The 71773-nt window shown below is 32.8% G+C and overlaps 5 protein-coding genes, 3 long non-coding RNA genes, 1 other non-coding gene and 1 pseudogene across 17 annotated transcripts; 6 read left to right on the forward strand and 4 right to left on the reverse strand.

Annotated features, from left to right (window-relative positions):
* Positions 1 to 2928: 2928 nt before the first annotated feature.
* LOC108462836 (uncharacterized) lies at positions 2929 to 4641 on the forward strand (annotated as a pseudogene).
* Positions 3837 to 7573, reverse strand: LOC108462826 (DUF21 domain-containing protein At2g14520-like). Its single transcript, XM_017762728.2, has 11 exons — positions 7212 to 7573; positions 6802 to 6878; positions 6638 to 6721; positions 6394 to 6507; positions 6198 to 6284; positions 5890 to 6029; positions 5707 to 5794; positions 5450 to 5523; positions 5213 to 5337; positions 4846 to 5108; positions 3837 to 4753 (listed from the first exon to the last, which is right to left on the reverse strand). Exons 1-11 carry the CDS (start codon positions 7387 to 7389, stop codon positions 4712 to 4714), a joined length of 1272 nt encoding a protein of 423 aa, XP_017618217.1. The 5' UTR covers positions 7390 to 7573; the 3' UTR covers positions 3837 to 4711.
* Positions 7574 to 13471: 5898 nt separating this feature from the next.
* Positions 13472 to 17306, forward strand: LOC108466954 (probable pectin methylesterase CGR3). Of its 4 annotated transcripts, none has more exons than XM_053025114.1 (7): positions 13472 to 13822; positions 14709 to 14904; positions 15132 to 15171; positions 15376 to 15417; positions 15903 to 16277; positions 16599 to 16654; positions 16882 to 17306. In XM_053025114.1, exons 2-7 carry the CDS (start codon positions 14788 to 14790, stop codon positions 17032 to 17034), a joined length of 783 nt encoding a protein of 260 aa, XP_052881074.1. In that variant the 5' UTR covers positions 13472 to 13822; positions 14709 to 14787; the 3' UTR covers positions 17035 to 17306. The 4 variants fall into 4 exon arrangements, with proteins under 4 accessions (XP_052881074.1, XP_017622844.1, XP_017622845.1 ...); XM_017767355.2 differs by having other exon boundaries at positions 13475 to 13822; positions 14709 to 14910; XM_017767356.2 differs by having other exon boundaries at positions 13475 to 13822; positions 14748 to 14910.
* A 124-nt stretch (positions 17307 to 17430) lies between these two features.
* LOC108466953 (protein trichome birefringence-like 13) lies at positions 17431 to 20150 on the forward strand. Its single transcript, XM_017767347.2, has 6 exons — positions 17431 to 17875; positions 18074 to 18247; positions 18400 to 18540; positions 18881 to 18939; positions 19059 to 19261; positions 19450 to 20150. The coding sequence occupies exons 1-6, from the start codon at positions 17440 to 17442 to the stop codon at positions 19469 to 19471; spliced, it is 1035 nt and encodes a 344-aa protein (XP_017622836.1). The 5' UTR covers positions 17431 to 17439; the 3' UTR covers positions 19472 to 20150.
* On the reverse strand, positions 19964 to 23192 carry LOC108466951 (putative branched-chain-amino-acid aminotransferase 7). 6 transcript variants are annotated; one of them, XM_017767343.2, is made up of 10 exons: positions 22996 to 23192; positions 22855 to 22877; positions 21655 to 21832; positions 21400 to 21576; positions 21173 to 21304; positions 21011 to 21100; positions 20805 to 20921; positions 20598 to 20693; positions 20407 to 20519; positions 19964 to 20231 (listed from the first exon to the last, which is right to left on the reverse strand). In XM_017767343.2, the coding sequence occupies exons 1-10, from the start codon at positions 23074 to 23076 to the stop codon at positions 20117 to 20119; spliced, it is 1122 nt and encodes a 373-aa protein (XP_017622832.1). In that variant the 5' UTR covers positions 23077 to 23192; the 3' UTR covers positions 19964 to 20116. The 6 variants fall into 6 exon arrangements, with proteins under 6 accessions (XP_017622832.1, XP_017622831.1, XP_017622830.1 ...); XM_017767342.2 differs by having other exon boundaries at positions 21655 to 21835; positions 22996 to 23191; XM_017767341.2 differs by having other exon boundaries at positions 22855 to 22916; positions 22996 to 23187.
* Positions 23193 to 24267: 1075 nt separating this feature from the next.
* LOC128289373 (uncharacterized) lies at positions 24268 to 25186 on the reverse strand. The gene is made up of 2 exons (XR_008279006.1): positions 24749 to 25186; positions 24268 to 24679 (listed from the first exon to the last, which is right to left on the reverse strand). It is a non-coding gene; the product is annotated as an uncharacterized LOC128289373 (long non-coding RNA).
* On the forward strand, positions 24398 to 33586 carry LOC128289372 (uncharacterized). Its single transcript, XR_008279005.1, has 3 exons — positions 24398 to 24648; positions 29561 to 29657; positions 33128 to 33586. It is a non-coding gene; the product is annotated as an uncharacterized LOC128289372 (long non-coding RNA).
* Positions 33587 to 44440: 10854 nt separating this feature from the next.
* Positions 44441 to 45168, forward strand: LOC108466750 (basic form of pathogenesis-related protein 1-like). Its single transcript, XM_017767121.2, has one exon. The coding sequence runs from the start codon at positions 44535 to 44537 to the stop codon at positions 45018 to 45020; it is 486 nt and encodes a 161-aa protein (XP_017622610.1). The 5' UTR covers positions 44441 to 44534; the 3' UTR covers positions 45021 to 45168.
* A 5425-nt stretch (positions 45169 to 50593) lies between these two features.
* LOC128289556 (small nucleolar RNA R71) lies at positions 50594 to 50700 on the reverse strand. Its single transcript, XR_008279201.1, has one exon. It is a non-coding gene; the product is annotated as a small nucleolar RNA R71 (small nucleolar RNA).
* A 17720-nt stretch (positions 50701 to 68420) lies between these two features.
* LOC128283957 (uncharacterized) lies at positions 68421 to 69648 on the forward strand. The gene is made up of 2 exons (XR_008274275.1): positions 68421 to 68778; positions 69221 to 69648. It is a non-coding gene; the product is annotated as an uncharacterized LOC128283957 (long non-coding RNA).
* Positions 69649 to 71773: the final 2125 nt, after the last annotated feature.

The raw sequence follows: 71773 nt of genomic DNA on the forward strand, positions 1-71773 counted from the left end.
ATTGGGTTCAAAACTCCCAGGAAAAGACATTGTAGTAGGTTTTGACTTCTACACAAAGGCCTAATATTTGAGAATCCTTCCTGATGGATTACGTTTCAAAAATCTATTTCAACCCTTTGTCTCTACACCCAAGCTTTTTTCTATCCAGTTAGAAAAATTCTTCAAATCATTCAGGAGTTAAAAGAAAATTCCTTTGCAAATTCTCATTCAGAATTCCTACTCAAATGTCAAACCTTTTATGGAAAAATTTTGAATTTTTATTACCCTTCCGTTTAAGAAAAATGAAGACATTAACCTTATAAAAGCTAGCCATATGGGAATGAATCCAGATCATTTATTGTTAGCAGAACAAGAATGCAAAGAACTTTAACAACAAGATCTGATTGAACCATCAAATTCCCAATAGGCATGTGAAGCTTTTTATGTGAATAAGAGATCAGAACAAATCAAAGGAAAATTAAGACTGGTTATCAATTACTAGCCTCTTAATGATTTCCTTCAAGACGACAAGTTTCTATTGCCAAATAGAAATTCTCTTTTTTCTAGCCTGGCTAAAGCAATAATATTTTCCAAGTTTGATCTCAATGCAAGATTTTGGTAATTAGGAATTCACCCTGATGATAGAACCAAAACAGGGTTTTGTATTCCTAACAAACATTTTCAGTGGAAAGTTATGCCATTTGGGTTAAAGACTGCTCCTTCACTGTTTCAAAAAGTAATGATAAATATTTTCCAACCTCTTATGGAAAATGCTTTAATCTACATTGATGACGTTCTACTCTATAGCCTAAAAGAAGAATCTCATGCTCGACTCTTAGAAGAATTCAAATCCCTTATTTTCAAATATAGGATAATTTTTTTAGAAAAAAATGCAAATAAATAAACCAGAAATTGAATTTATGGGAATGAAGTTGAAAGATAGACAGTACTCTCCAGGGCCTTATATTTCATAAGAGCTTCTTAAGTTTCCAAATGAAAACCTGTCTAAAAAAAATGTACAACAATTTTTAGGGATTGTTAATTATCTTAGAGACTTTATTCCTAAAGTTTCTAAGTATATTAATCCCCTAAGAAAAATGCTTAAGAAAGAGCCTCCTACATGGTCATCTTCTCAGACAAGAGCAGTACAAAAGCTTAAAGAAATGCTATAAGATTTACCTCTACTCCAAATTCTTTCCAATGGGAAAAGGGTTTTACAGACAGACGTCAATGATAAATAGTAGAGTGCAATATTACTTGAAGAAAAAGAAGGCAAAATACATCTTTGTGGATTCAAAAGTGGAAGATTTTCAGAAGGAGAAATCCATTATCATTCCACCTTCAAGAAAATTCTGGCAGTTAAAAAAGGTTATCTCAAAGTTTGAATTTCATCTTGCAGGATATCATTTCCTTGTTGAAATGGATATGTCATCCTTCCCTCAAATGCTCAAGTTCAAACAAAAGACAGTCCCACGTCGTTAGCTCATTAGATGGGCTGAATGGTTTTCAAAATTCTCTTTTGATACTAAGCATATCAAAGTAAAGGAAAACATCCTTGTTGATTTCCTTTCCAGGCCCAAGAAAAAAATCTTTGCTTACAAAAGAACTTTTTGGCCCAAACCTATAATAATGTACAGACCAGCCTCTTCATCCTCAACCTTTCATACCTCTTATCCTTTGCTCCTAACCTCAACCTAGAATTCTTGCCAGAAGTTATGAACCTTGTTCATCAAAAAACTTTCACCAAAAGACTAAAGAAATGATGTTTGAATATCATATTCAGGTTTTTAAAAATTTTGGAGGACTTATTCTCAAGCCATAGGGTGTACATCTAGATTATCCTTTTATACACCCAATCAAGTTTGAATTTGTTGAACAACCAGAAGAATTAAAATGGTTTTTATGGTACCTTACACTTCTTTACCATATTGTCATACAATTCTTGTTCCTGATCTCCTTTACTATCTAATTTCCTGAACATTAGAATATCTTCACCTTTCTAAGCTGGTTTCATCCTTTACCACAATGGCTAAACATGATAAATCAGTCTTATCATGAAAAATTGGGACTTTATATGATAATTATCTTTTACAAGCCCCAATATTTCATGCAATGTAGAAAATCAACTCGGTTAGGATCTTTTCTTACTGCTTGGATTTACAAGATTTTTCCTGATGATATCAGAAATTCTGATTTTCATTATAGAGAAATCTGAAAGTTTCTTTGCCAGCTTAACAAAGTTATCCCATTTGAAGAATGGTCTCCTCTAGATGTTACTACTTCATGGGATACTTGGCCAGTTCAACATAAACCTTATCATAAAGAAATTTTGAGAATTAAAAAAAAATAGAAGTATTTAATTTCTATAACTCAAGACGTAAAAAATATATATATATAAGAGGAATTAAATGCTTTCTTTTTTTGGTTCAAATTCTCATTAAAATTTACATTACTTTCCATTTTGTTATTCTTTTCTTTCTTTCTTTTTTCTTTTTGTGTTGTCTTTTTTGTTTTGTTTTTATTTTCAATTGAAAATCCTAGACATCGTACATAATAATTACCGATATTGTTATTTAAGGTGACTTTTCATGTCGATTTCGACATTAAAGAAGAAATTTCTTTTTTCTCGTTGATTTATATGGTTTAAATCTTCCAACGGTTCAAAATCTTTAGAAACAATGATCAAAGCTTCAAATTATTATTTCTACAACAGTTTATTTTTCTAAATATCACTGGTGCTTTCGTCGTAAAAAAATTATTTTTTTAAAATTTCCCGATGCCGCTAGTTTGACCCATTAAAAAATATATATTTTTTGTCTTTATTTGTCTACCGTAAATACTCTTATTTTTATTAGTTTACGAAAAATATATATTGGTATTGCTTGATACAGTGATGATATCCAAATTTTTTTTTTTTAAAGTCGATCATTAACTCGTAATTGAGGGTGATACAGCCAGCGTGTCAAACGACATTGGATTAAAAAAAAAAAAAGCAGTTTCTTATTAAGAATTCTGTTCGATAAATCGGGGGATATGGAAAAAAGAGAACGCATTCTAGTTGGTTATCTTAAACGGAGCGTTTAAGGTGATGAGTGTTTTTAGTGACACGGGGCGTTTTATGGGACTGTTGTAACTGCTCCGCTTGTAGCAAACTTCTTTGTCGCCGCCATTCCTTATGCCAATATACAGGAAAGGCATGGGAAATGATGAATTATGGAGGAAAATTTTTGAGGATTCCGTGTCTTCTTCTCTCTTCCTCTTCTTTCTCTTGTCTTCTGTTAATCAATTTCTACTGCATCAGTTAGATCAAATGAACGTTGTTTATATTAATGTTTGAGCTGTTAGTATTGCATTCCAACGTATCAGAGTTTCTTCTTTTTGAGCAATTAAAGGATAAGATTTGCACATGTGATCATAGTTTTTGATTGGATCTGATCAATTTTTGACATGGGTAAATTGCCGCTTGGTAAAAAAAAATTGCATCTGTTAATGAAATCTGTTTATGAACAATGCTATTTCTGCATCACAGAAAACAGAATAGCTGCAATTCTTTTGAAAGAAGCAGCCGAACGTAGACGACAAGCAGAGAGGGATGGCATCGATGTTTTTCTTCAGCACCCTAAAGTGAGGGGTCGCCCAAATTCACGGTTCCTCGCCGCAACTGTGCTTGGTTTACAGTAAGATCAGTTATAATGTTGAATGTATCGGACAAAATGTTGGAAACATGTGCTTCAAGAATAATGACGAATCCCCTATAAATGAATTTTTTAACTTTTACATTTTGATGCTAATGTGTGTAAATTATCTGGATATGTTTCTTCTCCCCTCTTTTTCAGCAAATAGAGGTGTTGAAGTGAATGAGATGTGGCGAGTTCGACAAAAGGAGATGGAACTAAATGATAGGCTAAAGTCAAGATCAAATGACCATAGTGGGAATAGCAGAACTGATGTGGATATTAGCATCCCTTATAGAAGCAGAAATAGGAGGCATGAGAGCAATGTTAGTTCTTCATGCTCATCAAGCAAAGCAGTAGCAGAGGGTAGTTATTCAAGGGAACATGAAGGTCTAAGAGACAATGAGATCGATGAATTTCTTTAGTCAAGGTTTGTACCACATTTATACAAAAAGTTGTTATGTTGGGGGAGAATTAGTGGATTCACATGATGAGTCTCTTTGCATGTGAAGTCACCCCTCACGTAGGCTATATATGTTGATTTAGATTTTTATCAGTAAAAAGTTCAATGGTTAAACCGATTTTAGGATGACAGGGCGAAGTGCAGTCGAGGTTCTATAGGTTCTAGGATGGATGAAACTAGACCTTATCTACCTACAAATTCCGCGTCCCTAGCGAAGCCGTCAACAAGCTGAACTGGAATGGATGATCGTGTCAAGTTGGGTCCTGAAAAGCCTTCTTCCCTGAAGTCTGATGAATCTTCTTCTGATTCAGATCCCCATGAACATGGAAAGAACGAAAAGGACCACCCTGAGAGATCAAATAAAAGGCACAGTAGGAAGCACAAATCTGAAGAAAAAGCTAGAAATAGGAAAAATAAGAGGACAGATCAGAAAAGAAGTAAACATGACAAGTGAAGTGAGTACTTGACAATTAATGTACACTACTAGTTTCTTATTTCTTGTCCCATGGTGCTGATTCATCATAAGCCTATATTGAGCTTTTCCTTCTTTCATCTCATTTTATACCACCACTGATCCAGACGTCTGACATGGTCATCAGTCGTCGTAATGATGATCTGTCTCGTCAAAGATCTCTTCCTGGCCAAGGTCATATTTTTAAAGCAAATGTGTGAGGTACTGTCGACAAAAATGGAATCAAGTTTGGTAAATATGGTAAGAGGTAATGGTACCTGTAAAAGCTCTTCAATGACATCTTCCATTGTTATTATGCCAACAGCCTCTTCTTCAGAGTGTGTTGGGAGTGGATTGCCATTTAGATGTAGGATGTCTGAATTCAAACCTTTTGTCCACTTCCTGCTCCGAGAACCACTTTTAAAAGAATTACTAGTGACGGGAAGGCTCTTCCATTTCTTAAATGAATGCTTTCGTCTTAAAGCACTCTCTCGAGGATGTTTTTCGCCATCAATGTCGACTTTCACTTCCGGCAAGGGACCTGTTTTGAAGTGGCAAAAATTGCTTTATAAATGTCCCTAAGGACTGCTAAGTCATCGTACGAGTGAAAATTTGGGGAAAAAAATGCCAGTGGCTAATACTTACCCTTGGCAGAGTTAGTAGATGGCGACTGCTCTGTCTTGTCACATCGTCTTACAATAACGGCCATGTGGCTATGACCCTTTTGAAATTCATTTAATATATCATATAATGGCAACGCCTCTTGAATCCTATAACATGCAAACATATATATTATTATCAACCAATGAGTAAAAGGGATAGATTGTGAATGTTTTTGCAGAATATGTCTATTTTTTCTGGAGTTCATTAAGTAAAAGATACCTTGGAATCCTTCGTATAGTAACCCTTTTCACAGGCACTTCATCTTCAGGGTGGATTGTCAATAAATTCTTGACCTTGAAGATTAAAAAGATAAATGACTTAATAAAACACAATCAGCCCTCAAAAATTAGAAAAATAATAACCTAAGGGATATGAAAAAGCTTATTAAGTACCAAAAAGGGGCTTACGACATATTCATGTTAAAGGGAACACTTAGAAAGAGCTGAAAATAATTTGTATCCAAAGAAAATGATTACCAAAATGACTCCAATAATGTTTGTAGGCTGCTCATAATAAACTGGTACTCTGCTATGCCCTTTCTCCAAAACTAAACTCATTAATTCCCTGTCCATAGATGTAATTATACTTGCAATCAAAGTCGAAAAAGAGATGCAATTGCTATATATCTATCTTTGTTGGTGATTTGCAGAAAATCATACCTGTCTAACTTGGCATTAATATCAATTGCAAATGTTTCAGATATGGGCGTCATGGCATCTTTAGCAGTTTTCTCAGTAAGCTCAAGTGCTCCAGCAATAATTGTTGTCTCATCATGCGTCAGTTCTCCACCTTTTCCGGCCTAATAAAGGATCATAAATCTCAAAGTTATGATGAAAGAAAGCAGATTCTCTTAAAGCAAGTATTGATGGGATAAATGACAACCAAGTTAATAACAACTGAATTCCAAAACAAGGTAATGTACCTATAGTATATCAAATAAGATACTAAGAAAGCAGTTAAAGCACACCTCATTGCCATGCAAATTTACTAGTGTTTTCAACTCAGCTCTCCGGAAAAGTGCAACATGTCTATGGCCTAGAAGAAAGTCCAACAGCTGAAAATCACTTAAGATCAGTCAAGAGAGCTATTTGCAGGAATTACAAGCTTGATTGTCATTCTCATAGTTAAAATGGCATACGAGGAATTATCGCAACACTCATCACCTTGCTTATTGGGTAGGCAACAGGAAAACAGATCCAAACAAGAACTTGAACAATAGGAGCCACTGTTGCACCAATTGCCAAACCGTATCGAGAACAAACAGCTTGCGGTATTATCTGCGCTTCCAAGAACAAATTTATGCCGGAGACCACGAAACAATTGTTAAACCAAGTATGGGGACCTTATGGAAAATCTCATGTTCCAGGTTCAACAAAAGTGAGTAATCTAATCAAAGTGGATTCTCACCTCACCAAACACAAGAATCAAGGTAACCGAAATTAGGATAGCACCCCATGCTGTGACCAGACCATCAAGGAAAATGGGAAGTGCCTGAATAAAAGTAACAAAAAAAAGGGTTCCAAAATCAAGAAGCTGGATCACCTGTTGAAGATGTATTTATAATAATATACCTCCATTGCAGCGGCATTGCATAGAAGTAGCGTACAAAGCAACAAATGCTGGTTTTTGACAACCGGCAATATCTTTGCTGTTGGAACGAGTGAATAAGTGATAAAGTTAGCATTGGCAGAGCATTGACTCTGACTATTGAACATCCATCATACAAAGCAAAATATGTCAAAAATTTCATTAATCATCACTTAGCTTTGTCATGTGATTTCCAAGTCTATCCTTCAAACTTTGAAGTATTTTTAGGAAAAAAAAAAAAAAACTGTGGACTACAAATTTCAATGAACAATCTAAATAATCAAGAAATAAACATTCTATGATTCCATTAATGATTCGTTCTCATAAATTAAAATAAATCATTGTTATTGAATACAAATAGAAACGCATTTTAAAATAGGAAATGAAGAAATACCGGCATGTTTACGATGAGTGGGAGTACCAGACTTGGCAAGAACCTCAAGATCAACAAGACTCAAGGACATAAGGCCTAAAGTAAGGCCGGACATCATCCCAGCGAACAACACCAACAATAGTATTATGAGTATGTGAATAATGAAATCGGTTCCGCAACATCTTACCTCCACCGCCATTGTTGAATTTTATCTGCTTGTCTCCAAACAGAAATAAAATTCAAAATGAAGTCGTAGAGCGGTAGTTAGGAAAAGGATGAATATTCCATTGCTAAAAGCATGTTATATGTGAAGAGGTGTGTGTCTTATTAGAAAATGGGAGGAAGGAGAGAAGATTGACAAAAGTAATAAGAAGAAGAAAGGAGTAAGCGGCCGATTTGGCTTAAAAAGGGTGGATTTGAGTGACATTGTGACATGTGGGCTGTGCTGTAGCTTGTGCTTCGTGACTTCAATTGGAATTTGGTATTTCCCAATTTCCAAATAATTATAATATTACCGGATTCTATCACATCGGGTGAAAAAAAAATACCCCAACCTATACTATTATATAATGTTAGAAAATTACTTATATTTTACTTTTTAATAAAATAATAATTATTTTATCTTACTTTAATACTTAAAATTATCTTCTATTACGGTTCAGTACATATTTTATAACGGAGTTTAAAAAAATCGATTACCATGTAGCAACTATTAAAATATATCATGTGAAATCCACTAATTAAAATGGGTCACGCTCCAAAAGATTTATTAAAATTGATAAGAAATAAATTTAAGTTCAAAAATAGAAAAATATTAAAATTAAATATTTTAAAAATATTTTGACTTTAACTGATTGTTGATCAAGGTTGACCAATATTGATCAGCATTGACCGTTTTTTTTTAACTTTTAAATATTTTTAAATTTTCATAATTTTAAAAAATTTAAGGTTTTGCAATTTTTTAAAAAATAAAAAATCTACACTTATATATTTTGAATTTTTTAAGTTTTAAAATTTTGAATTAATTTTTTTCAATTTCTAGACAATAAGTTAAACTCTTTCTACTTTTTGAAATTTTTTTATTCATTTTTAGAATATAGAACTTTTTAAAAAATTAAAATTTATTACAACTAGTGTAGAATATATATTTTTGAAAATTTCTAAAATTTAAATACTTTTTTCAATTTTATATATTATTATGATGTTCTAAAATTTGCATTTATATATATATTTTTAATTTTAGAAAATTTTATTTAAAAAATTATTTTAATTTTGATTTTTAAAAAATTTTAAATTATTTATGTATTATATATAAAATTTTAACTTTTTAATTAATATAATATAGATAATATTAAAAATAAAAAAGAAGACTGACGTGATGTATTCTAATAACATTATATGTTAGTCTTTATTTTTTAACGTTGTGGGCTAATTTGAATAATAAAATATAGTTTTAAGTATCAAAGTGAGAAGAAAAAAACACCAAAGTAAGAAAATATATATAATTCGAAAGCCAAAGTAAGCATTAAACCTAAATATTATTATAATATACAAAAATCTCTAAAGAGTTGTTTAATTCATCGAATATAAAATTATGACTTGTAATGCTATTTTTGAAATTACTTTACAATATTTAGATTTTAATATTTAGATAATATAAAATTTGCGACAGAATTTGAATTTTTAAAAGATATCTTATAATAAGACAAATTAAAATATATGAGTTATATGACGTGGGCAAAGCATGGACAATTAAAAAAGGACAGTAGAAAAGGATTTGGAAACAGATTTGATGTCTTCTTCTCTTTTTGGCCAAAAGCGGATTTGATGTCTTATCTGTCAAAGAATCAAAGAAAATCCATTTGGCAAAGGCATCATCAGTCGGCCACTGCATGGCTTAGCCCTCTCTTTTTCAGTATCTTCAATTACCTCTGCCCTGCTGCTTATTTATCATTCTTGATAACCAAGAAAATTGTAATCAGTCATTTGTAACCAAAGCTAAGCCATGCCCACCATTCTCTCTTTGATTTAGAGATTTATCATATTTAGTTTACAGAATGGTTAATATAGTATTTGGTACTTAAGTTTGATTTCAATATTCGATTTGATACATAATTTTTTTTTGTTTTAATTATGTATTTGAGTTTGGTTTCAATATTTAATTTGGTACTTGAACTAGTTCTTATCCCAGCTAAGTAGTTATATTTTTTTACTAGAGTAAGCCTGTCAAATATTTATCAAGGCAATTGGTGACATTTAATCTAAATACCAAATTATACATTAAAACTGAATTCAAGTACCAAATGACATATTAATCCTTTAGAGAAATTACAATGAGATTTTTCCACTATGTCTTTTGTTTTATATATTTCAAAATATTGTTTTGTTATATTTCATTATGTATTTTTTTTAATAAATCTAGACTTCTAACATTCGCGGATGTCAAAATTAGACCTAAAATATTGATTTGAGTAGTTATTGTTCATAGATCAAATCACCCAATTTAATTCAATGCGACCTCAACATCCATTGGTGGAGCCTTGGCCCCTTGATTAAATGATATAATTGCTCTTTAGGTCCCTTTTGAAACTAATACTTTAATTTAATTATTTTTAATCTTTTAATTAAATTTTGATCCTCTAAAAATTAATAATTTGATTTAAACCATTTTAACATAAAATATTTAACTTTGGCCTCTCCAAAAATTTTAATTTAATCTTGGCTCCCAACTCAAAATTCCTAGCTTTGCCCATACCATGGTTATCAAGGGGCACCCTATATATATATCCCACTCCCTTATTTTGCACCTAAATTTCTCAACCTAAACTTTTTAGTTAACCTTAAATCTTCAGGTCTGCCATCAATAGAAATTTGATGCTCTATACGAGCAAATAGAAGACAAATTACAAAGGAATACTAGAAATGTGCGACTTTTAGAATTGTGCAAGGGTTATTTGCCACTTTAGTTGAAAGATGGAAACTCTTTCATTTTTCATGTGATAAAGTGACAATAACGCTTAAAGTTATAACTTTAATAATAGACCCTTCAATCAACTAACAATTAATAATGATAATGAGTTCATTCTACTTATTCTCATCATATTATAAATTATTGGGCACAGTTTCCTTATAGAATAATCACTTATAAAGTTCACATAGTTGAAACCATTCACTAAACCACTATCATATGCCCATGCCACTCCTAATGAGATTAATTGATATGCCAGAGCTTGCATGTTATATATAGTTGAAAAAATGTTGCTAGCAGATAAGTCATTGCAACACTACTTACTAGTGTGCAATTTTGTTTTATTAACTCGTATATCTCAAAGTGCAATTGAATCACTTAATCAAAGTTTTGTAGTTTGAGTTGAGATTGTTTTATAAAAAGTGTGTAGATCTTTGAGGAGCATTTTGACTTAAATTGATAAAGGTCTTCTTCAACTTACGAAGTCATATGAATATATATTCAAGTACTAGAGTATTGATGATTTATTATTGTAACTATCTAAAATGATTCTGGATTATGATTTTTGAAATTCTAAGTATACTTTGACTCTTTTTTTCAACATATAATTACTTTTGAATCTAGAATTACATAAAGATCCGAAAGGTTAACCATAATTAACAAGACTCTAGGGTGGTGAGGCGACCAACTCAATGTGGAATATGTAGAGACAAAGGCCACAATTGACATTCAAAGGCTAGGAACAATGGGTGGTGCAATTGATAATTAAACTATGACTTTTTTGTTAATGAATTAATATTTTATTTATTGCTAAATTTAATTATTATTTACGGTGAGTTTTAAGTTTTGAAGGGTTTAATTAAAGTTTCAAAACTTTTAAAGGGCTTAATGAGAATTTTTAAAATTTTTAGGGTCTAATTAATTTTTTTACAAATTTTAAGCTGCTTAACAAGACTTCACAACATTTTGAATGAATCATTAAAATTTTCAAAAAATTTAGGAGGTATAATAAGGGGCTTCATGAGAATTTCCCAAAATCTCACCATGGCTTCAATAACGATCTGCCTTTGCCTTAAGAAGTTTTTTAAAAAACAAAAAAAAATTATTATTTAAATTTAATGACAACTCCTAGTGAGATCGGTTTCATTTTTTCGGTTTTTTTTATTCAAATTTTTTATTTTCTGAATTAAAACCGAATCAATAGACATAAGAAATCGATTATTACTGAACCATATTAAATCAATTTGATTCGGGTTTCCTAATTATTTTTGGACTTTGAGTTTTTGGACTTTATTTAGATAAAATTATTTTGGATTTGAACTTTTCAACTTTAATTAGATAAAATTATTTTTAGATTTATTAGACATTATTTGATAACTTTAATTTTTTTCAATTATACATAAAATATCAAGTACTATATTCATATAAAAATAATCTCAAAATCAATAATTATAAATGTTTATTAAAAATATAATTAAACACTAATTTAATCACTCTCAATCTTCACCAAACATAACCAAATGTTAGATTATTTGTATTTTATAACTCTTGTGCTATGTTTGGTAGGAACATTATTTTTACACATGCTTTAGCATATGGGTTAGCAATAAACTAATTTAGTCGGTTACATTTAGCTACTCTTATGACTTGTTTTTAGCTAAGAGAATGAAAATTTTCGCTTATTTTAAAGATGTTTTTTTTACAAGAGTTTTTACTCATTTATCTAATTTCAAGTTTAAATTTGTATTAATTATTTTTATTTTACTTCTAACAATTGTAACACATGCGTAATAAATAAGCTTTTTCTCATTTTATTTTCTTCATATTATTACACTAGTAATCAAAGTAGGCATTAATATGTAATGACTAAAAAAGAAAAACTCAACTTGGAAATATTAATAATGATAACCAAAATTTTAACAACAATAATAATAGAAAAAAACACACAGTACATAACAAGTAAAAAGAGATGAACACTTGAATTCTTGAAAGTTTTAACAATAATAATAAATAAACAATGAATTCGTGAGACTGAAATTGAAATTAGATTTAATGTTTATTCTTTTATTTTATTATAGAATATGTAAGAGTATAATAAAACTATATTTAAAATTTTGAAGCAATGAGTTTTGTTTTGTGCTTTAAATGGATTTTTATATCGGATTTATATGTTTAAAATATTGATTTTTTTGAAAATTAAACAATTTTTAAAAACTTTTCAATATCCAATAATAAAATAAAATGGAATTAAATTGAATTGATGTGATGTGATTTAATGATATTATCTAATCGAAATTAAATTAAAATATAAAAATTTGAATTGAATTAAATTGCCAATTGGATTCGAATCCTCTCAAATTTTGTCATTGGTATGCCCTACATATATTTGTCCTTTAAAAGAAGTCCTATTGATACATAGAAGGGGTAAACGATGAACTGATTTGTCCAAAAAAAAAAAAAAATACTACTGTTTTAATAATATGTCTAAGTTTATTAGTAATGAAAATAAATCTGAATTTCGGACATGATATCTAAAGGTAAAGCGAACTTGAGCCCAAGGTAAAGCCAACGTATGGTCCATAGATAGGGATGGTAAAAAATTCTGATTTTGACCATTTTGATTTGATTGGATTCGTTAATATTAGAATTTTTTTTTTAAAAAAATTGAGTTCAAAGAAGGTAAAGTGACATTAAAAAAAATAATCAGGTTGGATTAGATCGGGATAGGGGTAAATCTATCCCGCTCCATCTCAAGATATTTGTAAAAATACTCCTAATATATATATATGTATATATATATATATTAAATTTTACTTTCAATAAATAAACATATTAAGTTTTAAATCTAAACTCAAAAAATTAATCTTATTTACTTCAAAATAAAAATAAAACAACTAAATTAAATATAGATCATGTTAAGATAAAATCAAATGTTCTATTAAATTTCGAGTTTGGATACATGATAAAATTTTTTAAGAGTCAAGATCAAGTCGAAATCGAAACGAATTGATTATATTTTGATTTGTTCACCATTCCATAGTGACATCCCTATCAATAGATACAATCATAATTAAGATAAAAAAAAAGTGGAAATGATTTCTTTTGGCTAGACAGAACCCTTTTTTTGACTTTTTATTTATTTATTCTAATAATATAAAAAATAATAAATTATTCGAAATAAAATAAATTAATTATTTAATTACAAAAATAGATATAATGTAGAGTAACCAGGCAAAAAATACTAGTCAGGCGGCACCGGCTGATTACTGTGTATATGATCTATTTTCATAATTAAGTAATTAATTTATTTTTTTATATTATTAGGGTAAAACACCTAATTATATTTTTCTTCAAAAAAAAAAAGTAGGCCGACAAACTAATAAAACCTGCTGGCTATTCGGATTTTCCGACAGGGAATCTTCTGTTTCCCTTTAAATGCCAAATGGATTGAACAAGTGTTTATATACTTTGGATCTAAGATTCTGTAATTAAAAAAGAAGAAGAAGAAAACGATCTGTTTTATTAATTAAACAAATTGAAATAAAGGTGAATAAAATATACTGGAGTGAAGACCAGATACAGATCTGGATCGTGCCCTAAGTAAAGCCCATAAAAGAGTAGCACTTCAATTCTTCAAATCTTTTTTTTTTTTTTTTTGCTTCAGGTAAATCTGCTTTGTGATTGCTTCGTTGCTTGTATTTGATTACAACACTATTATTAAAGTCTTTGTTTTAATTCTTCGAATTATCCTTGTCCTTTATCCTTTTCTTTTTCATGTTAAATTTATCAAATGATTGTTGCAATAATTGTGCTTGTTTCTTCATTGAGAAAGTATAATTGGGTGTTGAAGATTATGGAAAGATATTGGATTTCATTGGGGTTAATCGTTATTTGATTGTTAATTTGAACTGGATTTTGTGATCATGATGAAGCATCTTTAGGAACTGTTGCTGTAGCCAAAGCAGTTTTGTAGGGTTGAGGATTTTATTATTTGGTTGGTTGATGAATTATACTTGCTTATAGAAGAAGGAAGTTGGTAGATGGAATGTTAATTCTACTGTCTGCCCTTTTTTTTTTTTTAACTTCTTTTTACGATCCAGAGAATCCATGAAAGTTCCATTGGTAATATCTTTGTAGATTGTGATACATGAAAAACGGCCAGTTTTCCGAAAGCTAATCAAGTATAAATGTTATCACCTTTGTTTTGCTTAACTTTAAGATGAAATAAACTATTAGTCGTGATTCTTTTTACTAATATTTAGTTTTTATATTATTATTTATTACAACACAAGTACTGCCGTTGCTGATATTTGATATTAGAAAAAGGGTGAAGGGTTTTGATATATAAGCTATTACACAATGTCTTATAAGAATCTTGATAAGGTGCTTCTTGAACAATTTTTGCAATTATGAAGTGAGTTTGTGAATGTCACTGATATCAAGCATTGAAGAACTGAAATAAATGAAAATAATTGAATTTTTTATTCACAGATCATGATATCAAATTGAAAGTTAAAGAGTTTTGAAATGTTTCTTTTCCTTTTATGAAGATATTTGAAGATTTATAGTTACTTCTTTGTCACCAACAGAAGCCATAATACATTGCAGTCTTATCACTGTTATATAACCATGTCAAGGAGGCCTGTAAATCCTGCTCGGCGCTTTGCTGATGGCGGAAGCATCCCTTTTGTTGGCTCAGTACAGTCTAAGACACGTTCATCACCATTCTTATCTATTGGGCTTTTGGTTGTGGTAGCTTCAACTTTCATCTTGCTTTTTGTCGTCTTTGTTTTCTTCATTTATGTCACTTTGTGTTAGAATTGAACTGTCAATAATGGTATTTTTGGTTCGCTGCCATGTTCATTTTCTTGTTCTTCATCTCTGTCAGCTTTCTTAATAGAATGTTTTTAGTTATACTGTAAAGTGCACCTAAAATGCAAGAATAATGATCAACTCGCGTATTGAAATTTCAGGGTGCAATTCTTCTGATTGGCTATTTGCATTATGGTTCAGGTTTCTTTTTTCTGCCCTCTTTTTGAACTTTTTTTTCTTAGATGCAATACCTGAGTTATTATGGTTCATGAAATAATCTCTATATCAGGCTAATTGAGCTACTGAGATTGAAAAATACTAGCTCTTGTCTTCCTACATGACTTGTAGTTATGTGCTTCCTTTTATTTCTGTTTTCAGTTAATTATTTCTTTTGTTGGTTTCCAGGGCAATCCACCAGTGTAAAAGAAGCACCAAGTAAAGTTGAAGGTAAATGCTTATATTATCTTCTTATTATAGTTCCCAAGTTTCTGAATTATTGGGGTACGAGTATGAAGTGGTGTTGATCTATGATGCTGCAGTGCAGTCTATGAGTAGGTTATGCAAGAATGACTTTTAGAATGAATCAGTAAAGTTTCCAAATATTTCCTGTTTGGTGTTCTGCTAGTTGTATATTACTAAATGATCTGTAAATGGGAGTCTCAATATTGAAATGCCCACCTAAATGGATTTCCTAAATTTTGGAACTTTATCAATCATCTGCAGTTCGATAACACTTTAGGGTAAATTTACTTTTACATGCATATTTCTTTCATTGGCACTTGTAAATGGTAGAATGAAATGGTAATTTTTCTCTTGAGGATTCAAGGTTTCAACTATTCAATTTATTCTCTGCCTTTCCAAATTGTTGGAGTGTCCATTTCCCAAAAGGAAAGATGAGGAAGTTCGTACTGCACATTTTGATGAATTTGCAGGTGGTTCTTCATGCACATTAGAAGTTCAGAGAGCACTACCTGTTCTGAAGAAGGCTTATGGTGACAGCATGCATAAGGTACTGCATGTAGGCCCAGATACTTGTTCAGTGGTCTCTAAGTTATTAAAAGAAGATGATACTCAAGCCTGGGGTGTGGAGCCATATGACTTAGATGATGCTGATGCTGGTTGCAAAAGTCTTGTGCATAAAGGCATCGTGCGTGTGGCAGATATCAAGTTTCCTCTTCCATACCGTGCAAAATCCTTTTCCCTAGTCATTGTGTCAGATGCCTTGGATTACTTGTCTCCTAGGTACCTTAATAGAACTCTTCCAGAACTGGCGAGGGTATCATCTGATGGTGTTATTATATTTTCTGGTAATGTCCTCATTGTGTTTTGTATGTTTGAAATAAAATAATATTTTATTTTCAATATTTGTCTGCATGTACTAAAAAGAAAACCAAAACTCAAACCTGATTTGACTAGGGCATGGAGCTTTCGTTAGCTACTTTATGTGATGAAATACTAACTGGGCTGAGATTGCTAATTTCTATACTAATCAATATCATAAAGTTAATGGCACCTGACTTTTTTTAAGTTCTTTAATATTGCAATCTTGCATGCTACTTTTATGTTTCATAGTTACTTAATTCAGGTTCTGTACTTTCCTGCTGATGCATGTATGATTCCTTGGGCAGGTTATCTAGGTCAGCAGAGAGCTAAGGTTACAGAGCTATCCAAATTTGGTCGTCCTGTAAGTGTGATTGATCACATTTTGTATTTTGACTAGAGTCTAAGGTCAACTTGAGCTAAGATAAGTTAGCAGTAGCATTTGCTTGAAGTGAAGCAATGAGGCCAAATATGCTGTGGGGTGCTCTGAATTTTCTTGCAATGCAAATGAATAAAACCTGTGGGATTTAAACTTGAAGAAGCTTTCTGATACTGTGAAATCTATGTTTATTTTTTTTCATTTTTGTGAAGGCCAAATATCGAAGTTCAACTTGGTGGATAAGATATTTTGTTGAGACTAAACTAGAGGAGAATGAAGCCGCTGCAAACAAGTTTGAACAAGCATCAACGAAGAGGTCATACAAGCCAGCTTGTCAAGTTTTCCACTTAAGGTCGTTACATTAATGGTATCAAGTTGAGACATTCCACCAATCAAGTCGGGCTCATCGATCTGAAAAGCATCCTCCTTTTACCCAAAGGGCAAACAGTGTTGTGATTAACAAGGCCTTTGGAGTAACTCACATTTTTGCTTGAAGTTTTAATGGTGGAAGTGGGTTCACTTTGAAGTGTACTACATCATGTATTATTATTTCTAGTCTCCAGACAATTTTTTTTTTTTTTGTTTTCCAAGTGAGTTTTTATGTCATCCCAATTTTCTGTTTTTTTTTTCCTTAAAATATTTGTGTTCTACACATTTTGCCCAAGTTCATCGTTTTGGGCCTCGGCCCTAAAAATCACAGAAAAGAAAAAAGAAAAGGTAGTTAATGCTTAGCAAATTTATTTAGTGTTCAAAGGTTAACGATTGCCGCCATGGCAACAGCAAATATGCTCTCATCTCTTTTCCCTTTATTCTCACTCGTATGCTTCATCTCAATCTTTTGCCTTCTCTCTCTTTCTAGAAAAGCCTCCATTTCTTCTTCTTCCCCAACACATCCATACTTCCATCAAGTAAAACCCACCATGGTCACCGGTAACATCGAGCCCAATGCCACCTCCGGATCTTTCCCTTATACGTCGAGCAGCTCTTCATGCGATTACTCTGACGGGTCGTGGATCCACGACCCGGATGTGAGATTGGATCGATATGACAGTAGCTGCAAGGAAATATTCAAAGGATGGAATTGCATTCTGAACAAAAAATCAAACGGTCGAGATATCGTTAAGTGGCGATGGAAACCTCGTAACTGCCATCTCCCGCCCTTCGATCCTCTCAAGTTTCTTCACAGTTACAGGGATACTAATATCGGTATTCTCACCTCTCACGAGATTTTGAAATTAGAGAAAGTACGAGCAAAATTGAGTTGTTTGTTAGTATGTTTTTGTGAAGCTAATTGAAGCAATTAGGGTTCTATTGTCTATTCTTTTTCTTTTTAGTTATGATGGACTCTGTTTTGATTATGTTGCGCTTTTATTAGTTGCCCTTAACCAATATTCAGCAGTGTAGGGTTTGTTGGTGATTCCCTAAACAGAAACATGTTTGTTTCTTTGTTTTGCGCTCTGAGACGTGTGGCCGGTGATGTGAAGAAATGGCGTCCGGCTGGAGCTGATCGTGGCTTTACTTTTCTTCACTATAATCTTACCATTGCATATCATCGAACTAATCTTTTGGCACGCTATGGTAGGTAAGCTTGTTTTAAGCCTTTATTTTTAACCATAGCTAGTAGGGTGTTTTGCTTTGTGTTTTTGTTCCACGGTCTGGACTGGAGTTTGGAGTGACTGTACTATTCTTGGTAGCGATTAATGTGGTTCACTCTGCCTTGTTTAATGCAGTTGGTCAGCTAATAGTAATGGTGGCAAGTTGGAAGACCTTGGATATAAAGAGGGTTATAGAGTTGATGTTGATATTCCGGAAGGCACTTGGGAAAAGGCTCCAGGCTTCCATGATATACTCATCTTTAACGCAGGACACTGGTAGTTTTTATTTTCCATTTTAATATGTTATAGACTGTTGATGATATGTTAACATATGTTTAAGTTCTTGTTTGTTGGTCCTGAGTTTTCCTTTTTGATTCTATGGTCATGTTAAACAACATGCCAACATTGGATCCTAATACATGCTAAAATGTTGTTGAGCTTGGATGTCTATATAGCAAGATATATACAATACTCAAAGCGTTTTGGCACTGGTTGTGTAATTTGTGAATATGTTGGTTCCTGGTCACAACAATTTCTTGTTATTCCAATCCATATGTTTCCATGTAGTATCAGAGATTCCAGACTTAGATTACCATTTTGATTTTTTCTTCCGTAGGTGGTGGGCTCCTTCAAAATTTGACCCAATCAAGTCACCCATGCTTTTCTTTGAAAGGGGTCTGCCCTTGATCCCTCCTATTCCTCCCGATGTTGGATTTGATAAGGTTTTGAAACACACGGTATGTTATCGCACACGGTGTTTAATGTAATTTAATTTTTTAATAAGATTCACACAGGGTGCTTTCAAAAGAAAGCTTATTTGCTTGCTGCTGCCTGGACAAACTCGGATCGAGCCTGAACTGACTGAATGTTTGTGGAGAAAACAATGCAACCAAGTGCTATTAAACTTTTTCGTACACAATCACCCAGACATTTTGAAGGAGGTGATTGGGACCAGGGTGGTTCATGTCAGCGGTTACAGCCTTTATCACCAAAAGAAGTGAGTCTCTTTCAATGATCACTATTATTTTCTAGTCACACTGAACATTATAATTGGTTAATTAAAGTGTGACCTGCATTTTATTATAAGTTCAACTACTTTCATCTATTTTTGAGGAAGAAACTACTCGTGCGTTGGTTTGTTTATGCTCGGAATCAACGTTTGAAAAGGTTTGGATCCATTTTTAGGTGGAAGAACTCTTCTCATTGACGAAAAATGGTACAAATGTGGAAGCACGCCTTGTGAATCTACACCTGTACAAGTCTCTCAAGGGATCAAATTTCCACATCTTAGATATTACCCGCATGAGCGAGTTCAGAGCAGATGCCCATCCTTCCACAACTGGAGGAAAGAAACATGATGATTGCATGCATTGGTGCTTACCGGGAATTACAGATACATGGAATGACTTGTTTGTAACTCATCTTAACAGTCTTAAAATTAGAAACTGATCTATTATTATTATTAAACTAACATTTTACTCTATATATTTACCGATATTGATTCCTTATGCTTTTAAGAAGAAATTTGTTAATTTTTAAAGTCATTTCTGGTGATGGTTCAAATTGTTATACTCTGTTTCAACCATGTCTTCATTCTCTATCTCTGTGTATTTGTGCTTGAGAGTTGAGGCTTAAAATATTTTCCTCAAATGGGGTCTATATAAAAGGGCCTCTGTCAAATTAAAGCTTTAAGATTGGATTGTATCAATGGAAATTTTTAAGCTATTATTATTCTTTGGCTTTCACAGAGCGCCTGAAAGTAAACATTTCCTTTGATTGAAACTAAAGAAAACCGCAACGAAAATGGCAACTTCCAACGCGAAATGTAGATATTGCATCATAAAAGAGGAGGTCAATCGATGAGCATGGTCCATCCCAGCTTGTCCTCGATCAGACCAGTTTGAATCCCTGTTAGTGTTGCATGCAATTTCTGAGCCAGAGTTTCTGCTCCCAGTTTGTATTCGATCCTACATTAATATGATCGATAAGACAAACTGATATGGAAGTAGCAACTAAAACGATAACTGTAATCTCCAACCGCGCAGTCAGCATGAAATTGTATTTAATTGAAACATTTGCAGCCAATCATCCTTTTGACAGATTTGAGCAAATAAAGGAATTCTAAGATATTATTATCCTTACCTTTTGCCCTGGTAGGTTATACTTGCAACAGACTTCACAACCATAGCTGTTCCTGTGCAAAAGACTTCTTCAGCATCAAACACCTCCTTGATCGGAATAGCTCGTTCCTCAACCTGACAACCAGAGATCGGGACTCCAGGGTTACTAGGCACGCGAATACACATATATATAGATAGTTATTGATGAGTTACCTGGTATCCAAAATCAGATGCAATTTCCATGATGCTTTTTCTTGTGATTCCTGGGAGAATTGTCCCATGAGTTGTTGGAGTTGAGATAACATTTCCCTGTATTTGAATACACATATGACTGTTAATATGCTTCTCTTTTTTAGCAATTTTTCTCATGTCCTTCACCATCCACCCTACAAACTACTCCAACACCCCCATCAGTTTTACCTTGAGAATGAAGATATTGCAAGCAGAACCTTCCTCAATGTTGCTTCCAGTCGATGCATCCAGAAATAAGAGATCTGAGAACCCTTTAGCTTTTGCTTCAGTTAATGGCTTGTAAACCTGCATGCACAATCAAAAAATAGTCAACAAAACCAACATTAACACAATCATGCACCAAAAAGAAATGAAACAGCAAAACCAGTTCTTACGGGCGAGTAATTCGTGACAGCTTTAATGCCTCCGGTACCACCAGGAATAGCTCTACGGACATTGTCTTCAACCATCAGGTTCAGATCACCCTTCAAGAATGAAGTATTATTTAACTCCCATACATGCTTGACTTTTAATGAAGCTTCAAGACAGCAGCATACCTTATGATAATTGCCCACTGGGGAAGCATACACTAAGAATGTGTAATCTGATGATGGTTTCACTCCCAAATTTCGACCAGTTCCCATAAGCAAAGGCCTAACGTATAAAGATCCTCTCCCATAAGGTGGTACCTGTATCATATAAACATTATTTACTCACTAAACAAAATCTTTGGCAAGAGGAAGAAATTATTTTCCGGTAGAGTGTAAAGTCTTAAGTTGAATACCCATCTCTTGTTAGCCAGCACAGTCTTTTTGACAGCATCTATGAATTGGTCAACGGTTGGTGATGGCATGCACATTCGATCCGCACCGATCTTCATCCTCAGAGCATTCTCTTGGGGTCGGAAGAGCAGAATCCCCTCGTCTTCCTTCCTATACGCCTTTAGTCCCTCGAATAACCCCTGTTGCCACCATTTGTTTTAGCGTTAGGTGTCCATATCTGAACCGGATGACATAGAATAGCGGTAATGAGTTCTCACCTGGCCATAGTTTAATATTCCAGATGAAGGGCACATCTCAATGTTGCCAAAGCGAGTTAAGGTTCCATTGAAGAACTTTTGTTCCTCTTCAGTGAAATTCATGACGTACATATAATCAGTCTTAGTTAGAGCAAATCCAAGTTCATCCCAATTCACATTCGCATATTCAGCCTTCTCCCTGCTGTAACAACACAAAACCATTAGGAAAAAAAAAAAAGCAGAAAGAAAAACAAATCGATGTATATAGGCAATGTTAATCTTACCATTCCACCTGCTCTTGTTTAGATAAAGAACCCATTAGAAATGTTAATTTTGTTGAGGAAAAGGCAAGGAAGCGAAAATGGGAAGGAAAAACCAAATTGGGTTTTGTTTACTTACTGTGAAACTAGTGAGTGTTGAAGGGTTTATATAGGAAAAATAAATGCATTTTATTTATAAAATGGAAATATGAAATAGGGTACGTGGGATTAAGTTTCCATTGAATTCTTTAACCAAAAAAAGGAAATATATATATATATATATATATATATATATAAAATGACTGTCATGGTTTCACACCTACCTGAGGAGATTCCCTTTTTGACTGTCCATGCATTGATTTCTATTTGTTTGTATATTATGCATTAGATAAGTTCAATGTTAAAAAGAAAAAAAACTACTGCATTCATTTGTTTTTGTTTTGATGTATCAAAATTTCTATTTGTTTTGATTTTTAAAAATGAGCTTTTAAGGATTATTTTATTAAAAAATTTAATTTTTTATTTTTAGTTTGAAAAATATCAATCAACCTAAAGGATTGGAAAAATTATTTTAAAGTTTTTAGTAAGTTAATCCAACACAATCTATATTATAATATTTTAATCAATCCTCTTTTGTTAGGTACAAGTTAATTACTCCTTTATGGTTGATTCCTTTGGACCTGGAAGAATGAACTACAAAATGTGAACTTAGTGTGAAACATAAATTAATATTTCTATTCAATTGAGACCAAGACTTTGGCAAAAAGAATCAAGGAATAAAACCAAGACTTAATTGAAGTTCAATCGGTAAATTTTATGATTTCTTAAATAATGATAAATTTCTTCATTCAACAACCATATATATATATATATATTAAAAATAGCCAGCTTTATAGGTGTAGTTATGATCTTAATTTGACCAAATATTCTCAAGTTTTATTGATTGGATTGCCATTGTTACCTGTAAATTCTGGATTCACAAGTCTGTAATGGACCAATGAGAGGTGTAGCATAAGGCCTTAGCTGCAAAATATTAAGAAAAAAAGAAGAAGAGAAGAGTTGAGAAAACAGAGGTTTAAAGTAAATAAGAAGAATGAAATACCTTTAGGTTAGAGAAGAGGGTTTCAAATGTTGAAAGTTGATTCAACTTTGCACAACAAATGCTTCGACTGAACATGAACATGGCTTTTTGGGTTCAAATCTCTGAAACTTGTGGAGAAGATAAAAGAAGTGTTGGTAATGGTAGCAATTAATGGGGAGGTTAGGAGCAGAGATTACTTCCACTTATACTCTTTCATTAATGTTTGGTTGTAACCGCATTAATCCCATCTCTATTTCTGTTTTCTACTTAAAATCATAAAATGGATCTAATATTATCATTAATTATTAAACTACACTATTCATCACTCATCTTTCAACCCATTTCTATTTTGATCATCTAAGTTTTAGACCATACTTATACATTTAATCAATTTGATCCTCAAACATATATAATTAAATGATTATTACATATTACGAAAAAGTACAAAATACAATCTTATTTATATGTAATTATATTTATCCAGCTCAAATATTCATTTAGACCACTGAACTTGACACATTTTCTCAAGTTGGTACTTATGTTTTTTTTCCAAGTTAGCACTTTAATTTTTATTCCGTCAAGAGTTTTGATATTTTTCTACGTAATGATGTTAAATATAAGACATATAACACTCTTAGATTGTGACACGTGACACGATGATGCCATAATATGTTTTTTATAAAATAGTTAAAAGTAAAAATATATATAATTTATATAATTTTTAAATATAAAATAAATTATAAATATATATATATATATATATCTAAAAATAAAAATATTACAAAAATAAATAAAATGTAAAATTTAAATTAGAAAAGTAAAAATATAAAGAAATTAGATATATTTTTCTAAATAAATTGCAAACAAATTAGATGGAAATAAATTTGATGCATGAGTATAGATTATGACACGAGTTGATAATATTGAAGCGGTATCATGTAGTATTTGTGTTTTGGTTTGTTTGAGGGGCTATGAAACAATAAACGGGGGAAACCCGTTGAGACGGACACATCCATGGGTGACGTAAAAAATGACAAATAAAATCAGACATGGTAGTGTGTGTGTCCCAACACAGACAATGGACACAGCGGAACCAACTTTTTGCAACCAAAAAACAGAGGCTATCCCAACATATATTGAATAAAACATTCAATTAATTACGCATTAAATATTTCTTATTTTCATCTTATTTTATAATATAAAATTCAAAATAATTAAAATGTTAAAGTAAAAGTAAAAATAAAAATTTCTTATTATTTTTATGATATAAAAGTTAGGTGAAATTCAAAATGATTTGAAATATTTTACTATAATTATTTAGATTTTTTTAAAATTATCATACTCGTATTTTATTCATAAAAACTAGCAATGAAAAATACAACGGAGCCCAAAAAAGTTAGTTTGACCATACGGGTTAAACAAAGCCAACCAACAAAATAACCTAGATACAAAAATAAAACAGAAAAATAGATAAAAAAAAATCGTAGTTTGATCATTATTCATTTCGACGGTTCAAGTCCCTAGGAAACAATTTCCAAAAACCATTAAACCATCATATGTTTCCTCTTTCTTTTCCCAACTCGAGATGCATCCAACAGTCAAGCTTCAATTTGGTTCTCTTCCCTTTCGCGATCCAACCTTCGATGCGTCGTGCTCAAGCAGTCCTCCAATAAGGTAAGTCTGTAACCCATCTCTCATAGCTTCCCTGGCAAGTTCGTGTGCCATTAAATTCACAGATCTTGGAATGTGATTAAATAATATATGATGAAAGAACCTTTTATGATGTTGTATGTTTCTTATCAAAGCCTCTCTCATCGACATATCCACTAGATCTGAATTGCTTTTCTTTAAGATTGATGCCAAATCCCCTTCTATTATTATTGATGCATATCCCATCTGTTTCCCCAATAATACTGCTTGGAGACACAGTGGGCCTCTACTACGAACGGAGAAGCAACCTCCTCGTGAGCCACTGTTTTAGATACAAGAATCTCTTTAGAAGCATTTTTTGCCACCACCTCTGAAATCGATTTGGCCTGTGACATATCAAATGCCGTGTCGAAGTTCATTTTAATATTTGGCCCATTCGGGGGGCACCATTCCATATTCACACTTTCCCTGGTTAGTTTTTTAATCTCACACTCATCCGTTTCCTTTACATAACTTATGGCCCATGCCTCAATACCATAACCCATGCTCCTCTTCCCTTCATGTAACCATTTATTTCTATCGGTCCAAATCGCCTATAAGGAGTAGCAAAATATTTGGCATTGCAAACCAGTACTACTATTGAACACCCAAGTAAGCCACTCCCTACTATCCAAGTCTGTTTCTTTCAATGCCCAATCAAGACTTAAACTTACCCAAACTTCTAATTGTTACATAACACTCTCGGAAAATGAGATCAACGTTCTTAACAACCCCTCCACATTTGGGGCACGCTACCTCCGCTACCAATCTTTTTAAGCACAAATTAGCTAGATTAGGGATGAAGTTCCAGGAAATTTTCCAGATTAAAATTTTAATTTTTGCTAGGATATAAATGTTCCATAGTTTTTTTGTAAAAAATTTTCAGCTCGGTCTATATGTAACTAGGACTAGAATTACCTTCATGTAATAGTTCGTTGGCGCCTCGCATGGAAAACTCCCTTAAGGGCTCCTCTCTCCAAACCATCATATCATCATGGGCTTCCACTGCTAAGGGGATTTTTAATATTCTAACTGCATCATCTCTTGAAAAGGTAGAATTAATAAGCTTAATTTTCCATTCTCTTGATTGCGCATCAATTAAGTCCGAAACCATATTGACCTTGTCATTGTTAATGTTTGACAACACTTTATAACATGCAGCCTTTGGAAGCCATGCATCAGCCATAATTGAAAAATTCTCCTTGGTTCCTATCCTCCAACACATTCCGTCATGTAGCAAACCCTTACCTGCCCACACAATCTTCCAGGTATAAGAAGTTAGATTCCCTAACTTAGCATTTAAAAAATAGTATTCGGGAAATACTTAGCTTTTAGAACACGGGATAATAATGAATTTGGATAATTTATAATGTGCCATCCCTGTTTTACTAATAATAACATTGAACTTGGTCAAACTACGAAATCCCAATTGTCTATTCTCCTTTAATTCGCATAGTCAGTCCTATCCACACCAATGGCTCCCTCTTCTCTTATGACTTTTATGCCACTAAAATCAAGCCATTATACTTTCTAATTCGCCACAAAAGGACTTTGGGAGTAAGAAACATGCTAAAGAATAAGTAGGGATAGCCTGCAAGATTGCTTTTATAAAAACCTTATTTCCCCTTTGCGATAGAAATCTCACACTTCAATTTTGCCTCATGCAATCCTTTAAAATCTAAAAAGAAGCTTCTTTTTTTTTTTTTAATTTTTCCCTACCACATTTGGCAATCCTAGATATTGCTTAATATTATTCAAATTGCTTACCCCAAGGATGTCAGATACAACACGTCTAATCCTTTCAGAAGTATTTGTACTATAAAAACAGTGAATTTGTCATAATTCACACATTGCCTAGAACATCTCTTGTATTCCCTCAAAATTGACTTTAAAATTTTCGCTTCCCCTTCACAAGCTTCACCAAATAGAATACAATCATCGGCAAATAGTAAATGCGAAATTGGAGGGCCCCCTCTATTACTTTGGCACCTTTGATCAAACCATCCCTCAATGCTAGACTTATAAGTGACGAGAGATCCTCACTAAAAATAAAAAACCAGAAAAGGACTCAATGGATCCCTTTGTCAAAGCCCTATTTTTGGTTTAAAAATTGCCCCTGCTTTCTCATTCACGATTACTGAGTATGAGATAGTTGAGATGCATTTCATAATATTCTCTACCCACGAAGTATGAAATCCCATTCGTAGCATTATTACCCTTAGGAAAGACTATTCAACTTTATCGTAAGCTTTACTCATATCCAAATTTAGTGTTATGAACCTTTTCTTCTCTATTCTCTTTTGTTGAAAAGTATGCAAAATCTCATAAGCAAGTAGAACATTATCTGAAATTAGTTTACCTGGCACAAAGGCTTTTTGAGCGCTATCAATGCAAGCTTCTAATATGTGTTTAAATTGGTTAACAATCATCTCTATTACCATTTTATACAGAACATTGCATAAACTAATTGGTCTAAAATTCCCTAAGTTCGTCGGATGAGAAACTTTAGGAATTAACACAATATTAGTAACTTTAAAAGATTCCATAGGCATGCCTTTTTTTAAAACGCCCAAACAGAAGTCAACTACGTCACTCCTCACAATATGCTAGAACTGTTGAAAAAAAGCCAAAAATCCATCATTTCCAAACGCCTTTGTTTGACCTATTTCCTTCAAAGCCATCATGACCTCCTCATTCATATATTTCACAATTAACTTCGAATTTACCTCCTCTGAGACGCATCTCTTAATTCCAAAAAGGGTATGATCAGTATTCCCAAACTCCTTTGACAAGAAAAGATTTTGAAAATAGTTTCAAGCAATGTTCTCTATTTCACCCTCATCACTAGTCTTTTTCTCATCTTCATGCCTTAAACTCTGAATAGTATTCCTTATTTCCCTCTGTGAGGCGTAACTATGGAAAAAAATTGTATTTTTGTCTCCCAACTTCAACTAATGAGCACGAGCCCTTATCTCCCAATACATCTCATCCTTATCAATCTCGAGCTTTAGATGGATTTTTATATCAATTAATTCTACTAAATTCTCATCAATTCTTTCACTTTCCATCAGAACCTCTAATTTTTCCTTTAAATTCTTCTTTTGACTTACCCTTTTGTATTTAACCGAGGCCGCCCATCATACTAAACCATGTTGTAACTTATTCAATTTCTCCAAGATGTTGTCTTTGGTGGACTGCCAAAAACTTCTTACCTTTTACTCAAAAGAATCCTCCTTCACCCACCATACCTTAAAATAGGCTTTCCTTTTAGACAACTTATTCAATCTTATGTCTATTTGAATAAGGAAAGGGCAATGATCTGACAAAGAGCGCGACAAATGTAACATCTCGATTTTGGGCTTAGTCGAAACAGTTGTTACGGGACCACAAATTCGATAAGAAAATTTTCATTTTTATTATATTTTTATGGTCTACGATTTCACAGAATGATTTCGTGAAAATTTTGTTCGAAAATTTCGACATTTGGGCACTCAATTTAGTAAAAAGGACTAAATTGTAAAAAGTACAAAAGTTGAGTTTTATATGTTAGAGGTGTCTAATAGTAATGAAATTTTACATGGGAGGTCCTTAAATGATAATTAAACCATTATATAACTTGTTGGACAAAAATAGCCTTGGTTGGGTAAATTTTGAACGAATAGTAAAAAGGGCATTTTGGTCATTTAAGGGTAAAATAAATTAAAAGACAAATTTTAAACCCCAAATGTGTCCCTTTCTTCTTGCTACAGTAGAATGTACCAAGAGCAGCCATGATTAGGGTTTGGCCAAGCTTTCAAGCTTAATAATCAATGAAATCGAGATTTGGGCTTAAATTAAAAAATACAAGGTTATAGATTAGAATGGTAAATTTCCATTTCTGGATCCGAGGTAAGTTCGTACGATTAAATTATTAAATTTCAATATTATTTTATAAATAGTGATTAATATTTATGTATGTTAATTGTTGAAAATAAATAAATTATGTACAAAAGTTATGAAATTAAACTGAGTATTTCAGAGGAACGAAACGCAGGAAATGAGTACGATCGTTCAGTGAAAAAGATGAATTGACGGTAAATTAGCCAAGTAAATCGAGATTCAACATTTGTTGCGGATTCTCGTGTTTGCTTTCTGTTTAGCTCTTATGAGCTTCCGTTAACTCATATGAGTTTCAGTTAACCCTTTTGGGTTTCGGTTCACTCGATGAGCTTGATTAGCCTTCGGGCTTGCTTAGCATTTGTGTGCTTGATTAGCCTTGAACTTCCGTTTAGCACTTGTGTGCTTCAATTAGCCTTCGGGCTTCCGTTCAGCACTTATGTGCTTCAGCTAGACTTCGGGCTTCAGATCATGATGTACTCAAATCCGTAAGCCGTTCCTTGAATGGACAAGTTGGTACGTCGTAAATGTAACGTGTGGAAAAAGAAATGTAAGTAATATTATCATTATTATTATTGAGCTCCATTGTGAAAAATGAGTAAGGGATCCATGAAATGGTAAGTTCATGATAGTTGGAAATGATCTTATGATAGTGATCATTATATTGTACCAAAACAGATTTGGACAGCAGCATTGGTCCGACTTTGAAAATCAACTAAAAATAGTAGAAATTGAGTTAGAAGCTTAATAAAATATGAAATTAAAGCTTAATGAGCCTAGTTTCACATAAAGGAAACGGTGAAAGCAAAAGAATTCTATATTATGAGATCTTAATTTGAAGTTCCTAGCTCCAAATATAAATGATTTAGTGACTGTGACTTAAGAAAACAGCTTAACCAGAACATGTGTAAATGTACAATTGGGATAGTTTTACTATGAAAAGCATGTTAGTAAATTGTTTATTATTTTCATGCGAGCTTAGTAAGTGTAAAACTTACCCCCTCCTTTCTATTTCTTTTAGTGACGTCAGGTTAGCTCGGGGTTGGAAATCGTCGGAGGCAGCATACACTATCAAGCCAACACCTTGAGAGTATAAACAAATATGCTAGAATTATCAAGTGAGTGGCATGTATAGGGACCTAGTTTTATAACATGTGTTATTATAATTTGGCCAAATATATTGGTCATTAGTGAGCTAATGATTCTGACTTATAAATCTAGCTATTCATGTTATGTCTGATATTGGTGATGTGCATATGCTTGTTTGCCATGCATGGTTGGTAATATGTTATGTGTTGTTATGAGAATACCATGCTTGTATCTTGATTGTAGATATATATATATATAATTACTCAAACATGCCATGTCAATTGCTATGAAATGTATAAGTGTATGTAGGTAATTAAGGGTGACAATTGGCTTGGAAAATAACCTTGAAATTGTCCACACGGATAGATACACGAGCGTGTGTCTAAGCTGTGTGTAACACACAGCTTAAGCACACGGGCATGTGCCTTGGCTGTGTGACCCTTACTTGTTCATAACCAAATAGACAGAAAGCTTCATAGGCACAGGACACGGGCGTGTCCTAAGCCATATGGACGTGTGTGACCACACGGCCTAATTCACACAGGCGTGTGATTCTCCGAAGCAAGAAAATTTAGTTAAGTTGCCCAAAGATTTTCAAAGTTCTTGGTTTAGTCCCGAACCACCTCAATGTATGTTATAAGTTTCAAAGACCTATATAAGGGACGATATGCATGTGTTCGAGATGTTTTAATTTTTTGTGATAATTTTGTGGCCCAGTTTTGCATGTTGTGAATGTTTAAGTTTGGTAACGCCTCGAACCCTATCCCGACGTTGGATACGGGTGAGGGGTGTTACAGCAAATGTTGGATCACTGTAGATGAAAACAAATTAAATATTTTCCACTCCTTTATCTAACCTTTCTCGAATGTTAGTTTCTGGCAAATTCCCTTTTTCCAAGTAAACCAAGTTTCCGAGCACCCCACATCCATTAACTGGCAATCCGCTAAAACATCCCTAAAAGCCGTCGTTTTCCTCTCATCCCTTGGTACCCCTCCCACCTTCTCAAAAGAGTAAAAAATTTCGTTAAAATCGCCACATAGCATCTAAGGTAAACCCTAGAGCAACTTAAATTTCTCAGCAAGTTCTAAGAAACCTCTCTATTATGCTCATATGGTGAGCCATAGAATCCAGTAAACTTCCATTACTTTTTTCCATACCTTTCTTGTCATTCAACATCTATGTGAAAGTCTGAATAACTTTTTAGACTAACTATAGCATTTTCCTTCCATGCTAGACACAATCCACCTCTTGAACCAATCGATGCGACGTCAATCCAATTTAAAAATCCGCATATCCTTCTTACACACTCTGTTCATGCACTCTTAATCTTAGTCTCCATGAAGAAGACCACCTGCGTATTATACATCTTCAGCAAATACTGAAGCCTTTTGATAGCCCGTGAACTCTCTAATTCATGAACATTCCAACTTACTATTTTCATTGTGATCGATCGGCTTGCCCCTTGGCAGCCGTTGATAAAAAGTGGTTTTTTCCCAACACTCTCCTATTTCTAATAACTAAAGATCCCATCTTCTCTCCCTCCATAGATTTATCACCCTCCTTTCTAGGCCTCTTCTTCCTATCTCCCCCTTCAATTACACAATTTTTCGCATCATGGTCCATATACGCTTGTTCTTGTGTTTTCAAAGACCTCACATCCAAACCAGATAACCGATTTAGATCCCCTCCAAATTTACACCCAAGATGGGATCGATAAAACTCTCAAAACCTCTTCTATCCGCATTATAACAGCCCATTTTCAGTGATATCAAAATAGTGGTTTCAGGACCATAATTTTGACGAGTAAATTATTATTTTATTATTTTAATTAATGTCTATGGGAGTATATTAAATTCGTATTAAATGTTAATAAAATTTGATGTTTGCATGATTAATTAAGTAAAAAGGACTAGATCGTAAAAGGTAAAAAAGTTGAGTTCTATTAGTTAAAAAGGCTAAATGGTTTTAGAAAGGGAAGTAAATGGACTTGAATGGTAATTATACCATATATGTTGATAGTGGATGTTTATGGCGTGGTTTAAGTGAAATTTTGTTAGTTTTTAAAGGTTAATGTGGTAAATAAGTAAATAAACTTAAAAACAAAAGAAAAGAAATATGTATCATCTTATTTTCTTCTTCCTTAACCGATTTTAAGAGAAAGAAATCTCTATTTTTGGTAGCTTGGTTCGAATAAGCATAAACTAGTGCATGGTAAGTGTTTTTCATTTCGTTTTTAATGATCTATATATTTTTGAGATCGTTTTAGCTTAATCTAGCTAGCCCAGGAGTTAATTTGTAAAATTTTTAAAGGTTTAGGGTTATTCCATAGATGTTTTTAAGTAGGTTTTGATGTTAAATGATAGATTATGAATCTTGGTTGAAATATGAATAAGTTTTGTAAAGTGATTTTTGATGAAATTGCATTTAAAGATTAGTTTGTGAAAATAGTAAAATTTAACGTTAAATTTATGAAATGATAGTTTAATTGAGTTGTTATGAGCCCTTAAATAATTTTGTTAGCTTATAAGGGGGATTCAAATGGTTAGATTTCAAATTACGAGCTTAAGGACTAAATTGTGAAAAAGTTAAAATATTAGGGGTAAATTGGTAAATTTACATAAATGTGAGTTATGAATTGAATTAAATGTTTGAGGCTAATTGAAGTACTTAATTGAATATAATTATCTATTTAGATTAAGATAAACCTTAACCGGACCTAAATCAAGGAAAGGCAAAAGCTTTGGATTAGTTTGACCTAACTTCTACGCCTCTTGTCATCGAGGTAAGTTCGTATGAACAGTTATCATATTTATGTTTATGCTATTTGAACTGAATTTTTATTATGTTATTTATAATGTAAATGGATCGATGTATAAATGTATCAATGTTGTGAGGAATTAACGGATATAGAGTCCCGGTTGAACCTTAGGAATTCGTAGGATACGAATGACATGTCATTAGGGATTTCATGTTTCGAGTGCTGGTCTTGAATTTCCTACCAATGGATGAGGTCCTACATTTTTTGCGGGGTCTCCACAGCTCGTGTGAGCAGCATCGTGTAGCTTATATTTCGACCCACAACTCGTGTGAGCAAGCCTATTTCATAGCTCGTATGAGTAATGATGTAAAGGAAATGTTATGGTTATATATAAAGGCACACTTCGTGTGAGCTTTCCTGAGTATCCAATGAAATTTTAGATGGTTCAACATGCATGAAAAAGGAATTGAAAAGTAAGTATGCAATTAAATTGAATCAAGACTTATTGAATGGAAATATGAACTACATGATGCTGTACATAAGGTTGATTTCATTATATCATGGAAAAACTTACTAACTTATGAGTTGATGATGTTGGTTAGACATTTCTAAGCTTGTGGCATTGGTGTTGAATTTTATTTTAAACTATGATATGTATTATGGAAATGGTAAGTTGTGTTTATGTTGATGCGAGCTTATTAAGCATTGTTGCTTATGAAGTTTCTTTCCTTTGTTTTATAGATTATCAGAAGCTCGATTTGGTTGGAAGCTCATCGAAGATCTATCACACTATCCAAAAATCTTTTCAGTAGTTTTTGAGTATTTTGGCCAAGGATTATAATGGCATGTATAACAGGGGTTGCACGGGTGAGGACGTAGACTGGGACAGACCGTATGTCCCTAGTTCGAAGGTTACACTAGAGTCACACGGGTGAGGACATAGACTGGGACAGACCGTATGTCCCTAGTTCGAAGGTTACACTGCCTGAGACACGGCCATGTGTCTCAACCATGTGAGACACACGATCGTGTGACCCCTATTTTGCAAATTTTGCATCTTTTTCCTAAACTTTCCAAATTGTTTCAAATTGGTCCCAAATTATTTCTAAGTTATTTTTACGGCCCCAAGGCTCGATTTAGGGACAATATGGATGTGTATGAATGATTTATGATGTGATTATAATATTGAATGATATAATATTTAAATGTTTTAGATTGTACAGTAATACTTCGTAACCTTAATCCGGTGACGGAGACTAGTTAGGGGTATTACACGCATCCTCCTAATTGTGTCTACCCAAGTCATGCCCTTCAAAAGAACTCCTTTTTTTTTTACTCCTCCCCTATCATCTCGCAGCCACACACTATTCATTACGAGAGCTCTTCTAGATTGAGCTCGCAATGACAAATCCCGGCCCATCTCAGCTACTTCAAACCCTAACTTCATCTTAGGTTGGCAAAAAGAATCACTATGCCCTAACTGTCTACAGAAGAAACAAAATAAGGTTAATTGTTTATGTTTAAAACTAACATAAGAACAATTCCCAGACGAAAACAAAACCTTCTTTTTGCTCCTCAGAAATCGCCTCATATCCAATTGAATCCTTATTTGCAAATGATTTTACATTCCTTTCCCCAGGTTTGAACTATCATACTCTACAAATTTTCCAAGAAAATCCCCAATTTTCTTGCCAACGCCTCAAAGAAAAACCCTGGGGGGCACTTCATGAATTTGTACCCCAAAATTCACAAAGATTAGTGGAACATGGTTATTAAAAGTCCACGGGGACCCCTTTAGTACCCTCTCTAGATCCATTCTGTTGTAGAACCTAAACAAGAATCTTTTCTCCCCCATATCCGAGATTTGTACCCCTTTTACCGGATGCCAAAGATTTGCCATTGTGCTTCTCATCGCTGGGAAATGTATAACACTTGCGTTTAAAAAACACTCTACAAACAGAATTCATCTTCCTTCAAAACCAAATTAGGTTCCTTCTGAGCCTACAAAATTTCCTCTTCTTTGTCATCTAGAGATAATGCAGCCAAACCTCTTTCCATGATTCAAATCTTCATAGAGCAGACTAACCAACGAGTAAAATAAAACATATATCCTTTCACACACAACACTGTCTAGACCCTTGGAGAGAACCACAACACGAACACAAACCTAAAAACAAGAACCTGCTAGGAGTAGTAGATAGAAACATGCTCGGAAAGCAAGACCTTTTACTAGAGTAAAAAAAATTAATTATTTAAAATTTAAAAATACATAAATTGTATATAAAATTCAATGCATATAAATTTTTTTAAAAATATTATTATTTGAAAATATAATAAACTTTCATATTATCTTTACAACATAAAAGTTATATAAAATTGAAAATTTGAAAAAATATTTTTAATTTACTCAAAAATTAAAATAACACTATGTTTTTATTTAGAATATAATTATTATTATTTAAAAAAATAACGTAATAATGATTGAACAGTGTTGAAAGACATTTTAATCACGTTTCTGTTTCATTGGATGCTAATTTGCGTGCCAGTTGATGGCATTAGTCTGAGATACCAACTTGTTGAATGAAGTGATTACAGGTATTGGGATCACACAATAATTTTCTTTTAAATCTACCTAAGTACGTAATATATTCACTGACATATTTGATACTAATGTGGCGTATTAGGCGCACCCTCAAAACTTATATTTTACACTTAAATTCATGACTTTTTATAAAAAATATAAGAAAATAATTTATTATTAATATTTTAATTTCTTCTTAAACAATTAATATAAATTGTTTATAATATTTAATTTTCTTATATGTCTAAATAATTAAGTATGTCTATGTTCAAGGTTTTTTTTTTTGATAAGTGACTTTCCATTTAGAACACTTATTTCATTTTAGGTAAATTACTTTTTTACTCCTTAAGTTTTTAAATTATATATACTTGTTTTTCCATTCAAATTAAATTATAATAATTTTATGTAGATCATAAAAAATAACATAACATATTTAAGTAATGCTTAAAAAAACAATTATTTATAACTTTTAAGTAAAAATATATAATATATTTACTTTATTCACATTATAATGGAATTGAATAAAAGACAAGAATGATTTGATTGAGGTGAACAATATGAATTTAAAGGTGTGGGTAACATATGCAGGGAAGTTGAAGTGTTGAAGGAGATGAGGATGAACTCTCAAAACCACAAGGGACCTAAATTAAAAATAACTCAAAAACCTTAAAAACCAATTTCCCTCTCAAATATGGTATTATTGAAATGTTATAAATTTTATAACAATTTTTATCAAATAAATATAAAAATTAAAGTTGATATATACAATTTAACTCATGCAGGATAAAAAAATTAATATAAATTATTTCTTAAGTATTAAAATATAACCATTGCAAATTTAGAAAAAAAAATTATACATTTGTAAAAGAAAATCAATAAAAAATAAATTTATACTCAATAGAAATATTACATAAAATATATTAAATGATAAATAAGAGTTAGACTCAAAAATATTTTCCATTTTAAAAAAGATTTTTTTCTTATCTATTTATAATGTTTTTCATTTTGAAACGCGTGGGGATACATAATGTTTTGGAGATGACTCGTCCTCAATAATAAATCAAGTGCATAAAAAGTCAATTATTTGCATGCACAATGAGAAAAATTTAATTGATATTGATATTATTGTTAGTGTAAGAAGACGTGAATTCAAGTGCGTTAAAGTGTATTATTCTCTTATTTAAAAGTTGATGAGTAACTATAAATAATTTTAAATATTGTATCAAAAATCGTAATGTTACACTCATATAAATATATATTACATCAAATCTTAATTTGACAATGCAAATCTTAATTTGATAATGCAATTTGGGGTTCCATCGAAAATTGTGAGAACATGTGAATAATCATTAATCACTTGGGAGTCTGGAAACCCAATTTTAAAACTTTTAGTTTGTAATTAATGATTTTCAATTTTATGAATTTAAATTTTGTTTATATTGGAGAATAAAAAAATCAAACCGAAAAATATGATTTTAAATTCAAGATTCAATAATTAAAATATGATAAAACATAAAAATAATATAAACAGCATATGAGTAATAACATGTGCTGAGATTAACATAAAATTATTAAAAAATTATATGGATATATTACATTGAAAATAATTGCAATAAAAAAATAATATGAGCACATTCACATGACATTGTATAAGAACTATCAAATGTTCACAACTATATGTCTAATTTTCAAAAAAGTATTACATAATTTTCAATTGATTATTATTTTAAATGCCCAATTAATTATGTGGTTTATTAGTTCATTTTTTATAAGCCCAAATTTGTGTATTTTATAGGGTAATTTTTTTTTTTGTGAAAGAATAAAAGGAAAAAATATAGATTCACTTTAATGACAATTTGGGAGAAGCTAACCCTACGGAAGAGGAATTGCAAATCAATGTTGGATTTTAATGGTTAAGGTGAGTTTTGGTTTAAATTTCTTGAAATCTTTGTGTTTTAAACTATTTTTCTTAAAATTCATGTATTTTATAATTGGATTAATTTTATAGATTGTCAAATTTCGATGAGATTCTTGATATATTATTGATGACAAATGAAAGTTCTCTTCAAGATCTTTCAAATGGTATGTGTGGCATTCATTTCTATCGAGCAAATTAGGAGAATAATTTTTGAAGTTTCTAATATGTGAGTTTTAACAGTTTTTAATAGTTGACTTTGACACATTAGAAATCTATCTATATATGTTCATTTGGTATTACTATCTTGGTCATATGACTCTTGTGCTAAGAAATATGAGGCCCCAAAGTAGATTAGTTGAAACTGTTAACACAAAAAAAAAATTTAGACATATTGTGATCATTTCTTATGTTTTGGTTTTCGAAAATTGAGTTTTTAGTAACCAAATTTGACAAAAAAAAGTTTCTAAGTTTTAGTAAAACATTTAATCTCCTAATTCATGTTTTTATAGAGTTGAAATACCAAGTAAATTGTAAGTTTGAACGGCTTCAAATAAACCAAGCGATTATGAAGTTTAAAATTTCAAAATTTTGAAATTTCAGTTTTAAATTGTTTTAAAAATATTTTTGGTTTAAATACTATTATTTGGTTGGAAACCATACTAATTGAGTTTTATTAATTTATTGAATTTTCTTATATATGTATGTAGTTTAGTAAATTTGTTTTATTTATGTTCAAGGTAAAAATATGATTTTGTTAAATTGTACAATTGTATCTTAGTTTATTAAAGGGATCGCCACACAACCAAAATGTTTTAGGATTATCATAAAAAGTGACACCTTTTAGGCTTCTAATTTATTGATCAGATTCTAATTTTCAAGTTTCGTTCTTAAATTTAGGCTAATAGGAGATTTGTGATTGCTCCAGTGTCGATTTAGTAGACCAAGTGACTCGAAAATCTTTTGGTGTTTAATTCCCAAAAATTAGCTTCAAATATTCTATGTTATTTATGAAATATATGATATATTACCATGTTTTATGAAAAATTGGATTAAGCATACTAATATGGTTTTTAAATTTACAATGTATAATTTTGAATTATCTAAGTGTTATATTTTCTATACTTAAATTGGATAATGTGAATATTTTTTGAGAAATATGTAATCGGATTTTATGTTTAGCATATATATGACACTCAACTATATTTTAGTATAAAGCGTGTTCTAAAAAAATAAGCCATCAATTTATATTTTTGTATAAGAAATATATTTTCTCCTCATATGTTATGTTCTAACCTTGCCAATGGGTGTTAAACATGGGTCATGTCGACATGTATTTTGTACTTGGAAATCGGTTTCAATCATGCCATCGAATTAGATTAATGGTTTTTGATCCATTGCCATGGGGTAAATTGTGATTTTTGTTCCAATTCAATGACACTCGAGTTAATTGTGGTTTTTTACCTTTGTTACCAAGGTTAAAGGTGACCATAACAATAAAAAGGAAGTTAAGTTTGATCTATTAGTGTATATATATTATAAATTCATATAAAAATATTGTCTCTAAGAATTGTTTTTATTGCGAGTGTTAATAATGAGATTTATTTTATTTAGACAGTTTCGTGTGCGCATCATTATGAGAATCTAAAATCACAAACATAAACACGAAATTATTTAAGTAAAACAAACTTCAAAATTAGCGCTCGCGATAAAAAAAAAACTCTTAAAAAACAATGAAAATAATTTAATAATGTCTCACTTGTAAATTTTAAAAAGTAATCGATTTAGAGCTGATTTAGTTGGGATGAATAGCATCTCAATTTCGGGTCTATTCTTAAGGGAATAGTTATTCATTCATTTGGTTCACTGAATTACCTATTCAGTTGAATACGTTATTACAGTCTGATTATGAATGCACCCGTAATAGTTATTCTTTATTAAAGAATAGCAATTCTGTACAATAATGAATAGATGCAAATTTTGTTTTTCAATTTTACCCTACATTATTTCAAGCCAAAACAAGAGAAAACCTAATTGAGCTTTTAATTGGTGTTCTTCAACCTAATCTACAAATGGATTACCAGATATAAAACCAAAAAAAAAAAAAACAAAAGGAAATAGACTTTCTAATTTTTTTTTTTATTCAAGTTAGAAATAAGAGGTTTTTGGCTAAAAATAAAGGGCGTTGAGCTCGAACTTTTGAAAGAGAAGACAACGAAAAATAAAATTTTTGAGGGGGGAGATAGAGAGGTGGACCATGAAAATTCATCGAAAGCCAACCATTTTTTCTATAGATCTAGGCTTATTGGTAAGCTTTCAGGAAAAAAAAAATAAAGCCAAAATTGATGTTATGAGAAATTTGTCATGAACTTCCGATGACTGTCGGCAGTGATGTAATTGGATTTGATAATAGCTTCAACTAAATAGGAGAATTAACTGCTCTTGAAAGTGTTTTTTTCTCTAAACTCGTCGGCGAGTTAGGGTTTCTTGAAGTTGTTGGGTCTTTGATTTGTGATCTTAGTCTACATTTCGTCAATTTGTTGTCTTCTCAATCTAAGGGTAAAATTGTCATTTATGATCTATTCCTTTCAACCAAATGCATGAATACTATTACAATACTCATTCCATTCTATCTAACCAAACCACTGCTATATCTATTCAATTCCATTACAACCTTATTCTATTTCCACAGAATGACTATTCTATTACAACCCTATTTTATTCCAATGAACCAAACATACTATTAGTATACTGAATGAATGCGTGAGAATACTCTCTAGCAAAAGCTATCTTAAGGTTTTAATAAGCCAAAGAAAAGTTCAACTTTAATAGAATTTGAGTTGCATGAAAGAAGGAGAGGCAACTCTTTTCGTACTTATTAAACAAGAAGTGAGAATGTGCTAGAATGCAAAATAGAACAAGAAAAACTAAAAACAAATGAAAACCTAAGTCTAGTATCAAAGAAAATAAACTATCCAACAAAAAACCCAAAACAATGGAAAACAACTTAAATTTTTCGTTCAAAGTGTTCTCGATGTACTAAAATAAAAAAATTTAAATTAGAGTCTCTTTATATGATAAATATAAGATCTAGAAATTTTGGATATGAAATTCAACCTACAAAATATTTTTTTGATTTGTTTTCTCTTTTTCTACATTTTCACTTTTTTTCTTTTTTGTGTTTGTGAGAAATATTTTTTTTCAATGTACCATAGTTCCAAGAAATATCATACAAAATTTTAGATAGTTTCGAGTTCATTTACCTACAGAAAAGGATGTTTTTCTGAAAAGTTTTTGGGTAGAACAATTTGTTTAGAGGTTGTTTAAACAAATTGATGAAAGTAGTTTATTCAGCACAAGGAAGCAACTCAAAAACGTCTAAATATGATACCAAATGATAGGGGATAGTGGACCAAGATAAAATTCAAGTTGTTGAGCATGAGAAGAATCAAACCAAATTCTAGAAAAGAAGAAGAAGACTCATTAGAAACAATGAAAATAAAGAGAAAAACAAACCATAAAATCAAGAATGATAAAATTAGGGTGAGATGGGAAAAAAAATTGATGGTAGGTAATGAAAAGTCGATGTCGCATGACATCCTTTGCAAAAAAAACTTTAACATACTTCACAAATGGTTTCAAACTAACTCCTTAAGGCCAAACCCAAGAGTGCTTCCCACGACTTGAAGAATAAAACCAAGAAAAAAACCACTTCTAAGGCCTTTACATATGCTACTTAATTACATCAAAATAAAACTCTTAAATATAATGAAACTCTAATTAATCTAAACTAGAAAGTTTAGTTAACAATGGGTAGTTTTAGTAGAACTAAACTTTCTTGTTGACTAAGATAAAAGAAATTCCTAAACAACTTAAAATACTTAAAAATATCCTAAAATTTGAAATAAATAAATAATAATATAAAACTTAATAAATACAATATTTGGCTCATATATAATCAAAATTAAGCACTAAAACCAAACCAATATGATTTAAACTCGAATTAAAGTTCGGATCTCTTAATTTTCTGTAATAATCCCATTAAAAAAAATTCTATATTCACTAAAACGACCATAGCTTGAGCTCTCAGGCCTAAAATTGAGTGATTCAAAGGGCATTTCAAAGTTAAGAGTTAGCTCTACGAACAGTATGGACACATCTCAACCCAGAAATATCTGGATTCCATTCAAAAAGTCATTGCAAGTTGACTAATTTTCCAAACTTGAAAAATGGTAGCTTTGGTGAATTGATCTTTAATAAATTTCACCCAATTCATGCATATATAACCAAGATATGTATGCAATTAGCAAAAGGAACAAGCAAAGTTAACTAGTCAAGCATTTAGCATTTAACCGAGTATAAAATCATAGTCATCCAAATTGATTACCTTAGTTTTACCTGACCTTCCAATCTCCAATTTGTAGCTCAACTTCTTGTGTCACACCCACAGTTGGGATCTCGTTAGAGTTAATAGTCTTTTTCAATCCAGCTGTCTTCTCAACCTTATGACCAAGTTTATCGATAGCTTCCTTGAATATGCCTAAGAGCCTGTATATCCCTCCTATGGGCTTCCACTTCATTGTGCCAAGTATCAAGGTCTTGTTGAGGAAAAGTGGATTGTTGCTAGTACTTTGGATTCCTTTTTCCATTATTGTCTTTGAACGTCAATGGAAGGTGTTATGATATCTTGGTTGTTGACATGGATATTGTTGGTATTGGTTATCATATGGGTCAATGTAAAGGTTATAAGGGCGCATTTTTGCTTAAGATCGGTTATGCCGACAAATTTGGAATGCTTGGGTGGTGGGAATGTTGATGGTAACTTGGTTTTCAGGCTCATCAAGATGATTCATTCAGTCCACCCCCACCACACAAAATTGTTGACACAAAGAGGATAACGTGGGTGGAGATGACGTTCACATAGTAGCAAGGGACTGTGTGAAGACTCGAGCATATTTTGGATGGTTGGGTAGAGTTTTTGGTATATTAGAAGAGTCTTACCTTTCATAGAATTGAGTGTGGTATTTATAGTAGAGGTTTGCCTACTAACCACTCTTAGCCCTTAACATATGTCTAAGAAGCTCTTGTCTAAATTGACAAATTTGGGAGCAAGTTAGCTCTCTAGCCAAACGACAATTAGATTGATAGGTCTAACGACTAGACAACGATTGGACTTGACCACTTGATTTGACGAGGTTAAAGGGTTAGGCTCTACTTGTAGAGGATGCCGTAAAGTTGGTGAGGTCCATGATCTTGTGAGGCGTAGTGTTGGGTGAACAAAACTTCATGTGCAAAGAAAGACATAAACACGTAACACAATTGCATGACAGGAACACAACATAAAAAGGATGATTACAACAATAAAATACCACCAACATAACACAATACTTCAAAAAAAAATATCATCACAACACGAATATGCACATGTCAAAATCTGTACGTTAGCTATTTGTTGCGAAAAAGACTAGCATTACTGTAGTTACAGGCAAATACAGGTTCTATAACCAAAATTGTTTAATCGTTGAAGTGAAGGCACAAACAAAGGTTTTATGCTTGGCTAACGTAAGTGTTCGTTCCAATGCAAGTTCAAGGAACCAATGAAAACAAACTACCTAAGCACCAATATTGAAGACATATAGATTGTCTTCATTCCAAGTTGTTCTCAAATTTACAAGATAAAATTCATTAGGTGATAATTGACAATAAATCATTGGGTCCAATTTTGAATATCAAGCTTACGTTAACCACAAACTCGTGGTTTTAAAAGAGCTCAATGGGCCACCTTAAAACGAACTCTACAAGCAATGTCCAAAACGCGGGAGCCTTTCTACCTCTTAGAACCCCAATTTGTTCTTTTTGAAAATGCCCATTTTGTTAAAGAGAAAGAGATAAAGGGTTGTTCGGATAAGATATTATTGTCAACTTAAAATTAAATTAAGTCTTTTTATCACTAAATTAGTGATTTAATTGATAAATGTTGTCGAGTTTAGGCTTTGTAGAGTGGAAAAAAAATTAGAAAGAAGAAAATTTGAAGGGTAGAAAAATAGAAGATAAAAAATATAAAATTTCTTTCTATTGGTGTGTTAAAAGATGGAAAAATGAAAATGTAATTTTCTTTTAATTTATTACTTGGTAGAGTTAAAAAATAAAATGAAAGAAAATAAAACATTTGAAATTTCCATGTGATGGATTGATGGTTAAGGGTGTTCATTGCCCTAGGTGTAGCTTGAGTTCGAGTTTCGTTAGTCGTGTTTGTTATTCGGGTTTTACTATGTTATTGTAATTTATCAAAAATGAAAAATGTATAATTTTGTACTAGTATAATATTTCACATTTTATTTTCTCTCATTGTTTCAATTTGAAAGAATTAATTTTATGGATTAAGATGAAAATCATTCTCCTTATTATTATTATTTTTAAAATTTCCATCCTTCCAACGGAACATAGAGATGCAAATAATAAAAAAAAAATTCCAACTTTTCATTTTTTACTCCAATTTTTAATCTTCAATTCGGTCTATCCAACAAAGTCTAAAACTTTAAACAAAGAAAAGGAAAATAAGTAAACTTGAAAAGGTACGTATCCCCAATTCATGCATCAAACTGCGCCATTACATGATTAATTCTCTATTTAAATATAGTCAAAAGTATACTTTATTTTGAAATTCGAGTAATCCAAAGTTTTCTACTTTGAAATGAAGAAATGTTTTAATTTTTGCAAGAAATAAATTTAAAATAAAATATTCTCAAATAATACATTTTAATATATTCAAATTCATATTTTCTTACATTATTAATAATATTAATATCAATATTGAAATAATACTGAATAAAGTAATATATTCACTAATACGATTACAAAGAGATTTAAAATATGATTAACCCATTGATGAAGGAAAATATGATTATCCATCATACATGCGCTAAATCCGTGTCAAATACTTTATTAAGGCCGCTAAATTTACGTCAAGAAGCATATTTAGTCTTTAACTCCTAATCACATGCTCTACTAATTGTTGCATATTTATCTTTATTATATTTACTGATAATGATATTTATTAATATATTTTACATGCAACTGCCAACTGCCAAGGTTCAACAGCACGAATATTTTTTTTTTAAAAAGGCAATTTTTTTGAGTGAAGAAATTGGTTCCGAAGTCGACAAAATGTTAACTGTTCTTATGCAATGCATGTGAACTCTGAGGCCTATTTTATTCTTTGAAAAATGGTGTCTAATTACTTCTTTGTTCTACAAATTAAAAAAAATAACGATGAAATCAAATACAATTTAATATAATTAGATTCATGACTATTTTTTTATTAATATTAAATTTAAGATTTGAATCTACGTTATTTTATTGAGATTTTAATATGTCTTATCAGTACACAGGATACAACTCTAAATATATAATACTTATATATGTAGTAAATATTTATCTTTCCTAAATTATTGCCCTAATCTTGGGAGGATTTATTGAAAAGATTCAAAATTTATTTCCACCACACATTCATGTTTCCTGAAGTCCACTTTAAACTATTTCTTCCTTAAGCTATATTCCCTATATAAACCCTAAACCATCAGCATTGTACAAAAAAAGAAAGAAGGAAAAAAAAAAAAAACAAAACAAAAGCATTAAAACATAGAGTGAAGATGTGGTTCACCAAACTTTCCTCAGCTATATGCTTCATGACCCTATGTTTATCTCACTTGTCAGAAGCTCAAAATTCTCCTCAAGACTTTGTGAATGCTCATAACGTGATCCGTGCTGCGGTTGGAGTTGGCCCTCTTGTTTGGAACCGAACTGTGGCTTCTTATGCTCAAAAGTACGCCGATAAAAGGATGAAGGACTGCGAGATGGAGCATTCGTATGGACCTTATGGTGAAAACCTTGCTGAAGGCTATGGCAACTTGGATGGTGTTGATGCTGTCAAAATGTGGGCTAGTGAAAAGCCTGATTATGATCACAGTTCCAACAGCTGCGTTAGTGGTGGTGATGATTGCTTGCACTATACTCAAATTGTTTGGAGCAAGTCGGTTCATCTTGGGTGCGGTAGAGCTAAGTGTGCCAATGGTTGGGTTTTTGTCATTTGCAGCTATGATCCAGTTGGAAATGTTGAGGGTGAACGCCCTTATTAACCACCATTGTTCTGCTTCTTTCCCTCCTTTAATCTATGCTGTGTTTAATTTCCTTAAAAGTTATAGAGAAAAAGGAATTATATATGAATGTCATAACTGTTGTCTTATACAGACTATAATTCATGTGAACTTTTATATCTTTGTTTAATGATCTCTCTCTCTTTCTCTCTCTATATATATACATCTATATATATATATTTCAACTTTTTTCTTTCTACTTTACCTTTTAAACTCCTAACATAATTGAGCGATGTTTTCAACAAAAATCCAAACATAAAAATTTTGAACACTCAACAACTAAGTGTTTTATATCCGATCAGCAGTTTAATACAAGTAAGAAATTGGGTCATAAGAGAATTTTTGAAATGAAACCACGAGAATTCAAATGATATTAGCTATTAGGTCAAAATAAATAGTTCTAAATCTTAGATTTTATATGTATCTTTAACATTTGAGATACAATGAGTGTGCTTTTATACACATTTCTGATAACAATGGAATAGCTAATTAATAGCTAACTTTAAAAGGAACAACATTCAGCCTATGGCGAAATCGAGAAAAGGCACCAATGGTTAGTGGCTTTGTTAGCACATCAACCACTTGATCATTCCTAGGTACATGATTTACCTAAGGCTTCCCACTTAATACCTTATCTCGAACAAAATATAAATCAAGCTCCACATGCTTGACCCGGGCATGCATTACGGATTTGCAGCTAGTGAGATGGTGCTCGAGTTATCACACCAAATAATTAGAACACGCTGTAATGGTACCCCTATTTCATTAAGTAATGATTGAAACCATGTAACCTCTGCAAGGACATTTGCCAACCCCTTTATCTTTTTGATGACCAGCCAACCAAGTTGTTACCAAGATAGACATAAAACCTAAACGTTGACTTTTGATCTTCAAGAGAACTCGCCCAATCAGCCTCAGAGAACCCTATCAAAGTGACCATTGAAGGTTGAAATACCAATCCATGATGCAGTGTCCCTCGTATATACCTTAGAATTCATTTTACTATTGTCCAGTGCACATCATGTGGCAAGTGCATGTATTGACTCACTTTATTAACAACAAAAGAAATGTCTGGGCTCGTCAAACATAAGTATTGAAACCCTCCAACTATCTGTCGATATTGGGTGCCAAAGAGGTGAACCAACTAGAGAACATAATGTAGGTGAGCTTACCATAGGCGTGGCCACTGGCTTTGCTTGTCCTATTGTTGCATTGTTTAATAGATCACGTGCATACTTGGGCTGAGAAATATGCACATTATCACCGTGTTGTGTTACTTCTAGACTGAGAAAATAACTAAGATCTCCTAGGTCCTTTAGTGAAAATTGATTATGCAAAAATTGAATGACTACTTCGATGTATATGTTGGAATCTCTTGTGAGAATGATATCGTCTATATATACGAGTAAAAACATATTGTTACTAGAAGGTTTTTTTCTTAAAAAAAAGTGGAATCTGCTTTGGATGACTGGAAATGTAACTATTGAATTAAGAAGTTATAGAACTTCTGGAACCAAGCTCTAGGAGCTTGTTTAAAGCCATAAAGTGCCTTCTTGAGTTTGCAAGCCATTAAATTACCCTTTTCATCAATAGTTTCGAACCCAAGAGGCTGTTTCATATAAATTTCTTCAGTGGGATCCCCGTTCAAGAAGGAATTATTGTCATCCATTTGTTAGAGCCGCCATTTGTTGGATATATACAACCAAACCTAGGATTGTTCGAACAGTGTTTGCTTTCACCACTGGACTAAAAAGTTTCATGATAGTTCATACCTGCAGCTTGTGAGAAACCTTGAGTTACAATGCATACCTTGTTTTTTGCCACACTACTATTTGGATTCTTCTTGTTCTTGAAAATCCATTTACACCCGACGAGTGATTTGTTAGAAAGGGGAGATACTAAGTCCTATGTGCCATTACAAACTAAGGCATGCAATTCTTCATACATTGCATTATGCCAGAATGGAATACTCATGGCTTCATGGATGTTGGAGGGTTAAATTGGGCTAATGGTGGTAGTTATAATGTATGCCTTCGGTTTAAATATGTCAGCCTTGCTCTTGGTAACCATAGGATGAATGTTGCCAAGAGGAGGGCTTGAAGAAGCTAAGCTCAAGGGGCTTTCATTGCGAGATAATTAAGGTTGCAATTAAGGCTGATTAGTAGCACACATGTCTAGAGGGATTACTCATGATGGTGGGACAACTGACACCGTAGGAGACTATAACATTATGACAGGTAGTGAGGAGACTAGTGCTTCATTAATTGAAAAAAAGCAAAAGACCGTGTGGAAGGGTACACAATCGTGTGAGAGTCTGAGGTCGTGTGGCATTTGAAATTCCTTCCTACAAGGGAGACACGACCATGTAGCAGGCCGTGTGGAGGGTCCTAAATCGTATAAGAAGCAAATACCTAGATTTTCAAAGGGGAAACATGGTCATATGTGAGACTGTGCAATCTACACGAGCGACTTACACGCCCATACGGTAAGCCATGTGGTTTGGGTTGTTTCAGTTTTGTCTCGATTTTCTCATAAAAGAACACACACCTGACTTTTGAGGTCTCGTACGATGATCCTCATTTCCAAATCTAATCCAGGTCACCTACAACGGGTCTTTTGATCAATAAAAACGCAAAAATTAATATAATTTCAAGATTTATAGAATTTTAGCAAGATTTTTAGGAAAACTTGAAAAGTATTCAAAACAGATGTAAAATATTGTTAAGAACAATGCTATTTTAGAATCCTAGAGTTTTACGAAATTAAAAACGAGAATGCTTACCGATCTTGGCTTGTTAGAACTAAAATTGACGGTGTTTCTCTAAATTAATATGAAGAACGATTTGAACGGGTCTCAGTTTCAACTTAGGATCAAAATAAAATTTGAGTGAAGGAGAGATTTTTTTTTGTTACAAAAGGAAAGATGAAGAAAAAATGGGAAAGCAATAGGGGAAAATTTCAATTAAGGTTGAATATGAAGTAGAAAACCTTATGTAATTAGGAAAGGGATTTAATAGTTGAAGTCACAAGAATTCAAGGGTTGTTTTGGCAATTTTCCCTTATGGCTGAAATTAAAGGAAAAATAAAAAAGGGGAAATAAGTGGATAAAATTTTGGATAATGAGAAATTAGTCAAGGCCTTACTACTAAACTAATAGGCTCATTCTTGATCATTTTTCACCAATTTAATACTTAAGCTAGCTTGGTTTTTATAACACCCCCTACCCGTATTCGTTGCCGGAATAGGGTACAAGGCATTACAGGAGTTTACGAATTAATTTAATTTTTTTAACTTAATATAACCCCTTTATAGATATCTAACCTTTCCTGCAATTTTAAACCGAGACTAATCCACATCAACCAATCCAATTCAACATATTTTCAAGATAGATTCATGCATATTTATAAGATAACCTCATCACATACCAAAACCAAGATTTGTTAGCCATACCTATGGCTGACCTGATAAACCGTAATTTATACATATTTTTACCCCATGCTTAACACATTTTATGGATGAATTCTCCTTAGATATGGTGAATTTGGTGATTCTAATCCTTTAATTTCATGTTTTATACTCAGGTGAGCATAGGAGAGTGAAAGGAACGAGAAACGGGCCAAAAACGGAGAAAATGGGCCAACGTACGAGATCAACACAGCCTGGACTTCCTCACACGGGCAGACCACATGGCTGTGTCAATTTGGTAGAATCGAAGCACGACTCACATGGGTAAACCACTTGCCCGTGCCTATTTAACAGCTTGACCACGACCTGAAGTAATTGCACATCGGCGTGTCCCTATCGAGCCCAAGCAGAGTCCTATTCGGAAAAGGCCACTTTTGAGGGCTCTTAGGCATTCCAAAGCCTATAAATACACCTTAAAGGAGGAGGAAAAAAGGGGACGCACAGGAGGGAGCAAGGAATTGCTCAAGGAAAGTCGATTGATCCATCTTAAAAGCCGGATTCACTATCAAGACTGAAGATTTCCCTTCAAATTCCCTCAGAAGTTTTGGGTTTTCTTATGTTTTGTTATTTTTATTATTTTGATATGTTTTCTTTCATTAGTATGAACTAAAACCCCTAAATACCTAAGGGGAATGAAATCTAAGACGGATCTTGTTATTATTATCTGAATTGTATGATAAATATTTGACTTGTTCTTAATTATGTGTTCTTAATTCTTGTTTTGATATTCCAGGATATTGATTCAAATTAAGCTTTTATTCAGAGGAGGAATAGACCTTATCTAAGAGTAAATTTGTCATAATTGAGCGGAGTTGGTTGCTCGCCTAGAGATAGGGTGACAAGATTTTGCCAGATTAGGGTGAAACCTAATAAGGAGATCCATAGATCGAGTTAATGCAACCTTAGGGCGTTAATTAGAAAGAGATTTCAATTATTCAATCTAGGGTTAGACATTGTTAGTCTCGAGAGAGATAATAATAGTATAACTTAGGGATCTCTACGGAAAAGTTGAATGAATAAATCGTCCGATTCAGAGTCAAATAACAAGTGAAGTCTAGGTGAATTTTTCTTTAGGTATTATCTTAATCAATCGAATTTTCAAAAAAGTATTTTCCCTAAATTTCTTTTCTGTGATTTCTTAGTTTAATTATTTAGTTAGATAAACAAAACCCTTTTATTTTTAGGCTAGATAATAAAAAGAAAGTTAATACTAGTACTTTTAGTTCCTTTGGGTTCGATAATCTGGTATTTGCTAAAGCTATACTACTGTTCGATAGGTACACTTGCCTTTATCGTGATAATAGTTAGTTTCAAGAACGATTCATTATAAATATTTAAAACCTGTCACGAATATCACGTATCAAGTTTTTGGCGTCGTTGCCGGGGAACTAAGATATTAGGAACACTCGATTTTTATTACTTTAGCCATTTTACTTTTATTGCAATTTAAATTTTTATTTTCTTTTCTAATTCTTTTTTTATTTTCTTGTGACAGGTTTTTCTAGTTTATGACCAGAAGAAACCCGTCAGGACCACTACTTTTTGACGGTGAGATCGACCGCACAGTTCACAGAAACCGAAGAGAAATAAGGCGAAACCTAAGATACACAGAGGACTAACAAGAGGACGACATTTCAACCACAACCGAGGAGATGGCTGAAAACCAAGAAAATCTGCTACCTCCCGCGATTACTGCTGATCCAGTAAATCAAAATCCTACTCCACGCACTATGTATGATTATGCTAAACCTAATTTAACAGGAACTGAATCAAGTATAGTTAGACCTGCTATTGCTGCAAATAATTTTGAACTGAAACCTAACACAATTCAAATGATACAATAGTTTGTTCAGTTTGATGGTTTGTAAGACGAGGATCCCAATGCTCACTTGGCAAATTTCTTAGAATTTTGCGATACCTTTAAAATTAATGGCGTTTTTTATGATGCCATCCGCCTTCGGTTGTTTCCCTTTTCGTTAAGGAATAAGGCTAAATAGTGGTTGAATTCGTTACCGCGGGGGTCAATCATTACTTGGGAACAAATGACCGAAAAGTTCTTATTAAAATATTTTCCGCCAGTTAAAACAGCTAAATTACGTAATGATACCTCTTCTTTTGTGTAGATGGATTTAGAAACACTCTATGATGCATGTGAGAGATATAAGGACCTTTTGCGAAGATACCCTCACCATGGGTTACCACTCTGGCTACAGTTTCAAACTTTTCATAATGATCTGAATCCTTCAACTCGACAAATAGTTGATGCAGCTGCTGGCGGAACCATCAATAATAAAACACCTGAAGATGGCAATGAATTTATAGAGGAGATGTCATTGAATAACTATCAATGGTAACTCATGAGGACAAAGCCAACGAAAACAGCCGGTGTTTATAACGTCGATTCAGTCACCATGCTCTCTAATTAGGTAGAACTCTTGAATAATAAAATTGATAATTTTCTTAGTTCTTGACAGGTTCACCCAGTAATGCAGTGCGAAGCAAGTAGAGGTGGATCGAACAGTTCAAAATACCCACCTTATGGCCACAACATGAAGAACGAACAGTTAAATTACATGGGTAATAATCCTCGATCTCAAAACAATTCTTATAGCAATACTTACAATCCAGGTTGAAAGAATCACCTAAATTTTTCATGGGGAGGCCAAGGAAATCAGAAACCACCACCCCTCCAAGCTTTTAGCAACCACCATACTAGTAGGAGAAAAAGCTGAACCTTGAGCAGATGCTAACCAAATTCATCTTGGTGTCAGGGACTCATTTTCAGAATACCAAAATGGCACTCAAAAAACAACAAGCATCAATCTAGGGGCTCGAAACTCAGATTGGACAGCTCGCCAAGTTGATTTCCGAATGACCACAAGGTAGCCTGCCAAACAACACTAAATCTAACCTAAGGAAGCAACTCAACGCAATTGCCATTCAAGATGAGGAAGGGTTAGTGGCAAAACCAAGGCCAGAACCGGTGGTAAGCAAAGGCAAGAATGAGGTAGGCCAAAACGAACAAAAATCGGTAAGTACAAAATATAAACCTCGTGTGTTATACCCCAATGCCACAAGGAAAGATCACTCAAATGAACAATTTGGTAAATTTCTTAAACTTTTAAAGAAATTACATATTAACCTATCGTTTATTGAAGCACTTTCGCAGATGCCGAACGCAGTCAAATTTTTAAAGGAGCTTCTAGCAAATAAATGAAAGTTAGATGAAAGGCTGCATGTGGAGCTGAACGCAGTTTGCTCAGGCATTCTTCAAAATAAACTACCCAACAAACTAAAAGACCCAGGGAGTTTTACGTTTCCTTGTTTAATTGGTAGTTTAGATGTTAATAATGCGTTGGCTGATCTAGGGACTAGTATCAATGTTATGCCTTACAAATTGTTTAAGCAACTAGGTCTAGGGAAACCCAAACAAACTAGGATGAGCATTCAATTAGCAGATAAAACTGTCAGATTTCCTAGGGGTATCATTGAAGACGTACTCGTTAAAATTGATAAATTTATATTCCCAATTGATTTTGTTGTTTTAGACATAGAATAGGACAGTAATGTTCCTTTAATTTTGGTAAGGCCTTTTTTAGCAACTTCTAGAACAATTGTTGACGTTGGCACAGGTAAACTCACACTTCGTGTAAGAGACGAAACAATCAACCTTCAAGCTTGCAACCCGAACAACACATCGAAAATTGAAGGTGATTGTACAAATTGTTCTATTAAGACTGATCATACAGTGAAACCTATTTTGTAGGAAATAAGTTCGAAGAACACACATCAGCCATGTTCAATCCACAACAAAGAATCTACCCATGAAAAATGAAGGTTACGAATCAAGGAGTTAGATGAATGACTGATATTTAACATGAAGAAACACGATAAACCAAAACTACGCTAGAACGAGCTCAATGCCTCACCAAATCAACTTCAAGTTGGAGATAAAGTACTACTAGATGCAGCAGATCCTCGAATCGCCACTTCTGAATCGAATGAAGAAACCCCTCTTACCGTAACTAGCATTTTTCCATACGGTACGGTCGAGGTAAATCACCCCGAATTCAGCACGTTCAAGGTAAATAGTACTCGTCTTAAACCTTATGTTGATAAAATTTATAGCAGGGATGAGGAGTGTAAACTCCTCGATCCACTATGATCACACACCAGAGAGGTAAGTCAAGCTTAGACTATAAATAAGCGCTTCTCAAGAGGCAACCCGAGCACTAACAATATTAATTTCTTTAAATTTTAGTTTTAACATCTAACATACTAACCGACTCATGGAACGCAGGCTTTCTAAAGCACACATGGCCAGGCACACGGGCGTACCTTAGGCCGTGTGAAAACAGGGCAAAATTTTTCCCAATACGGGATGCGATAATTCGCCACGGCTGTATGTAAGGACCGTGGGCGAATATTCCAAAACAATACGGGCGTGCGACATGCCCGTGTCGTAGAACCGTGGTTGAACCTGAGAAAATAGCACTGGCATTCGCCACGCCCGTGTCTAGAACCTATGGTCAAACCTGTCAAATTAACACGGGCGTGGGCTTACATACACGAGCGTGAGAGAAGCGAGTGAAGATAGACACAGCCGTGCGACATGGCCTTCTACACCCACACGCCCAAAGAACACGGGCTTGGGCCAAATGTCAAACGCGCCTAAATTCAAAATTCGCGAATCACACGGGAAAAAATTGGGGAACACGGGCTTGTCCCTAGGCCGTATGTCCCAAAATTTATAAATACCTTTCACTATTCATCATCTTCTTCACCCAAAATCCTTAACCCTAGTCGCTGCAAGTCTACATGATCTCCCTGCCACGCTCGTGCACCGCCTCCAACTCTATTTTTGACAGCCATTCTCATCTTTTTAGCGTTTGTTTACTCTTTTCTCTCTATTTTCTAAATCACTTTTATTAATTTTATGATTCTTATGGTTTTATTTGGCATATTTTTTATTTATATTCATAGTTCTCACTATAGTCATGCTTATACGTTTATTCTTTGCCATTTTAGTCAATGCTTTCTGATACATTTATTCTTTTCGTGTGTTCCCATAAGAGTCTAGTTCAGTCATTTTATGTTGAAAATAATCATGATTTTATTTTGTCAATTGCTATATAAACTTCTATCATTTAGATTAAACTGCTGAGTATTGTTGGTTGGACTGGTTAGTTTAACTATATTTATGATTACTTCTTGAGTTAGTTAGTTATGTTATATTCTTTGTTCTTCTTGCAGGTATACCATGTCAAGCTCACGTGGCAAAAAAACTGCCGTTCTCGCTTCGAAAAAGTAGAAAGGGACATCTTCCTCAAGCTCTACCGTGAAAATTCGCCACCCATACCTCTAATTTCCACCCGACAATCAGGAGGAACTATTCCAAATCCTTCGGGCTTGACCTTTAGGTGTGGGCCACTGCATTGACTGGACAGCGCTTGAACAAGTCCAGTTGGCTGACGATGTACGAGCACTCCTGACAATTGATCCATGGGACCTCTTCTTTACGATCATCGAGTTGGCGTACCTTGAGCTCACACTTGAACTTTGCTCGACATTCCATGTTCAGGACGTCATGACCAACTTTGATGATCCTGGAACAGTCCAGTTCCATCTTGGTGGTTTAGTCCGCCAGTTGAGTGTGCCCGAGTTCGGTATAGCTTTGGGCCTGTACACAGAGGAGTTCATGGATGAGAACGACCTCGACACTCTCCGCCGCCACATCCACTACTCTCTCTCGACGTGCTGGTATACTTTGGTCCCCGGTTCAACCACTTACGACCTGAGCCGCTCCAAGGTATCGGCTCTCTCTCCCTTCTTGAGGTACCTACACGTCATATTGGCACACACTTTGAGAGGACGTCGAGAGAGCATTGGCGTTGTCAACACTCACGACATCTATTTTCTATGGAGCATGGCGAACGGGTATGTACTCGACCTTGCCTACTTTATTTCCCTCACCATTCTCCACCAGACGGAGCGGCATCGGAAGGGGGTCATCTCCATTGGCCCCTACGTGACTCGACTGGCACGGCACTTCGGGCTAATCAACACAGTAGCCCAGTCATCCTCCCTTACTCTTATTGGTCAGATGTCCCCACAAGGTATCTCGAGCATGCTTAGTATGAGGATGATCGAGAAGCGCCAAGGAACCCACCCTCCTCAGTATCGCCTCGCCCAATTAGCCGATGAGGGAGACCGTGAGGACATTACTGATGATGTCCCTCCACGTCATGAGGAACCACCGTCTCAGCCACCACTACCCTCTCGTCTAGTTCATGCGGCGGCTTCATACGCTGACATCTCTGAGCGCCTTACCCGATTCGAGCAATAGTGTTTTCAGCGCTTTGATAACATTGATGCTACTTTACAGCAGATTTGTCAGCACATCCACATCTCATCGCCACCCCCACCTCGCAAACCACCTAGCGATGAAGATGTTTAAAAACTTTTATTTATTATTTTATGTTTTTAATTTTATTCTATTTTAAAACTACTTTTTATTTTTCTTTAAGCTTATTTTTATTAGATTTTAAAATTTTTATTTTACAATTATCAATTTCGGCCATTCCATTACAAGTAATTATGCTTCCTTATATTTCTTAAAAAGTTCCTGATTCTGTCACAACTATAAAGAGCTCTTCAGCTCATCATCACATAGGAACTAAAAACTCCACCGGGAAAGGTTCTCCACGACTGTCATGTTCTGCTTGACCACGACCATAGCTACCACCAGATATAATATTCTTTTGGAACAGGACTTATGGACTAATGAAACTCTACCACCACCGGAGTATCCTCCTCCACTCTCACGTCATTTATTCTCCAAAACTCCAGTTCAAGGTATTCATTCATCATTCAGGAAGTTTCACTTCTCTCCCTATCTTATGATTATAAAGCTATCTTTTTCAATATATCTACCTTTGTACATTGAGGGAAATGTACATCTTAAGTGTAGGGGGTCTTTTATGTTAGAAAAATCCCTGAATTTTGTTTTATTCTCATGCGATCTTATCATATCATTATTAGAATGAATTCAAATTAGTCTATAATGTTTATTGATATATCTTGAATTAAAACATAGGCATTTATGCATTGATTGTTTAAAATTTAAGACATTGGGGAATCAAGCATGATAAGTTGATTTTTGAAGAATTAAAAACTTTTAGGTTGTTCCCCCAAGTTTAGGTATTACCTTGAGTTGGAATTCACAAGTTTAAACATCAAAAAGCCATAATTTTTGTGAGATCTTGAGCCTTTAGAGTATCTACTATTTCTTTCATGCTCACTTTCATTATGAGTGTGTCAGTATTGAATTGTTATTCTAGAACTTGCTTGATTATGCATGTCAAGACCATACCATTTGATTTGATATGTCAAAATGATAAAGGCACTTAGGTTTAACCCACTCACTCCATAAAAGCCTACCTTTACAATTAACCTTTAGTGAACCCCCCTGAGCCTAACAACTCATTCGTTAATTTACCCTCAATATTAACCCATATCTCATTATTGTTGAAATCTCCTAAATTAATTTAATCCCGATTTTTGTCGAGATTTGAGTTGGAATAGTTGCTTAGCTATATTTTATTCTATTTTGTAATTTGACTTGTTCTTAAAAAAAATACATGTATATATATTAGTAGTAGTGATCTTCTGAGGTAAAGAAGTTAAATTCCATATTCTAAGAAAAAGCTCTGTTGTACGCAATTGATGACTAGTCATTTTTCTAGTTAGGCAATTTTTCAATTCAATCTCGATTTTAACCCTTTATTTTAGTTTATAACCACACCCTCTAAACAAAGCTGTAACACCCCTTACCCGTACCCGAGGCCGGGATAAGGTACGAGGCGTTACCGGAAAAATATACAAACATTAAACTAAAATACGAGCCATAGAATTTCATTCATATTTCAAAACGTTCATTCACTTACACATAGTCCCTTATTTGAGTCTACGAAGCCCAAAACATACTTTAGAAAAGGTTCGGGACTAAACCGAGAACTTACGAAAATCTTGGAAAATTTCATGCTTTAAGGCTCCACACGCCCATGTCCCAAAGTCGTGTTCCATACACTGAGACACATGGTCGTGTCTCTGCCTGTGTGGAATATACCTAGGCTATTTTCCAAGCTTTGGTCAACCTTAATCTCTTACACACTTATACAAAATCAAAAGCATATAACATGGTATTCATTTAATGATTAAATATTCTCAATTAAACCACAAACATAGCATTTGTATGTCATCATACATGTGTCTCTCATACTCATTTTACCTTGTTTATTATAGTACCACTTATACATTTATACCAAGATTATCATCTTACAAAATATCTTCACTTAATCATCAAGCATTCATATTTAAAACTAGATCATATCTTTATAAAATACCACAATTCAGATCATAAAAATAACATGTTTGCTCGAAACATTTCAATTCAACTCCATACCCAACAAGCATTACATTGAGACTAGTCATATATATATACATGTCATGATACATATCATTCTCTTTACTTTTCTTATAAACACATATCATTTATTTCATTATATCAATATTTCATATACCATAGTTTCCATGTATTCCACATATATTTATTTTCCTCCTCCTCCTCTCCATTCCACATCCTTAATGTATATAGCATTCTTGTAAGTACGATTTCACAATTTTCTAATAAATGCTCACATCAAACTGTCCACACGAGTCATAGTCACTTACTTATTTTTAATTCGAGCTACAGAGCTCTAAATTAAGATCCATAAACTTCCTATAAAACTAGACTCACATATATTTCCACAAAAAGTTTTTTATAATTTTTGGTTTATCCAATTAGTACAGTTTATTCATTAAAATTTCCCCTGTTTCACTTTCTGACAGTTCTGACCTCTCTTCACTAAAAATTAATTATCTTACAGTACAGAACTCGGATAATGTTCTTGTTGATTTATCTTGAAAATAGACTCATTAGGGATTTTAAAAATAAAAGTTTAAGCCTCTAATTATTTTTATCCAAAAATTTGTGATTTTCCAAAGTCAGAACATGGGATAACATAATCATTCTGAACCAGTCTCACAAAAACATAAATATCTCAAAATATAGAACTCCTTTTCTTGCTCTGTTTCTTTTATATGAAAATAGACTCAATAAGATTTAATTTTATATCTCATTTAGTCTCTGATTCAATTTATAATATTTTTGGTGATTTTTCAAAATCACGTCACTGCTACTGTCCAAAACAGTTTTATTGCTAATTCACTCTTTCACACTTTCTTTGTATTAACCTCATTTTAACATACATATCACAAATCATTTTCACCACATTTCATACATCACAAGTATAGGCCCATGATCACAAGGTCACCATAAAATCATCCTCATGTATAACTTACTTGTTTATAACCTTACCACATCCCGGTCACTTAATGTACACATCATTCACATAACCAAGTTCCTGCACTTATTCATCACAAAACTCACAAAGCAATACATAGAGAGTCTCCCGTTGAACACTTCGGATCAATCCTCGATACTTGGTGGTTTCAGCACATAGCTCCACTCATCATATAGTTCGCCTCTCTTGTACACGTGGTGAACACTCAGTACCACCCATGTGACCTAGCCAATTTATCTCGTAGCTCTCTTGTCTACATGGTGTCCTTCACCTGGAACCACGTATGCGACCTAGCTACATATATCCCGTAGCTCTCTTGTCTACATGGTGTACACATAGTATCACCCATGCGACCTAGCTACATCATAATGTCTTGTAGCTCTCTTGTACACATGATGTGCACTCAAGACTATACATGTGACCTAGCTACATACTATCTCAGATCATCCAATCTTTCCAAAGGTTCAACTGAGATTTCTCTCTTTTTCCAACAATTTCACCAATCAAGTAATTATCCACAAACATATTTCCAATATTATTATAAAATATCATAATACAAGTAATATTGATGTATTACTTACATATAAACTTACATCTCATTTAATATCAAGGCAATAACATTAAATTACACATTGCCTTATTAAAAATCATATGAACTTACAATTTCCCATAATATCCATAATCATAGAAATCAAATTTATGTATGATAATTCAATGCACTTCATGTACCATAGACATATTTTAAATCAATTCATAAACTTGGCACCATAATCATTTAATTTAATATAATTCAATTAATTCACTAAATTTAACTTTCAAGTATAAATTACAAGATTATTGTCAGATTATTATCATACCAACTTACATACTTTCAACACCTCGAAATCATAATGAATATATCAATTTTACATTGAAACATGCATAAATTAATGCTTATTATACATATGAACTTACCTCGATACTAAAACGGTCATTTTACCAACTTTCTCAATTTTCAATTTTTCTCTCATTCTAGGTTCAAATCTCATTTTTCGGGATCTAAAACATCATAATTTACTTATTTAATTAATGTACTATTCAAAACAGTCATTAACTCAAACTTTGGAAAAATTACAATTTTGCCCCTAAACTTTTGCATATTTACACTTTTGCCCCTAGGCTCGGGAATTAAACTTCATCCCTTATTCTTATGTTTTATGACATGCTGATCACTTTTCCCTTCTATGGAAACATCAAATTCTCACTCTAACATATACTTATGACTATTAGGTATTTTTACCGATTAAGCCCTTTTAGTCGTTTTCACTCAAAACCGAGTAGCACAAGTTGTCTAACATAATTTAAAACCTCATATTCTATCATAAAACACCAAAATAAACACATTTCACCTATGGGTATTTTTCCAAATATGAACCCTAGCTTAAATTATTGCTAGAATAAGCTTAATCAAATTACCGGGATTCCAAAAACGTAAAGAACTTGAAAAAACGGGGTTAGAACGGACTTACTATTGAGCTTGGAAAGCTTGAAAACCCTAGCCATGGCTTCCCCCATGCTAATTTCGGCCTCCATGAGAAAGATGAGTCAATTTTGGCTTTATTTTCCCTTTTTATTTCTTTTAATTACCAAATGACCAAAATGCCCTTCCTTATGTCCAATTTTTGTCTATCACTTAGAAATTGGTCAAATTTCTATTTAAGACCTCCTAATTAATATTTCAAAGCAATTTCATACTAGAAACTTCTAGAATGCAAGTTTTGCAACTTATTCAATTTAGTTCCTAACTTCAAATTGAGCACTTTATGCATAGAATTTCTTCACGAAATTTTCACACAATTATGCAATCATATCATAGACCTAAAAATAATCATAAAATAATTATTTCTATCTCAGATTTTGAGGTCCCGAAACCTCTGTTCCAACTAGACCCAAATTTAGGCTATTACAAAAGCCACGTTACAACCCTCTAAAGACCTTTTGATTGATGTTTCATCTCAATTTATAGCGGTGGAGATTTGATTTTCATGTAAGCCTATGGTAATGACTTTTCATTATTGACTATTGAGTGATTCATTTATTGTCCTTAAACACCTGGAGTGATTTGAATGAATCTTTAGTGAGGATGTGAAACTCTGTGATATTTTGAATCAAAGGTAATTACTTAGATGAGGGGAGACACCTATGTTTTCATGATAAAATGCTCAACTTGGAATGTTTGAAACTTTGATGTTCTTTCAGTTGAATTTTCAATGTATGATTACCGATGGATTATTTTGAGATATTATCGATAGAAATTATAAGTTAAGAAGAATTTATTTTGATTATGAGTTGAGGATTTTGCTTGAGGACAAGTAAATGCTTAAGTGTGGGGATATTTGATAAACTGTAATTTATACATATTTTTACCCCATGCTTAACACATTTTATGAATGAATTCTCCTTAGATATGGTGAATTATGTGCTCCTAATCCTTTAATTTCATGTTTTATGCTTAGGTGAGCATAGGAGAGTGAAAGGAACGAGAAACGGGCCAAAAACGGAGAAAATGGGCCAACGTACGAAATCAACACGGCCTAGACTTCCTCACACGGGCAAACCACACGGCCGTGTCAATTTGGCAGAATCGAAGCACGACTCACACGGGTAGACCACATGCCCGTGCCTATTTAACAGGCTTGACCACGGCTTGAAGTAATCGCACACAGGCATGTCCCTATTAAGCCCAAACAGAGTCCTATTCGGAAAAGGCCGTTTTTGAGGGCTCTTAAGCATTCCAAATCCTATAAATACACCCTAAAGGAGGAGGAAAAGGGGGGACGTACAGGAGGGAGCAAGGAATTGCTCAAGGAAAGCTTATTGATCCATCTCAGAAGCCGGATTCACTATCAAGACTGAAGATCTCCTTTCAAATTCCCTCAGGAGTTTGGGGTTTTCTTATGTTTTGTTATTTTTATTCTTTTGAGATGTTTTCTTTCATTAGTTTGAACTAAAACCCCTAAATACCTAAGGGGAATGAAACCTAAGACGGATCTTGTTATTATTATCTGAATTGTATGATAAACATTTGACTTGTTCTTAATTATGTGTTCTTAATTCTTGTTTTGATATTCCAGGATATTGATTCAAGTTAAGCTCTTATTCAGAGGAGGAATAGACCCTGTCTAAAAGTAAATTTGTCATAATTAAGCGGAGTTGGTTGCGCGCTTAGAGATAGAGTGACAAGATTTTGCCGGATTAGGGTGAAACCTAATAAGGGGATCCATAAATCGAGTTAATACAACCCTAGGGCGTTAATTAGAAAGAGATTTCAATTATTCAATCTAGGGTTAGACGTTGTTAGTCTCGAGGGAGATAATAATATAACTTAGGGATCTCTACGGAACTAGTTGAATGAATAAATCGTCCGATTCAGAGTCAAATAACAAGTGAAGTCTAGGTGAATTTTTCCTTAGGTATTGTCTTAATCAATAGAATTTTTGAAAAAGTATTTTCCCCAAATTTCTTTTCTATGATTTCTTAGTTTAATTAATTAGTTAGATAAACAAAACCCTTTTATTTTCAGGCTCGATAATAAAAAGAAAGTTAATACTAGTACTTTTAGTTCCTTTGGGTTCAATAATCTAGTCTTGCTAAAGCTATACTACTGTTCGATAGGTACACTTGCCTTCATCGTGATAATAGTTAGTTTCAAGAACGATTCATTATAAATATTTAAAACCTGTCACGAATATCACGTATCATGACCTTACAATCATTTCACATTAACAATTACTATATTAGCTTATACATGCCATTGATTTCCAAAATAAAGTTTCTTTATATACCAAAATCTTGAGGTTGATAGTGTGATATGTCTCCCACCGAATCCGACCTCCGAGCTCTTAACACTATAAAACAGGGGAAAAGGAAACAGGGTAAGCACTTTGTGCTTAGTAAGCTCATGTAACAAGAATTATACTTACCTAATATTTTTAATATAATGCAATAAACATTCAAATAACCATTCAATGCATTATTACCCTAACATGCACAAACTCAACATTCAAGTTAGTCCAATAATTTCCATGTATCAATAATATATATCATGATTGAGGAGCTCATCAATACCATGATTTCCATTCCCTTGTTATTTTTCCATATTTATCCGATTGAATTTCTCAGAATTTCGATATATTTTCAGAGGTACACTTTTAGTGTACAATTCCGGGTCTGTCAATTCATATTCATGTGCGCACATTTCCATTTCAGAGAGCACACTCCCGCGAACCTCATCCTTACAGCAGGATTACCAATTCATGCTAAATCCCCTGCAACGACAATTACTCTAATGAGCTTGGATTTAAATTACCAATCCAGACTAAATTCAAACCCTAATTCGGATTACCCGTCCGGGCTAAATCCATTTTACACATATTCTTCGGGAGGCTATATCAGGATAGGATCACCCGTCCGGGATAGATCCATTTTACCGTCAATTCCTTTTCAGAGATCCATCAAATTTTCCTTTCATTCAACCGGGATTTCTTCCCCTTAATGTTTCATCAATTTTCATACAATGAACATTGAAATTATATTCACATCAATAACATACATTTCAAGCATTTAAGAATATAATTCAAGTTACACGAACTTACCTCGATACTTGTTCGTATACAAAAATCTACTAATCCCGAACTTTTTCTTTTCCTCGATCTAGCTTCGTATTTGAATTTTATGAATTTAAATAAATAAATTTAATCATCAATTTAATACATTTTATCTTCAGATGTAACATTCTCTACAATTCCACTATTATTTATAGTTCATTCAAAGTTGTCTACTTGAGTCGTAGTCACTAAATTATTTATATTTTAAGCTACAGAACTTCAAATTAAAATCCACTAATTTTCCCTGAAACTAGACTCACATATCTTCTTACCATAAAATTTTCAAAATTTTTGGTTTAACCAATAAGTACAGTTTATTCTTTAAAGTCACTCTGTTCTGCTGTCTGACAGTTCTGACCCTTCTTCACTAAAAAATAATTATCTCCTCATAAAATATTCAAATGATGTTTTACTTTATTTCTCTTGAAAATAGACTCATTCAGGATCGTAAAAATATAAATTTAAGCCCCTAATTATTTTTATTAAATTTTTTATGATTTTTCAAATTTAGAACAGGGGAACCTGAATTCATTCTGACATTATCTCACAAAATTTATTATATCTCATGATTTATAATTCCATTGCTTACACCATTTATTCTATGAAACTATACTTAATAAGCTTTAATTCCATATTTTTTTCATCTTCTAATTCTATTTCCACAATTTATGGTGATTTTTCAAAGTTAGCCTACTACTACTGTTCAAAATTGTTTTAGTGCAAGATGTTTATTATCATTTTTCCCCTAAGCTTTTAATAAATAATAATTTCGTCCCTACTCAATTAGCTTTTCAATTGAGCTAATTTTTCTCAATTAACACTTTATTCTATCACTTTAAACTACTTAATAACCTTTGGGAATCATAATTTTAGCTCTAGGCTTTAATTCCAAACATTTTCACAATTAGGTCCTAAAAATCAATTTCTATTGAAATTACCTAATAAAATCATCTCATAAACAAATTAAAGCTTCAATTTCATGCTTTCATCATAAACTTACAGCACTAAACCATGGTGACTTTCAATTTCATCCATGAAATCAAAAACTAATGAATTTAATAGTAGGACCTAGTTATAAAAGTCTTAAAAACACAAAAATTATAAGAAAAAGGCAAGGATTAACTCACTTGGTGCAAAATTATGAAATACCAGCTTAAAGAACCCCTCCTATGGCGTTTGGCTGATGAGAATGAAGAGAAATCACAAGAAATCTAGATATTTCCATACTAGTCCTAATTTTATTTAGTTAATTATGCAATATTCCAATTTTGCCCTTAAATCATCCATTTTCTTGCTGATTTCATGCCCTTGTCATCCAGCCCAAATAAATTTTGGGTCTAGCTGCCTTTTAAATCCTTTCTCATTAGACACTTAAGCTATTTAATCATCCCAACCACTTTTACACCTTTTTCAATTTAGTCCTTTTCATTTAATTGACTACCCAAACATTAAAATTTCCTAACAAAATTTTAATAGCACATTACTAAAATTTCATAAATATTTATAAAAATTTTTCCAACTCGGTTTTACGAGATCGAGGTCCCAATACCTTGTTTTTACCCAATTTCTTCAATAATTTTTTTTCTAACTAACCACTAAATCGGTAAAATTTTTATATCGATATTTTCATACGATTTTCCTATCATATCAATATTCATGCAAAAATATTAAAATAAATTTCTCTTTAAATCGGATTTGCGGTTACTAAACCACTGTTCCAATAACCTTAAATTTAAGTCATTACAGTTTTCATCCTTAGTTGTTGGAAAATAAAGAGGAAAAATGCAATTCAAGGGTTGTTTTGGCAATTTGACCTTATGGATGAAATTAAAGGAAAAATCAAAAGAGGGAAATAAGTGGATAGAACTTTGGATACCACTAAACTAATAGGCTCATTCTTAATCATTTTTCACCACATTTAATACTTAAGCTAGCTTGGTTTTTATCCTTAGTTGCTGGAAAATAAAGAGGAAAAATGCAATATGTGGGATTTGAACCTTGGTTCCCTACAAGTTTTATTATACTACTAACCACTAATACTAAAGCTCAACTCATGGTAATTTAATAATTTCTAACTCTATAAGTTTTAGGTGTTACAAATTCCGTGGGGAGTAAAAAATAGAAAAAAAAAGAGAGAAAAAGTTTGAATATGTTTTAAGTTTTGTTTGTGGATTTTTTTAGAAAATTATTATTTTAATAAATAAATTTCATGTTAGAAAAAGAGAAAATGGGTAATCATTTATCTATAATTATGTATGTATTTTTATTGAAGAATGAACTTTTAAATATTTTTATTTTTTAATTTAAGAATCAAGACTAATTTTACAGTGTGTATAAAGTTGAAGGTTAAACTTGTTGTAGAATTAGGACTAAATGGATAGAATTTGTAGATATTAGAGGGCTAAATTTGATATTATGTAGATAAGACAAAACACCACGTGAATATTTCGTTAGTGATTTTAAAAATGAGTTACCAAAATATTAAATTCGATAACATTACTGTAACACCCCTAACACACATTCGTCTCCAGAACAGGGTTACAGGATGTTACCGAAGTTTACATAATAATTACACATAATTCCACTATTTTCTCATATTCCAGTCAAGTTGTCTTCTCAAGTTATAGTTACTAAATTATTTATATCTGGAGCTACAGAACTCCAAATTAAGATCCTCTAATTTTCCCTAAAACTATACTCACATATTTTCTTACCATAAAAGTTCCAGAATTTTTGGATTAGCTAATAAGTACAGTTTATTCTTCAAAGTTACCCCTGTTATGCTGTTTGATAGCTTCGACCTTTCTTTACTAAAAATTAATTATCTCCTCATACGGAATTCGAATGATATTCCCGTTTGTTTCTTTTGAAAATAGACTCATTAAGTATTTTAATCATATAAATTATAACCCATATTTATTTTTATATCATTTTTAATAATTTTCCCAAATCAAAATAGGGGATTTCGAAATCATTCTAACTCTATCTCACAAAAATTCAAATATCTCATAAAATAAGACTCTTTTTCTTACACCGTTCCTTCTATGTAAAACTAGACTCAATAGGCTTTAATTTCATATTATATTCAACCTCTAAGTCGATTTCCACAATTTTTGGTGATTTTTCAAAATTGGACTACTGTTGCTATCCAAAAACTGTTTTAGTAAAAAATGTTGATAACTAAGTTTATAACACATTCACTTCCTTTCAATTAAACCCTATACATGCCATATAAACCTTAAAATGCACAATAAAATTTACCGAAGTAATCTGGATAGTGTGCCCTGATGTGTTGATTCGATCCACTGATTTCACGTCAATCTACAAATAACATTTAACACACAAGAGTAAGCTTATGAAAGCTTCGTAAGCTCATAGGCATAGAAAAATAAATCTTACCGAATATTAGTTTTTCAAAATTCAAATCATATGGACATTTCAAGTAAGTTACTTTCATCATGTAAGTCATAATCTCATTTTAAAAAAAAAATTACTTAATTGAGCTCAATAATAATAAAGATAACATTACTTACATTTCTTTTTTCACACGTTACATTTATGACTTACCAATTTGTCCATTCAAGGAACAGCTTACGGATTTGAGTATATCGTGATTTGAAGCCCGAAGTCTAGCTGAAGCACATAAGTGCTAAACGAAAGCCCGAAGGCTAACTAAAGCACACAAGTGTTAAACGGAAGCCTGAAGGCTAACTAAAGCTCATCAGAGCTAAACTGAAACCCCAAAAAGCTTAACTGAAATTCATATGAGTTAACGGAAGCTCATAAGAGCTAAACGAAAAGCAAACACGAGAATTCACAAAAAATGCTGAATCTCAGTTTACTTGGGTAATTTACCGTCAATTCATCTTTTTTACTGAACGATCGTACTCATTTCCTGCGTTCCGTTCCTCCGAAATACTCAGTTCAATTTCGTAACTTTTGTACATAATTTACTTATTTTCAACAATTAACATTGTCGAAACCCTTTTTTTATTTTGAAAGCAATGGGGATCGACTTTAAAAAACGAGTGTGGAGTCGCCACCAATCTTTTGATTTAGGTGTGATTGGATCACCTATTAAAATGCTGTATTTAATGAAAAAAAAGTAAATTTGGTTTAGGAAAAAAACGGGTTTGGGAGTCGGTTACGTATGAGGAAGGGTTAGCACCCTCATTACGCCCAAAAACTGGTACCAAATTGATTTGAAGTTGTCCTTGAAAAAATTAAAAGAAAAAATTTTCCGAAATATATAAAAAATGTTTGAATAGCTCAAATTGGTGATAAAAATCTCCCGTTCCAAAGATATGCGGTTTCATACCCAGTACGATTGGATATGATCCCTTATACCTTTAAGATGCGATCAATTTTCGACTTTTGGAAAATTAAAAATTATAAAAGAGGTTACCTAAATATTTGGTTTTCCGAGAAAGTCATACCCAATACGATTGAGCATGATTCTCCCAAATTCCCCAAACATTACATATTGCCTTATTTCAAAATTTTGAATAACAAAAACTTAAAAATCCGCTTAAAAACATGTTTACTCATTTTTAAATTGATGAAATATTTAATACATTGTAAAAAACACATGAAACAATATACTCAAAATACAAATAACCTTATTTAACAATCAAAACAAAATCTTTAAGCATGGATAATAAATAATTAATATAAAATATCGTACATAGTCATAACACAAAGTAAAATGATGTACAAAAATATGTATGAAACAAAATGAATAATTATATAACATATATAAGTGGACACATTTGCATAAAACTTGGGATATATATTTATTGAAATAGTTATTATAAATCTCAAAGTTCAAATCAAATTATACAAAAATATTTAAAACACAATTTATGCAAAAATAATAATTCACAAAATGATTTAAATAATATAATATGAAAGTATAACAATATATGATATAAAATAATATACAAAGTCAATTTATGAAACCTTTATATACAAATAAATATTGATTATAAAAAATAAAATTAATGATGCATAAAATGAAGTAAATATATGAATTATAAGTAACAAAATATATATATATATATGAAAAAAACATGAGGAAAATAAGAAATACAATAAATTATATGATTTAAAAGAGTTCTTAAAATATTATACACATAAATAATTTTAAAAAGAAGATATATTTACAAAAATTTATATGAAAAATAATAACATATACCATAGTAAAAATAAATTAAAATATGCCATATACATGTAAAAATGTTAGAAATAATTATATGTCAAAATAACTTTTAATTAAAATATGAATTATAAGGTTAACTTAATTTTATTATAAATTATATACATAAATGAAGAAATACAATTAATTACAAGTTTATTAAAATCTATATATAAAGATATCAAAGCCTTAATAATAGATACAAATTAAATATAAATATAAAATATATATTTATTAATAATTTAAATGACACTTAAATCAATGAATTTCTAAAACATCAACAAAAAAATTACAAAATAACATGAAATCAATGATATATATATAAACTAGAGTAAACAATGCTACAAATACAACATTAAATATTAAAATGACAGACTAAAAGGGAAAGATTACAAAGCTCAACTACCAAAATAATACAAAATCTCACAACCAATGATTGTAAAACTAAGATGTATGTACAGTAAATAAAATAATGATGACAAGATTTAATTGTAACAAAATTAAAATTAGAGAATCCATTTACAAATAAAACAATTGCAAAATAGGGTCAATGTGTCACGCCTATGAAATGTGCAGGGACTGGTATTAAAAATACCCCATCACCACAACGCTTTTCTGAACCGCGGATTAAAATGAAAAGAGGCACAAATTAACATGCTAAATTGCGAAATAAAAAATAAGCCAACTGAACACAAATCGAAGACTCATGCAAAGGGGGGATCTAACGTGCAAATATGCCATTTAAACAAAGAAGGCGCGGATCCGGGTACCCAGCGGGTTGACGCGCGGACCTTCTTTGTTTGGAACGGCGCCATTTTCGAAACCCTCCCCAAGCCTTCCTTTAACCTTTCCTTCTCCTTAAGTCGATTTTCTTCCCTTTTGAAAGCCAAAAACCCTTAAAAATAAACAACATGGTTCTATTAGCAAGCCTCTGTTGAATCACCATCATTTGGTGACCAACTGCATGCAAACAAACGCTCCAATTACACCATTGATGGAGCTTACCCATACCTTGAAGAATCCAATAAGTATTTCTTTCTATATTTTCCTTTATTTTTGAAAATAAAATTCCAATCTCATGATTTTTAACAGAGCAAACAATCCATGGCTCAAAGATCATTTCGTAAATAATCAATCCCTCGCCCTTGCCTCTGTATTTCAAGGTTTTTTGGGCTCTCATCGGTATTGATTTAAAAAAAAAAATAAATCAAAGAGAGAAGAAGAAAAAAAAATACACTAGATCTAGAATATGAAATTTGAAATCACCTTTTCTAATCAAGATTTTATATTCTCTATGCGCGCTTGCGTATATTTCTACAGGTGTACAAAAAATGTCTGTGTCCAAAATACAATTTCTCGACTTTTTATAGTCGGATTTGCAAAGGAAAAAATAAATAAATAAATAAAAATACATTTTAGCTGTCATCTATTGTATTCTGTTAATACTTCTTCTCGTACATTCTTTTGCAGGTATGGAGCGATGGTCGTACGGAGAAACGGAGAGAAGCATGCTCAAACGGAACCATGTGAGGAATTCGCTCGTAAATCCCAACTTCCTGGCAATGTTCTAGTACGTTCCAGATACTTGGTTGCTGGAATACCTTTCTTTTTTGGGCTTTTTCGGGTTTGGGCTAGATTTAGGGCCTAGGTTTATAGAATTGGGTTTTAACATTTGTTAGGTTATGAATTATTTTGGTACATGCATTGTAAAGGGACTTTGCTGGACTATTTAGTCTTTGGATTTTACTTATTTATTCGGGTTTATTATTTGCAAATGAATTAATTGGGCCCGGGCAAAATTGGTTATCTACAACTGCCCCTATTTGCTCATTGACGTGTAACGGAAATAGAGCAAAGACTTCAAAAGAACCGATTTTGCTCGGTTTTGTTGAGTTTCAGCTTTTTGGCTTTTTAGTGCTTCTCTTTTCCAAACATTTTTAAGAAGATGAGATTAAATCTGCTCTATTGCCAATACATGGAAATAAAATTCCATTTTCAATCTGCTCCGCTGCAACTTCAAGGAGACAAAATCTTCAGTTCTCAGTCTGCTTCCTTGTTACCTCAGGAAGATAAGACTCATTCTTCAACCTGCTCTTTTGCTACCTCAGAGAGATGAGGCTTGGTAGTAAAATCTGCTCCATTGCCAATACATGGAGATAAGATTCACCATCTGTGAAGATCTGCTCTGCTGCAACTTCAGGGAGATAAAATCTTCAATTCTCAGTTTGCTTCCTTGCAACCTCAGGAAGATAAGACTCATTTTTCAACCTGTTCTCCTGCTATTTTAGAGAGATAAGGCTTAGTAAAATCTGCTCCATTGTCGATACATGGAGATAAGATTCACCATCTGTGAAGATCTGCTCCGCTACAACTTCAGGGAGATAAAATCTTCAATTCTCAGTCTACTTCCTTGCTACCTCAGGAAGATAAGACTCATTCTTCAACCTGCTCCCTTGCTACCTCGGAGAGATGAGGCTTGGTAGTAAAATCTGCTCCATTGCTGATACATAGAGATAAGATTCACCATCTGTGAAGATCTGCTCCGCTGCAACTTCAGGGAGATAAAATCTTCAATTCTCAGTCCGTTTCCTTGCTACCTCAGGAAGATAAGACTCATTCTTCAACCTGCTCTCTTGCTACCTCAGAGAGATGAGGCTTGGTAGTGAAATCTGCTCCATTGCCGATATATGAAGATAAGATTCCATCTGCGAGGATCTATTCCACTGCAACTTCAGGGAAATAAAATCTTCAATTCTCAGTCCGCTTCCTTGCTACCTCAGGAAGATAAAACTCATTCTTCAACCTGCTCCCTTGCTACCTCAGAGAGATGAGGCTTGGTAGTAAAATCTGCTCCATTGTCGATACATGGAGATAATATTCACCATCTGTGAAGATCTACTCCGCTGCAACTTCAGGGAGATAAAATCTTTAATCTTTACCAATGTTGCTACATTGCCCTCCAGGGGACCTATCCTGTAGACTCCATTTTATATGCACATGCTTATGCGCAAATAATTAGGATGCTATGATTGAAACGACCCAATGCACCTAACTAAATGTGTTATGAATAATATATGCAAAAATGAGGATGATTCCATTTTAACAAATTAGGGTATCGTCACTCGTTGCTCATTAATATGCTGTTACTGACGCATTTGCTCAACCATCATCTTGAAGGAGTATCCCAAAGAAACAACCTATCTCGTCTGGCTAACTTGCCCCACTGTAATTCCAACGTCCCTTTTACTACTATTTTTGAGACAAGACATTGTAACTCATAGTTGAATTTCCCTTTATTTAATCTACTACCTCACTTCTCAGGTGCTATAGCCAAATGTGCATTTCTGCTCTCTGTATGAACGTCATTTTTTTTTCTCGAGAATAAAATTGCATCATCAATACTATATCCTGCCTATTTTCTCTATTATCATTTGGACAGAGATCTCAAAAAGGTGATTTATCCAAATATATCCTTGAACTTGAGCGTATTCTAAACAATTATTCTACTTCAAATTCATTATCTAGAAACTTCTAGAGTAATATGCAAAACTTCTATTGTGAAAACATCATTAGTTCATTCATCATTATGTCAATGCAACATACTTGCAATCAAATCGTGATAATAAACAAGAATGGAATTAATTTTGAATTTAAAGTAAATTATCAAAAGAACAACAATGGCCATTAATTTAGGAATGTATATCTTGAAAAAGAAAGGATAAAGATAACCAATTTACTGAAAATGAAGACTAGGCACCCATGTTATCGCAACCTGAGCTTCTCTGTACAAACTTCTTGAAGCCTAATTCAAACTCAACATGTGTTTAAGAGATCAGAAGCGCTTTGTCAATGTCCCAAGATGCAACATATTCCCTTCATGGTTAATTCAAGTATATCAAGATCACAGCCTCCTCACTTTGGATCCATATTTGAGCCGCCCTTTTCGGGTTTTCAACTCAAATCCCCTTTGGTCACAAGGTGCCCTTTATGGGTTTTCACCTTGGCCTCTCCTTTTTTCTCTTT

Source organism: Gossypium arboreum, chromosome 2 (genome assembly GCF_025698485.1).
Source record: "Gossypium arboreum isolate Shixiya-1 chromosome 2, ASM2569848v2, whole genome shotgun sequence".
Taxonomy (NCBI): Eukaryota; Viridiplantae; Streptophyta; class Magnoliopsida; order Malvales; family Malvaceae; genus Gossypium; species Gossypium arboreum.

Excerpts from the sequence above, each read along its gene's own strand:
- LOC108462826 (XM_017762728.2), bottom strand. The coding sequence starts at position 7,389 with ATGGCGGTGGAGGTAAGATGTTGCGGAACCGATTTCATTATTCACATA. Across the intron at positions 6,879-7,211 it reads CACTCATCGTAAACATGCCG|CAAAGATATTGCCGGTTGTC; the intron begins GTATTTCTTCAT and ends TCGTTCCAACAG. Across the intron at positions 4,754-4,845 it reads TCATTGAAGAGCTTTTACAG|GAAGAGATCTTTGACGAGAC; the intron begins GTACCATTACCT and ends GACCTTGGCCAG.
- LOC108466954 (XM_017767355.2), top strand. The coding sequence starts at position 14,788 with ATGTCAAGGAGGCCTGTAAATCCTGCTCGGCGCTTTGCTGATGGCGGA. Across the intron at positions 15,172-15,375 it reads CTATTTGCATTATGGTTCAG|GGCAATCCACCAGTGTAAAA; the intron begins GTTTCTTTTTTC and ends GTTGGTTTCCAG. Across the intron at positions 16,655-16,881 it reads TATCCAAATTTGGTCGTCCT|GCCAAATATCGAAGTTCAAC; the intron begins GTAAGTGTGATT and ends ATTTTTGTGAAG.
- LOC108466953 (XM_017767347.2), top strand. The coding sequence starts at position 17,440 with ATGGCAACAGCAAATATGCTCTCATCTCTTTTCCCTTTATTCTCACTC. Across the intron at positions 17,876-18,073 it reads TTACAGGGATACTAATATCG|GGTTTGTTGGTGATTCCCTA; the intron begins GTATTCTCACCT and ends TCAGCAGTGTAG. Across the intron at positions 18,541-18,880 it reads ATCTTTAACGCAGGACACTG|GTGGTGGGCTCCTTCAAAAT; the intron begins GTAGTTTTTATT and ends TTTCTTCCGTAG.
- LOC108466951 (XM_017767340.2), bottom strand. The coding sequence starts at position 23,076 with ATGTTCATGTTCAGTCGAAGCATTTGTTGTGCAAAGTTGAATCAACTT. Across the intron at positions 21,305-21,399 it reads TGCTGGCTAACAAGAGATGG|GTACCACCTTATGGGAGAGG; the intron begins GTATTCAACTTA and ends TATATGATACAG. Across the intron at positions 20,922-21,010 it reads CTGTCACGAATTACTCGCCC|GTTTACAAGCCATTAACTGA; the intron begins GTAAGAACTGGT and ends TTGTGCATGCAG.
- LOC108466750 (XM_017767121.2), top strand. The coding sequence starts at position 44,535 with ATGTGGTTCACCAAACTTTCCTCAGCTATATGCTTCATGACCCTATGT.